Genomic DNA, 64834 nt, shown 5'->3' with positions numbered 1-64834 from the left:
TTGGTCAATAGACTTCAACTGATCCCTATGTGTATTGGTCTTTATGAGACAAACTTAATGTTGATATCTTGTTTGACTTAGGTTTGTAGTCAATATATTGTTTGATTTAGGCTTGTAGTTAATATGTTATTCGACATAGACTTGTAATCACTAATTTGTTCAACTTAGGTTCATAGTCAATATTTTGTTGGACTTAGATTTCTAGTTGATATGTTGTTCATGTATGTGACTATGTTATTTGTCTTTTCTACTTAACATACTTTTTTGGATTCTTGATGTTTTGTTTTGATGATGCTAATGATCTTGCTATATTATGATGTCATATTGAATATTTTATCTTGTTTGTTACATGTATATATGATGGAATGTGATGTACTTTATTTTGATTATGATTTCATGGACATTGACCTACTAATGTGAAATTGTTGGTCAAAAGGGTTTTTTGGAAGTTTCATTTAAATGAGGGTTTTAGGGGGAGCTTGCATAAATGACCTCTTCAGAAAAAACATATGTCACCATTGGATCCGGGTTGGCATTTCTATGAATTTTGATATATAATTTTTCTTAGTTTGGCTACATTGAAAGAAAGTGTAAACACTTTATAGTTGCAATTCATGATGGCTATTAAATTTAATCATGTTCAAATTTTCATCATTAAAGAAAAAATGGTTGAAAGTGGTAAAAATACTCTCTTGTTAGATAGTAATAACTTTCACTCAAGATGCTAGATTTAAGCCTTCTTATAGTTTTTGGAAAGCTAATTTAGAGAACTATAGTTTGGTATAGGCTTGAATATGTGATTTTGACATTTTGTCAAATTTTATGAGCCTAGAATTCAAATGTTATTTACTTTTAGCATAGTTTTGGGCATAACTTGGACATACAAAGTTGTATTTTGGACTTCACATAGTCAACGAAAAGGTCTTAGAAAGATATACACAATGGTTTAGATTTGGTGCAGTCTTGGTATAGTTTATCAAGTGATATATTGATTTGAACTATTTATGAAATACATTTCAACTATGGTAACATTGTGAGTTTATGACATGATATATTTTGACGATTTGATGTCATTATATACTCAACCTAGATATAAGATTGGTATCATTATGATATGGTTTTCAATATTTGATTTAGATATGCATGATGACTTATTGGGTCTACAAGTTGTGTAATGTTGTAAGTGGTCTATAATTGGAAGTTACATTTATGGCTTGAATATGGGTTGTATTTACACATTGATCTTCATTGTTGATGCATATTCATATTGGTAGCTTGTATTTGGGTTGTCTATGCCCTTAGTCACATGATTTTCTAATTTGTCTTCATGTAGAAGGGATGAGATGTTGTTACTAGGTACAATCATGGTGGAGGATTTTGGTTGACTATTTTTTGCTGACAAGTTGGACACTTTGAGAGTTAGATGTTTATTTCATGGTGCTCATGGTATCATGAATTTTGGCATGACATGATTAATTATACATGTACTTCATTGATGTTTATTGGTTTGAATTCCTAATTTGGTTATGGTGATCTATCTTTTTGGTTGAGGATCATGTCTATTTGGTTTCTTTTGAGGAGTTCATGATGTATACTTTTAGTTCTTTGATGGTTTGACACCCTGGTTGATTCTCATGAGGTTATGGATCTTTTGCATACATGGTTCAGTGGGAGCTTGTGATAGTGGTGATGTGGCAATGTAGGATTGATTCCTAGTTTGGGTTGTATCTTTTAGAGATATTAGTTTCACGTGGTATTGACACTTTGGTTGTGTGTGTAGACCTGGAGGATCTTCATGTAGGAAATAGATGTTACAATGCCATGAGTGACTTGGTACCATAGTTGAGTGGAATTCAGTGGTATTGATATATTTAAATTGGGTGTTTGTAGATGTTGGAGAATGTCTTAGATCTTGTTACTATAGAAGTATCTTTACATGGTGCACTTGTTAGTGGTAGTTATCTTCATGATGTTTGGAGATGGTTGCATATGGAGGATTCATGGGGTTCTTGGTAGAGGTGTGGTTTATGCTTTCATTTGATATCCTTAGTATTAAAATGGTTTTATTATTATGTCATGGTATAATATTGATATGCATTATGAGTTTTCACTTATGGTATGTTCATATGAAGCACATTATCTCTTCTGTTGAGATTGTTTAGGTTATGTTGTCATATTTATGTTCCTATGGCCATGATTGGAACATTGACATTGATCTTGGCTTATTTTCTTTGTATTGAGTACATTGATAATTTTTTGGGTACTTCTTGCCATTTCTGTGTTGCATTTGGAGTTGGCATGGATTGATTGATTATAGGCACTTATTAATACTTAGAGATGATGGTGATGTTGATTTATCTTAGATTAGACATGTATTTTTTAGGATAGTAGATAGTTCTTGAGATGAGATTGTTCTTAGATTAGTCTTGGTTGTAGACTTGGATACCTTGATGAGCATTCACATTCCCCATTCTTGGTTTACTCTATAGTTTACTACTTGAGAGGTATAGCCCATTGTTTTTCTTAGGTGCATTATATTTATGATTTTCTTTCATTGATATAGATCTTGAGATATGGTACATGAGTAAGTTCTAAAGGATTCATTTGAGAGATGGACTATCATTAGCTATCTCCTTGTGCATATGTTGGTTGAGTTTGGAAGATGGTTTTATATTAGGAATATTCCTTGGATTAGGAATGATTATTCCTTGGTGTAGGAATGCTAATGTATTTTATCTTCTTGTGAGAGGCTCACATCTATGATTACTTATATGGTATAGTTTTGGTGTTTGTGTGGCTTCCTAGTTGGTGTTTTATGGAGAAGACCATACTTGATACGTTTTATCTAGAGGTGTGTGTAGAAGAACATGATACAAGTTATGATCTGTATGATTTCTCTTTTGTCTTGGTTATCTTCCTAGATGTTCAGTTTCACTTACATTAGATTTGGGATTGTGCTCACTATTTTGTGTTCATGTGTTCCACGTGAGAGATGACACTGTTATTTCTTTATCTCTTTCCTTTGTTGGTTGTTGAGAATATGGGAGAGTTGAAGAATTTTTATGATAGTTGTTCTTGCAGGTTATTGGTTTATGTGTTGTGGATATCTTTTATACTACATGGTTTCACTTCTATGAGATTTTGTGAGTGGATTAGTTACATATTTGGCATTATCTTTTGCAATGGGATCTTCTTGGTGTATATGTGGCAAGTATTTCTCTTGAGGTTTATGATTGTAGGTTACGAATTGGATATGTTGATGATATGAGATTGACTTGGTATACCTTTGGATGTATTGATAGATGGATGGGTTGAGCCATTTTGTTATGTGTGATAATTTTGTGTACGTTTGATTTTTTTTCTTTGACTACATTGCATATGTTATCAGTGATATGCTTTGGAGGTCATTGTTAAGGTTAAGTGGAATATTGGTTAAATTAGTAGGTTTCCTTATTTATATTGAATCACCCCCTCCCCTCTCTCATAACTCCTAAATACCAATATTAACATCTCACATAAATGTGCAATGCGATCTGGTTGTTTTGACAATGTACCTTTTAAACTACCTTATTGAAAAGCTAGACTAGAGTCTTTACATGTCACTATCTATTGTGAAGGATGGTGTTGAGGTGAAGACCTCAGATCATTTATCAATCATTGACTCATACTTGTATACAACACACTTAGCGTAAGGTATATTCTTGATGAACATGAGACTATAACTATATTTGATCAATATACTAATGTTGGGAAAGTGACCTTCAAATATTCTAAAAGGCCATAATATGCCCTAAGATGTCTTAATATGTCCTAATGGGCTACAATAGAACCTAAGGGGTCTTAGGATACCTACATCACATTAGGCCTCTAGTTAGACCAAAGTTTACACATGTCACTATCCCTTCTCTTATGAAGGAGGATGTTGAGGTTGATACCTTAGAATCTAGTAGCTCATTGAATCAAATTGTTATATTGACTATATGGAGAATATGGTTATGAATTTTGTTGAGAATGAAACTATTAAGGAATTTCATGATATATTACTCCATGGTACAAGTCATATTCTTGATGAACATGAGATTTCAACTAAATCTATTCAATATAGTAATGTGTGGTAAAGGGGTCCTAGGGTGTACTAAAGGGTCACAATGGGTCTTAAGGGTCTTAATATGCCCTAATGGGTTGTAATAGGAGCTAAGGTGCCCAAGCACTACCAACATCACGTTAGGCCTCTAGTTAGACTAGAGTCTTCACATTTTATTATCTCTTCTATTGTGATGAGGGTGTTGAAGTGTAAACCTTAGAATCTACTAGCTCATCAACTCAAATCATTATACTGACTATATCTAGTTATATTTTTTTAATAATAAAACTTTAAGGAGTTGCATGATTTAATACTCCATAGTGCAAGGTACATTATTGATGAACATGTGTGTGCAGCTATATTTATTCAATATACTTATGTGTGATAAGCGGTCCTAAGGTGTTCTAAAGAGCCATAATGGGTCCTAATGTTTCCTAGTGAGTTATGATATGACCCAAGGGGTTGTAGGACCACCTACATCACACTAAGCCTCTACTTAGACCAGAATTTTAACATGTCACTATCCCTTCTCATTTGAAGGAGGGTATTGAGGTGGAAACCTCAAAATATATTATATTGTTGACTCAAACTATTATAACTTGACTACATGGAGAATCTACTTATGAATTTTGTTTGGAATACAACTATTAAGGAATTGCATGATACACTACTCCATTGTGCATGCGGGCTAGAATGGGTCCTAATGTTTCCTAGTGAGTTTTGATATGACTTAGGGAGTTGTAGGACCACCTAGATCATATTAAGCCTCTACTTAGACCATACTTTTAACATGTCACTATCCTTTCTCATCTGAAGGAGGGTATTGTAGTGGAAACCTCAAAATCTATTATCTTGTTGACTCAAACTATTATAACTTGACTACATGGAGAAACTACTTATGAATTTTGTTTGGAATACAACTATTAAGGAATTGCATGATACAATACTCCATTGTGCATGATATATTCCTGATGAACATGGGATTGAAATTGCATCTATTCATTATACTAATTTGTGACAAGGGGTCCCGAGGTGTTCGAAAGGGTCACAATGGATTCTAAGGTGTCTTTATGTGTCTGGATGGGTTTTAATAGGACCCAAGGTGCCCTAGGATCACATAAATCACATTAGGCTCTAGTTAGACTAGAGTATGCAAATGTCACTACCCCTTCTATTGTGAAGGATGGTTGAGGTAGAGACCTTAAAATCTATTAGCTTGTTGACTAAAACCCTTATACTGACTGCATGGAGAATCTAATTATGAATTCTATTAAGAATAACTATTAAATAATTTCATGGTATATTACTCCATGGTGCACGCTATATTCTTGATAAACAAGGGATTGCAACTACATCTATTTAATACACTAATGTACATGGTAAGGGGTCCTAAAGTGTTTTAAAGGGTTGGAATGGGTCTAAAGGTGTCCTAATGTGCCACAATGGGTTGTAATAGGACGCAAGTGATTCTAAAGGCCATCTACTTCATCTCAGGCCGCTAGTTAGATCAGAGTCTACAAATATCACTATCCCTTCTATTGTAAAAGAGGATGTTGAGGTGGAGACCTTATAATCTACTACTTTGTTGACTCAAACACTTAAACTAACTAAATGGAGAATCTAGTTATGAGTTATATTAAAAATAAAACTATTACGGAATTGCATGATATAGTACTCCATGGCACTAGGTATATTATTGATGAACATGACATTGTAACTATATCTATTCAATATACGAATGCAGGGTAAGGGTTCCTAAGGTGTTTTAAAGGGTCAAAATGGGTCATAAGGTGTCTTAGTTGGTGTTAAGGTGTCCCTCTCTCATTGCCCCACCTTCTAACTTTTTCTATCTCCCTCCCTTTTAAACCTCTTTGCAATGCATTATGTAGGGCACACAGTTAAAGGGGAATAGACCCTATGTAATACATTGTATTTTGAGGTTGCATTGAATGCAATATCAGAAATAATATTTGCATTTATAGCATGCACACACTATTGTGCGTACAAGCTTTCAAATGCATTGGAATCCACCAAAACTAAGGCTTGGATTTTCCTTGGAGATCCAACCCAAAGGTCTAAAGGATTCAAACAAGTCCAAGACATTTTTCCAGCAAGGATACCAAAAATGTTACAACTTTTTTTTTTCTACCCTCTATTAGGTTTACTTGTGGTTAAATAATGATAAAATTAGATGACATGATATTGTAGATCTCTTTGTTATCTATCTTACCATATAATTTGTTTTTAATTCTAATTATTTCAAATTTTGGCTTATTCGTTGAAATGTGCAATTAATGTTTTAGAAACAGACTCCATTCTACATCCTTTAAAAATAAAAGAACATTTTACTTTCAATTAGTTTTCAATGATTTCTTGCGTAACTAAAAAATTTCACTTTTTCAAGATGTGTGCATTTGCAAAACTAGTAAAAAGTCAAATAAATATTAAAAAATTAGTAGACAAATTCAAAATAAACCATGTGGTGTTAGATAACTTCTCACTAGAGAAATTAATTTTTTTTAAAAGAAATTAACATTTTAGTGGGAGCACACTAAACCACATGTTATGTTTTCTTTTACAAAAAATAGGACCACTTTTTATGCTACCCCTTTTTAGGGCTTTCAACTCAACCATTTTTTTAAAAAAATATTTTAGAAACAAGATTTGCAGGACTGCAAAATTAATTTTTGTTACATCTTAAAATTTTGAGTCTATTTTCAATTTCTTGTCGATATCAGAAAAAAGTGGCATCTTAAACCCACTTTTTGGTCCCTCGTCTATGTGCACTTAACCTATGAAAATCAACCACTACCCATTAGAATATAGGTATCTAGATTTACAAACCAAAGATTGTTACCAAAAACTTGAATAAACCCATACTAAATGCAAATATGACGCCCCTCTTAAAGGCCTAGATTTAATCCCAAGATTACAAAATATGAGTATCACAAATAATTCTAAACTGACAAAAGATAGACTTTGTCGAAAATCCATCCTTTTGGATAGAATACCAACACATACCCATCCTGAAACCTGGAACTATATTATAAGACAAATCAAAAGACCAAGCACTAGAGCCTCTATAATAAACCAATGAGATTGCTATCAGAACAAGTTAGTAGCTATAAGTAAATAATTAAAATGAGAATGGTAAAAGGAGACTTTATCCTACAAATCACTTATATGAAATCACAAATAATAATCAAAAGGTACTAAAATTATTTTAATTTGTATTTTTTCTCAACTGAATTTCAATTCAAAACCTAAATTAAATTTTGACTAAAAGGTAGCAATAAATTTTTGATTACTCATTTACTTAAGGATTTATGCTTAACATAACACATCTCTCTCTCTCTCTCTCCCTCCCTTTACTTTTCCTTCTTTTTTGATTTATGTGCTCCTCTGTAGCCCTTCCACCTCGTCTCCCTCTCTCTACAAATATTAATTCCTACCTTTGCTCCTCTATCTCCCTTTCACCCTATTGCAAGCATGACACAAGGCTATTGGTAAAACAACTTGATTATGTTCTCAATTTAAAGCTTTTATTTTAGATTCATATTTTATTTGAAGCTTGAACTTCTCTCTTAAGACCTTTATTACACAAACACAATAATAAGCTTAATTACATGCCAATTAACCTTTCATACTTTGCAAAATACTCATTGTACACCAAGGTGCAATGGCCTATTCATATTTCAAATGCCGATGTGCTATTCATATATGAAATGTGGATGTATTTAGCACAATACACTTATATTTAATGCTAATATATCCAACATATTTAAAACAATTTAAAAGAAATGGATTTTAGTAACAACAAAGTTTCAATCAAAGATATTTTATTTATTTAATAAACGCGTTTGGATTACTTCTGCGAAGCAGTCTCCAAAGAATCTAAGCATAAAATCGAAGCAAAATGCAGAAAAGTCAGAAGTCAACGACTCCCAATAATGAGCCTATTTTATCAAATGTCATATTCTTCTCGGAAGCTTCAATAGCAGCGCTCTCTGTATGGCGGGTCCGCGTGTACCTGCACCAAAACGTTTGAAGCCCAAATTAAGTGTTAGCCCAAGTATATTTGGGGAGCTGACCGACGCGTTCATGTTTTGCTGGATCCTCTAAAAAAATGCAGGTACCTTTTAACTACTTAAAGTGTTATGGTGCAAAATATGTGTCTAGTACACGTTCCTTTACAGTCGTGTTGTTTGATGGCAGGGTGATTGAAAGAGCTTCTGAATATGAAATTTAAAGATATAATTAAGATGAGCAACGCTGAACCCTCCAACTCTTCTTCAACGATTATTTTGCCAAGCGTTGAGAACGGCTCTGAAGCCAATGTGTCTTCTTCCACGCATGTTGCTGATTCTGGCGCCTCTGCTAAACTCGCCATTGGTTTGGTTATAGGTTATATAGATGACGTTTTGTCTGCTATTTCTAGTAAGGTAATGATTTTATATGTTTGGATTTTTCTCGTTTAGATTTCAATTGTTTATCTTTGGCCCTTCCATAACTGTGGTCCGTATCTGTACAGAAATCCATTAAATTGGTTGACAGCTGAATGAAATTGAACGACATGGTGGAGCCATTAGCGTCAGATTTTTCTAAATTGTGTGAGGGGATTTCACAGGGGGCGAAAATGTTTTCTGACCAGGTAATTTTGCAATCTCAATATTTCTTCTTTTAGTAGAGAAACTATAATAAAGCTCTGAAGATTTGGAAAGCAGGGGACAAAAAAAACAGAGTAAACAATGCAGAGCAGTTTAAAACACGAACACACAATAAGCAATAATCTTTATCCAATGCAGATCAGATTACATTTTGCAGCCTCTGTTATGAGGTCTAATACATTCATTGCGTGCAGTTTCAAACAGCAATAAGGCTCTCTTTTTATAGAGCTCGTAGTGAATGCATAGCTAAAAAAGAAGAAGGATTTGTTACAAGAATGTTTTAATTTGTACAAGAACTTGTATTGTTCTCCTCATTTGATGACTGCCAGATCAACTTGCGTGGAAACTATTAACTGCGTTAATTCTTCTGAACTAATTGTTTATAGTTTTAAACCTTGCATGACACTAACATGTACATGGTTATCTGCATGGCAAAGTCTGTGACTCGATGACTAGTTGACTCAGCTTTGATTCTCGACATACTCTTGCTTGATGCTGATACTCTCAGTTTGATCTCAGCTTAGTCTTATGGACCCACGTCGTATATTTCTAATAGAATTCAACTATCCATTCTATTGCTCTCTTTAACGAAAGGTCACAAGGCTCCGTTTCCCCGTTTGTCTCTAGCATAAAGGAGACTATTGACACTTCCATGTGCCAATTAGAACAAGTAGTCATTGACTACTTCATTCAAATATATGAGCATCGATCCACCACTATCTCTTTTTACATGCAAACTTTTAGGTTTGTACAACTGTTTCAACATCTTTGTCACCCTTTGCTATCAAGATCTACCCACCCATAATCAACCTGCGTACAACTTTTTGTACAGTGTTCACTGCTCTCTCTATTTGAGCATGAGTTCTCAAAGTGATTCTTCAACCCACAAATTCTACAAGGATGAAGATCCCAATATTTGTCTTCTTGATGCCCTTCTCTATGACAATGAGAATACTGTACTCTTTCAGTGGATTTGTCCAAACTTTTCATTTCGGTAACACCAGTTCTAATGTGCCAATTAGAACAAGTAGTCATTGACTACTTCATTCAAATATATGAGCATTGATCCACCACTATCTCTTTTTACATGCAAACTTTGAGGTTTGTACAACTGTTTCAACATCTTTGTCACCCTTTGCTATCAAGATCTACCCACCCATAATCAACCTGCATACAACTTTTTGTACAGTGTTCACTGCTCTCTCTATTTGAGCATGAGTTCTCAAAGTGATTCTTCAACCCACAAATTCTACAAGGATGAAGATCCCAATATTTGTCTTCTTGATGCCCTTCTCTATGACGATGAGAATACTGTACTCTTTCAGTGGATTTGTCCAAACTTTTCATTTCGGTAACACCAGTTCTATCTCTCTCACCAAATCCAAGACCTTCATATTTTAGCCTCCAAATAGGCTGAACAGACTATCTGACGCCTTGCCCGTGTCTTCCAAGTCCTCTTCCATTCCATCCCATTTTTTGTGTGATCCTCAAACTGATATTGTTTTTAAGAGAATCTTTATTATCGCCATGACATTGCATCCATATCTGTATACATGTCCTTACCTTCACCTTCAATCTCTTTCCCTTGAGAAATATTTAGCCACATCATCTATATCAATGAGCACAAATCATTCGTATCACATGTGCCATTACAAACTGATTTCTTTTTATTTTAAAAACTCATTTTCTTTTTTCAACATTTTTACCTTGTCTTCTAAATCTGCATTTGTCTTCTTTACTTTTTCTAATTCCTTATCAAGATTACTTCTTAATAGTTTCTATCAATTTTGAATTTGACTGTTTCAATTTCATCAATTGATCTTTCTCACATATCAAACTCAATTTTTCTTTCTTATTGTCCATCTTTCCTAATGGGAAAATAAGTAGTTTTACCTAAACAACTTGTATAATTGACTATTATTAATTTTTAGTTTGATCTGCCTTCTCTCTGCTACAATTTTTCCTTTGGAGCTGCAATGATAATCTTTCTACGACTTCCTTCTAACAAACTAACCAAGTTCAACAAATCTCCTGAAGAGCCCTTCTCCAAATCGATTCACTTCTCAGCAGACTCTAGTTTGTGGTGCCATTTTTATTCCTCGACCATTAGCAAACATGTGCCCTTCTTTTCCTCTAGATATGGATCACCAATAAACTGGACCTCTTCTTCTGTTTGGCAGCTTCACCCGTCAGCACTCTGTTAGGATGAGTTTTGACTGCAACAGAAAATAGTGATCTCCTTTTAGAGCAGCAACAGTGTTTTCCTGCAGCAATTCTTTAAGCATTCTTTCTTTAGCAGCAATGAGAATTCTTCTTCTATCTATTTTGGATCGTTATCCAATTTAGCTTCTATTAGAAAAAAAGCACAATCAGCTTGAATTTCAGATAGCGCACTCTCCCACAATCTTTCTCTCTAATAATGTCATGCCCAGGAACCTTTTCCTTGCACACTGATACCAATTGATGATTTCAAAACAGGAAAGTAAAACAGAAGAGACACAGTAATCAATAATCTTTATTCAATGTGGATCAGATTACATTTCGCAGCACAAACATAAAGTAATCAATAATCTTTACTCAATCCAGATCAAAAATGGCATTTTGCAGCACAAACACACAATAATCAGTAATTTTTGCTCAATGCAGATCAGATTGCACCTTGCAGGACAAGCGCACAATAATCAATAATCTTTATTCAATGCAGTTCAGATTACATTTTGCAGCCTCTGTTATGAGGTCATACAGTCATTGTGGGTAGTTTCAAACATCAGCAAGGCTAAGTTTTTATAAAACTCATAATTAATGCATAGCTCAAAAGGAAGAAGCATTTGTTACAAGAATATTTTAATTTGTACGACAACTTCAATTATTCTCCTCGTTTGATGACCGCCAGATCAACTTGCATGGAAATTGTTAACTTTGTTAATTCTTTTGAACTAATTGTTTAAACTTTAAACATTGCATGACACTAACATGTATATGGTTAGGCAAGTCTGTGACCCAACGAACAGTTGACTTAGCATCAGTTCTCTGCAAGCTCTCTATCCCATGTTTTTTTCATGAATAACGTTAAACATGAAATGATATATGGATTCAAATTTTTCCTGAAAGAAAAATAGAGTACCGGCATCAAACAGCCTTGTCAAGATCCACTAACTGATCTAACTGTTGGGACAAACCCAAAGGTAATTGCTCCCTATCCACAATGTTACAATTTTGAATTTGATCAGAAGCCCACTTGGCCAAATAGTCAGCAATTCCATTCCATTCCCTAGGGATATGAGTGAAGGAAACAGGGTCGAAAGAAGCACATAAATTAAGAATCTGGTTGAAAACCAAAAGTAACTGCCAACTAACATAATCAGCGTGTTTCTTAGTCAACTAATGAACAACCACCTGCGAGTCAGATCCATAAATAAGCCTTCACCATCCAAGAGCACAAGCCTACTTCACAACATACAAAATAACCATAGCTTCCATCGATTTGTTAGTAACGTAGCCTTTATTAACAAATAACATAAACTGAACAGTTCCCAAGCTGTCTCTATGAACTCCCCCAATATCTCCAGGGCCGGGTTCCAATGAGAAGACCTATCCATATTGATTTTCAAAATGCCCCGCAGAAGACTTCACCTCCCCACCCTATCAATCTTCTGGGCAGGGTGTCTGTATCAATGTCACATGAGTTGTCGTTGTGGAGAAGGAAGATGGAGATGATTAGAGAAAATAAGATCACCAGGCTCTACAACCTTTGTTATATCACATTTTGCTGAGACGGTTTCTCCTAAAGAATGGAGAATTTTCCACCACAACTAGTGATCTCGCTGTCAATGTTTTACCTCAGAAATGGAGAAAAACACCAATAAAAGAGCATAAACAATGCACATAACACTCAAAAGCATTTATCCTAGAAAAAACCTTCCCACAAGAAGGGAAAAACCTAGCCACACCAACAAACATATCTGTTATTGATCATAAATATTCAAGAACATGGCTTTCCACTTGATTGATTTATGATATACCATGCAATCACATAAATAGATTGCATAAGACTCTTCATCTTACACATGGTGGTCTCTTTGAGTCCTAAAAATAAGACCCTTCATATTTCCTCATAATCAACGCTTCACATCTCCATACGCATGCGTCTTTGCATGACATATGACACACATCTTTTTGCATAATATTAACTTAATATAATCACAAATATCTCTTTCAACTGAAGATGACCATAACGGTCATAACAAACATGTTTCTATCTGTGAAGAACCTCCTTATAGCAATATCGTGAGAATGCTCGAAATAACAGAATACCAAGTGATAGCAGAACTCAAAATGAATCTACTGATCGCAGGCCACTTCGAGGGGGTAACCTCCTTTGAGCAAGCTCAATACAATAAATTCGTCCGTACCCATCAAGGGCCTCAACCTATTCTTATATACTGGGTACGATCTAGAAAAGTAATACTACCTATGCATGTGGGATAATAAAATATACTCACGGGACGACTTACAAAGCATATGCGTCCAACAACACTACTCTAACAAAATAAACAGAAGGAACACACAGGTTCCTAACATCCCCTCTCCCTTAGAAAAAAGCTTTGTCCTCAAAGCTTAAGGTGTGGAAATTGTTGTTGAATCTGAAGAAGGGGTTCCCAGGTAGCATCCTCTGGTTGCATGCCATGCCACTGAATCAAGACCTCAGAGATGGAGCGAGAGCGAAGCTGGCGAGTGCGCTGGTCAATGATTGCCACCGGCTCCAGGATAATGGATCCTTCCGTATCCATTTCAGGGAGAGTAGTTTGTGCTCTGACAGTGGTACCCAGAACTTTCTTTAGACAAGAAACATGAAAGACTGGATGAATGCGGGAAGAAGGAGGAAGTTCCAGTTTATAAGCAACTGAACCAATCTTCTGTAGAACCTTATAAGGCCCATAAAATTTTGGGGCCAGCTTATGACGCCCTTTCAGCTTTAGGGAGGATTGTTTGTATGGTTGTAGACGAAGAAAAACCATATCCCCAACTTGAAATGATCGCTCAGAACGGTGTTGATCTGCTTGCTGTTTCATCCGATTACGGGCCATGTGAAGATTATCCTGTAAGGTACGAAGAATCTGATCCCTGCTGCGGAGAACTATGTCAACTGCCTGGACTGGTGAGCTGTTAGGAGTGTAGGGAAGGAGCACTGGAGGTGCCTGACCATAGACTGCTTCATATGGAGTCATTTTAGAGGCAGTGTGGTAAGAGGTATTGTACCACCATTCAGCTAAAGGGAGCCACTTGGCCCACTGATGTTGCTGCTCGGAAGTGAAGCAACGAAGATAAGTTTCCAAGCATTTATTGACAATTTCAGTTTGACCATCAGTTTGTGGGTGATAGCCCGAACTCATCTTCAGTTTGGTGCCAGTTTTCTGAAACAGTTCAGTCCAAAAATGACTGGTAAAAGTTGCATCACGATCAGAGACAATGGAAGAAGGGAGTCCATGAAGACGAAATATCTGGTCCATGAAGATTTGTGCAACAGAGGAGGCAGTATAGGGGTGGCTGAGGGCACAAAAATGACTATATTTCGAGAGACGATCAACCACAACCAAGATCACTGTCTTGCCACCGGATTTAGGAAGCCCTTCAATGAAATCCATAGAAATATCAGTCCAAATCCGTGTAGGGATGGGCAATGGTTCGAGCAAGCCAGGAAGGAGGGTCGTTTCACCCTTGTGGCGTTGGCAAGTATCACATTCAGCCACCATCTGTTGAATCGTCTGTTTCATCCCTTTCCAAAAGAAGTTTCTCCTTGCGCGCTCATAAGTTTTGAGGAAGCCTGAGTGCCCTGCTGAAGGAGAAGCATGGAGTTCATAAAAAATAGCCTGATGTAAAGCTGGGTTCTGAGGAAGCACTAGCCGACCCTTGTATCGAAGAGAAGCACCATCCCAAGAGTAATGTGGTATAGCAGAAGGATTATTGGCTAGCTGGTGAATGATTTGAGATAAAGAAGAGTCATTGTCATAGCCCTGCTGAACAGACGCTAACCAATTGGGAATGGGCATAGAAATAGCGGAAAGGGAAGCTTGATTATCAAATGTGCGAGAAAGAGCATCTGCCACAATATTCTCCTTACCCTTCTTGTAGGTGATCTCATAATCATACCCCATGAGTTTGCTGACCCATTTCTGTTGTGTAGGAGAGGATACCCGTTGTTCCAGGAAGTATTTCAGACTTTGGTGATCGGTTCTGATGCAAAAATGACTCCCTAAGAGGTATGGCCGCCACTTCTGTACAGCATGCAAAATAGCCATCATTTCTTTTTCATAAGTAGAGAGGGATAGATTCTTACCAGAGAGGGCTTTGCTAGTGAACGCAATAGGATGGTCATCTTGCAGGAGAACAGCACCCAATCCATTGCCGCAAGCATCACTCTCAATAGTGAAGGGTTTGGAAAAATCTGGCATCGCGAGAACAGGTGTACTGCACATAGCCTGTTTCAGTTGTTCAAATGCAGTCTCAGCAACAGGGGTCCAGGAGAAGGCATCCTTTTTTAACAGAGCTGTCAATGGTGCTGCAATTTTTCCGTAATCTTTGACAAACTTGCGGTAGTAGCCAGTCAACCCCAAAAAACCCCGAAGGCTCTTGAGAGTTTTAGGATGCGGCCAAGTTTTCATGGCATCTATTTTTGTAGGATCCACCCGCACTCCATGGTGTGCAACAATATGCCCGAGATACTCCACTTCCTCCTGGCCAAACACACATTTAGATAGTTTTGCACAGAGTTGATGATCAGAGAGAAGTTGCAAGACAAGCTCCAGATGATGGAGATGCTCAGCCCAAGTTTTGCTATATATGAGGATATCATCAAAGAAGACTAGAATGAATTTCCGGAGGTATGGTCGAAATATGTTATTCATCACTGCCTGAAATGTTGAAGGAGCATTCGTGAGGCCGAAGGGCATGACTAAAAATTCATAGTGACCATCATGTGTGCGGAAGGCAGTTTTAGGTATATCCTCCTCATGAACCCGAATTTGATGATACCCAGAACGAAGATCTAACTTGGAGAAAAAATGAGCCCCATGAAGTTCATCAAGAAGTTCATCAACAACTGGAATGGGAAACTTGTCCGTTATAGTGAGATGATTAAGTGCTCGGAAATCAATGCAGAGTCGCCATGACCCATCTTTTTTGCGAACAAGCAGAACTGGAGAAGAAAAGGAACTGGTACTAGGGCGAATAATACCTTGCTTCAGTAAGTCACGGACAAGTATCTCGATTTCGATCTTCTGATGAAATGGGTAGCGGTAGGGCCTGATGTTGGGCGGAACACTGCCAGGAAGGAGCTGAATACGGTGGTCCTCTGGACGAGAAGGAGGTAATCCCACAGGTTCAGCAAATATACTAGAATACTTGTCCAAAATGTGTTGGAGATCGGCAGGAGTGCTAGAGACTGCTGATGGCTGCATCTGAATGGAATGGAGCTGAGCGATGACACCATGTGAATTCTTCTTAAGAAGTTTTTCCATACGGTGTGAACTGATGATGCTGAGAGACCCTGGTTGTAAGCCTTTCAAAGTGTGTTGGTGCCCCTCGGCTGAAAACTGCATCCAAAGTTCAGCAAAATCCCAGAGAATGGGGCCAAGAGTGCGTAACCATTGGGCACCCAAAACCACATCACAACCACCTAAGGGTAAGGCAAACATGTCAGAGCGCATGTTATAATCTCCAATAGAGAGACGCACATTGCGACATTTCCCTTTACAAGGTAAAGTGCCCCCATTGGCAATCATGACTTCAAACCTAGAGCAGGGATGGATAAAGCAATCAGCCTGTTTGGCTATTCGTGGATCAATGAAGTTATGAGTGCTACCAGAATCAATGAGTATAGTAAGAGGGATCTTCTTGAAGAAACCCTGGACCCGCATGGTTTGTGGAGTAGTGACTCCTGCCAAAGCATGGACAGATATCTCTGGTGGAGCTTCTGGTGAAGGAGGTTCAGGCTGGTGAGGCTCAACCTCATCATCCACTGTTTCCTGAGCATCTACATATTCTTCCAGTTGCGGTGGAGAATCCACATCCAAGAGATAGAGCTTTTGCTGAACACATCTATGGCCCCGAGACCATTTCTCATCACAATTATAACAAAGCCCTTTGTCTCGCCTGACTCGCATCTCTGTTTCAGACAAGTGCTTGATCGGAGTAGTTCTGGGAGCTGGTATGACTGGAGGGTTGTGAGAACCTGTATTTCTGAATGGAACAAAATTAGATCTAGAGCGTTGTAGAGCACTAATCTTGTCTTCCGCTAACTTAGCCAACCCAAGGGCTTCCATCATTGTAGTAGGTCGAAACATTTTGACTTCTGAGCGAAGTGCATCCTTCAGACCACTGACAAAACAACTACGGAAGAATTCATCAGACAAGCCCTCTGTGTGATTAGCTAATTTTTCAAACTCTGTCTGGTATTCTCTTACAGTGCCTGTTTGATGCAGTTTAGTGAGTGCTCCTGTGAAATCATCAAAGGAACTAGGGCCAAAGCGCTCCAAAATGAGGGTGCACAATTCGCTCCACGTTGGGCCTACATTAGCCTTGATGTACCAACGGAACCATTGAAGAGCTTCATGTTCCAAATGAAAAGATGCAAGGGAGACTTTGTGGTTATCCAAAGTATTATGCAAGCTGAAATACTGCTCTGCCCTATAGATCCATCCAATCGGATCAGAACCATCGAAGCGTGGAAAATCAAGCTTTGGTCCACGGAAATTGCCAGAAGAGGACCCAGTATCTCCTGAATGGTTTCGGCTCATGGCTGACTGCTGAAAGTTAAGACCCAGAATTTTGTCATCCAGATCTTGAAGTTTGGTTTTGAGGGATGCAATTTCCTCTTCCATGATTTTTGCTCCTGTACGCGTAACAACCATAAAACAAGTTTTTTTTTTTTTTTTTTTTTTTTTTTTTGGAATGGCTAGAAGATGAGAAACAAAAACTTTTTTAGTTACGGCAAACTTGGATTTGGGTAAAACTCATATAGGAAATGGGTGTTCGACGGGTGGTGGGAGACTACCTGGGGACAAGGGAAAAAGAAAAATGAGGGTTTCAAGGGTAGGGAGGCGAAATGAGGTGAACAGTCCAAGAGGGATAAGGGAGCAAAATGAGGAATCGAATCTTGTGGCTCAGTTTGGTGGCGATTGGATGAGAGGTGAAAAAGATAGGGCAAACCCTAAAATTAGATAAATGAGGGATTTAGGGCTTTGATATGTAAAATTTGGGGTTGGGTCGCCAAGGAAGGAAGTATGCGAAATGATATTGCAGACGTTCTGCGGAAGTATGAGCAGAAACAGAAAGCAAACAAGGAAGCTACGACTAAAAAACAGAAAAAATTTTACTCTTTTTTTTTTTTTTTTTTTTTTAAACAGTCGACTTAGAAAAATTCACTCACAGACAGAACAACTGAAAAGAGTTATGGCAATAACAAGAGATATTAGAAGTGAGAGGAACCTGAAGGCCACGACAGAAAAAAATTTTGATGTAATTTCCACCCAGCGAGCCCAAGAGAGTGCTCTGATACCAGATGTGAAGAACCTCCTTATAGCAATATCGTGAGAATGCTCGAAATAACAGAATACCAAGTGATAGCAGAACTCAAAATGAATCTACTGATTGCAGGCCACTTCGAGGGGGTAACCTCCTTTGAGCAAGCTCAATACAATAAATTCGTCCGTACCCATCAAGGGCCTCAACCTATTCTTATATACTGGGTACGATCTAGAAAAGTAATACTACCTATGCATGTGGGATAATAAAATATACTCACGGGACGACTTACAAAGCATATGCGTCCAACAACACTACTCTAACAAAATAAACAGAAGGAACACACAGGTTCCTAACACTATCTTATAAAACTAGAGATAAAGATCTCCATCACAGCTACAAACTTCAACACTCCCTCTTAGAAAGAGGAAGATTTTTAGTCAGTCATAGCTGTAAAAAAGGATGATAAATTCACATATGTTATCTCAGCATAACATTTGCCACCATAGTTACTTCCTAAGCACATAGAATGAAGTCACACACATGACTTTCACCACGCCTGTTTACAAAGAGTAGAATGAAGACTTTTATCTCAAAGCTTCTCCTAGAGAAGGATTCATTTCCACTATGCCTACTCGCAAAGGGTGGAACGAGGGCTTTCACCTCAAACTTCTCCAAGAGAAGAATGCATTTCCACTACGCCTACTCGCAAAAGGTGGAACAAGGGCTTTCACCTCAAACTTCTCCCAGAAAAGAATGCATTTCCACTATGCATACTCACAGAGGATGGTCCACCGTATCTACTTGCAAAGGGTGGAAGGAGGGCTTTCACCTCAAACTTCTCCCAGAGAAGAATGCATTAATAACTAAGATTTCCTCTTAACAAAGACTCCCTCTTAGCAGGGACAACTTTAATAATAGGGACTTCCTCTCAAGAGGGGTATCTTTAATCACCACAATAATATGGTTGACTATTGCATAAACTTGCAAAAGGGTTGGACATCTTACTCTGTCACGTAACCTCCCTCTAAAGTTGAATAGTCTTTCTCTAAACATTATCTTCCTCTTTTAATGAAGATAATGTGCCACCAACACTGCAAATAACATTGCAAAATCTCTCACTATCCCATTGCACCCATGGAGAAAATGAGATCTCTCAGAATAACCTGTTAGTTTAATTACAGGCTTTTGCACAAAGTCAAGTTAGCATAAACATGATACAGTCATAATAGATGACATCGAACATAAGAACTTCCTATGTATGTTTGTTCATTCAACTAATCATCAACATCTTGTAGTGAATATTATTTAATAATATGCGAATAAATGATTGCTTGAAGAAAACCTCAGAACATACCAAAGCCCCTTAGTATTGATACTAATGTTGTTTATGTTGATGCTTGTCCATTATTCAATAAAACTCTACACTCACATAGTGTAGCTCTGCATGCACACGACAATGAAATTTATAATAAAGAAAACCATAATTGAAACTTGATTCCAACAAGATTAGCAGAGACTCCATAAATACTCCCTCTTAACAATGAAGCCTCCCTCTAAGGATCATTGTTGTTGCATCTTGCAATCATTAGAGATTATATTAACATCACTTTATGAATATTAATACTAAACAATATACTACTACCAATCAACATTCAAAACTTATCCCTATGTTGGTGACATTCAATGGTTGTAATCATCTCTACTACAATTGTTGGTGTCTAAAGATATGTCCATAGACACTTATTTCACCAATGAAATGCTCAAAAAATAAGTGCTAATCTAGATTTCCTGAAAAAGCATAGACGATAAGACATGATATCATCATGAGAAGATGAATAAGAAAATACTCCATGGTCACGATCAATTCCTCGATGCTTCCTGAAATGGAAGGCATGGGCTACGGCATCCTCGACCTCGCTAGATCCACCACCGTGAATTCACCGCATACTATAATCGTAGAGAGACTTTGCATAGTTGACAAATTGAATGCTTTGTCATTATTCCTCTATGGCGATGTCAATCTTTAAGTGGAATTGGCCTTTTGACCAAGCCCGAGACAAGGACAAAGAAAATGCACTTCCCTCCTTGCGAGTCAATCCTTCAATCTCTATCCTGAATGTAGACAAAATTGGTAGAAGGGACAATACATAGTGCCTGCAGCAAATACCTCGTAGTACGCATATGAACAGCTCCCTGAGGCATAATCCGATTTAATAACTCGTCACTTACAACCCTCCCATCTCTTGTTACGATAACAAAAAGTACTTCAATTTGAAAGGCTCCCTCTGAATACTTAGGAAGCACGATCTCTTCCCTCTCCCCAACACAACCTACACATCTTCCCCTCCCCTCTCGACATATCAATTCTCTCAAGAAACATAGCCTTTTTTTTCTTCACATATCGATGTGTCTAAGGTTTCGCTATAGAAACAATTAAAATGAATCCCCACTGGACAAATTTATGTGATTGTTGGGATTGCTATCAAACAGACCACAGATACGATTGAAGCCATTTCCAAAATAGGCTTCGCAAGAAGTTGCTTTAGCTTTGGCAAAATTGTGCCAGTGCATATATGACTACTATATAAAGTTTAGTGCAATTGTTCCTGAGCACTCACATCAATACAAATGATCCCAATGAATACAAAATGATGCCTCAAATTGATGAGACGCCTATCCATTTCAAAGGATGGAGAAAGATAATGGTTATCGAATGCCAAAGACTCTTAATTCATCCTCCATCTCCTGCTTATATGAGCAATCATGAAAGTACGATACTTGCATATCTCTTCCTATATCTCTCTCTTAAAACAAAACTATGCAGGTCCCGATACAAAAAATGGAACATGATAATAATATCTGTATCACTTCTGATGCCTTCCAATAATAATATTGATAAAATTGCTTACACATGCAGAAAAGCCTTCTGAAAGAAAATCATCTCACACATGAAACATCAAAGAAAAGTAACATCAAAGCAAGAAGAAGTTACTACTCATAAAGTTTGTAGTCTGAATGAAGGAACAACAAACTCTCTTACTATAGAAATGCAAAAACACCAAATAACATAGATGTTAAAAACTCCTTTATTGCAACCACTTTAGATAGAACTCCTTTATTGCTTTTATTCAATTAGGCTCTGATACCATGTTAATATTTTAGCCTAGAAATAGAGAGCAATGGCAATAAAAGAGCATAAACAATACACAAAACACTCAAAGGCATTTATCCTGGGAAAACCCTTCTCATAGAGAAGGAAAAACCCAACCACACTAACAAATATATCTTTTATTGATCATCAAATATTCAAGCACATGGCTTTCCACTTGATTGATTTACAATATACCATGCAACCACATAAATAGATTGCATAAGACTCTTCATCTTTCACATGAAGGTCTCTTTGGTTCCCAAAAATAAAATCCTTCATATTTCCTCATAATCAACACTTCACATTTCCATATGCATGCCTCTTTGTATGACATATGACTCATGTCGTTTTGCATAATATAAACTCAATATAATCACAAATATCTCTTTCAGCTGAAGGTGACCATAACAGTCATAACAAATATGTTTTTATCTCATAAAATCAGAGATAAAGATCTCTATTGTAGCTATAAACTTCAACACTTGCAACTTCACATCTTGAAAGATCAAATGATTACTCTCCAACTAGATATACCAAATAATAAAAGAAGGGCCAAGAGTCCAAGCCACCTGAAGAAAAAAAGTTTTGATAGATTCCTTTCCCCATCAAACAAAAAATTCAGCCTAGGAAGAAACATGGAATTAGGATTGATTCCACACATTCCACCAAAGATGCCAAATATGTCTATTGAAGGAGCGTTTTAAAAAGACATGGGAAATACTTTCCTTACTATTATGACACAATACACACATCGAGGGGCTTTGAAATCCATGTTTATATAAATACATCAGTTTTGGACTACCAGCCACATGAAAAAATCACACTTGGGCCATTAGAAATTGTACCAAACATGTTTGCACCAAGGAACCTGACTGCCCCCAAACGTCTTCTGCACAACTCCACATAACTTGCTGAACCAAAAACTTCCTAGACAAGTCACTGCTTTGCCAAGCCAAGATATCGTTTTCAACCTAGGTAGAGCACTCCCAAGACTCAAGAATCTGAGCTAGCTCCTAACTATCTTCCTCAAAAACTTCTAGAGGCCATTCAAAAGGATGTTTCCAACAAAAACAAACTGCCAACCCAAAATTATGGACAATCTTACCATGATCAAAAGTGTCCCAGCTAGAAGCCATGAAGCAGGAACAAAGGGGGTGAAGGTGGGGGTGAGTGGAAAGGAGAGAAGGATAACCATTCCAAGAGTCCAACAAGAAAAGAGCTTGAGATCCCAAATGGAAAATCAAGAAGAGGCCATTCTTCACAAGTTGAGCCCCCAACTTCAAAGTATTCCATATCATAGAACCTCTTCCTACTATAGGAAAGTGCAGGACATTGAACACATAAGCATCAAGAAGATATATATGGGGGAGAATACGAGCCTATAACTGATTTTCAATAGTACACCAATGCCAAAATAACTTACCAGCAAGATCTTGCTCATTTAAAATAGAAGAACGTAAGCCAAGATAGCCCTCATCCTTGGGTTTACACATGGTTTTTCATTTAACTAGGCTGCATTTGACAATCAAGAAATTAGCGTTCCAAAGAAATTGATAAGAAAGCGTATCTAATTCCCTAAGAAAATACATGGAAGGAACCTTAAAAAAACACATTGATATAGGAAGAGCTTGAACAACTGACTTTTAAAAAGTCAAGCAAGCAAATAGTAGATAACCAATAGTGAGTCCAATGATTAATCTTCTTTCATAATTTATCAAGCAAAATCTGCCAAGAGGCCCTGAGTTGTCTACCATTAGTAAGTGGAATGCCCAAATAAACAAGGGGAAGAGTTCCAATCTGGAACCACAAGATGTCAACAATATGCCTCTGAATGGCCTAAGGAGTATTAAAGAGGAAAATGGAGGATTTGAGCTCGTTGATTTTTTGACTTGAAGCTTCAAGGTGCAAGGTAGATATACAAAGCATGTCTAAAAGATTTAGCTTCCCAAATGTGAGATAGACCCATAAGAGAAGTGTCATCCACAAACTGAAGATGTGAAAGTTTTGGCCTGCCATTGTCCCATTACCACCCATAAACCAAACCTTAAGAAGCCCTAGATTTTAGAAACCAGCCCAGACCGTAAGCCAAAATAGTAAACAAGGGGAAAGAGGAACCCCTTGGCTAAGACCTCTAGTAGCACCAAAAGCCTCTAAAGGAACTCCATTAACAATAACCAAGAAAGAAGAGGAAGTAACAACTCATACACAATTTCACCTATTTTGGACTAAACAAAAGGTTGAGAGAATTTTTTGAGAGAAGCTCCACTTGACCCTATTGTAAGCCTTGACCATAGCCAATTCTATGAACATAGATCACTCATTTGAAGCGGCCATACACAATCACATCAGAAACTAGTACAACCCCATCCAAAATTTTCTTACCAACCACAAAAACCCTCTTGCTCTTGAGAGATAACAATGAAAAGACACATTTTGAGCCTATCTACAATCACTTTAGTGGTAATCTTGTACACCACATTACACAGAGCAATGGGGTAGAAAAATTCTAGCTTATTAGCACCTTCCAAGGGTAGAATTCAGAGCATGAAGCATCTGCTTTCTATGAATATATTTCCTAACAACCTCCAATAGATCTAAATTAATAATATCCAATAACTCCTAAAAAAATCATTAGAGAAGTTGTCTAGTCCTGGAGATTTACTTTTGTTCATCCCAAAAACAACTTTAAATCAAACAAATGAGAGAATCATTAATTGCATTGGTAACATGAGAGGGAATGCAAAAGAGAATCAATGCCTCTTCCACATCAGCAGGAGAGGAATCTTCAGCAAAAAGAGCAAAGTAAAACTGACAAGCCTAATGAGAGATTGACAATAGAGAAGAAATTAGAAGCCCCTCAAAGGTAACAAGAAAATTAATATGCCCCATATTTTGATGAGCTTGAACTGAATGATGAAAAAAAGTCGTATTCCTATCTCCTTCCTGAAGCCAATCAATCCGAGCTTTTGGTTTCCAATAAATCTCCTCCTGAAGCTCATATTCCTCCACATTTCTCACAGACTAAGATTCAAGCATCCAAGAAACCGATATCACAAATTTACTGAGTAACCACTACAAGATGATCAAGAGCATCACACTTCCCAGACTAAAGATTACCAAAACAAAATGTATTCCATCTCTTGAGGTGGTATTTGACATCTTGAGGTTTCTTAAAATAGAAATACATGGCTATTTGTAACATCCCGATTTCCAGGGTCTTAATCAACAATTAACATATAGTTATAATTTTATTTTCATAGGAAGATAGTTATATCAGTCATGTTCACGTGAATGAGATTTATGGTTAAAATGAGTTAAACAAATTTTTTTAACTAAAAACTTGAAACACCATCAAATGAAATTACTATAGAAATTGAAATCCACATACCATGGAAACTGAGGTCGATATCAAAACTAGGGATGCTTCTGCAACCACCTGAGTTAGTCCACAAATACCTCTATAACAATATCATGAAACGACTTCTATCCAATAATGTTAAATCAAAATCAAATGATGATTATCATTAAATACCACTATAAAAATTAGGGCATCACTTACCACTGTAATCATTAGGGCATCGATTACCATTGGAATCTTTTAGGGCTTTCGATACCACTAATTCAATAGGGTTTTTGATACCACGGATTTAAATAAGGCTTCCAATACCACAGATTCAATTAGGGCTCTCGATACCATTGTATCATTTAGGGTTCCAATCATCACTCAATCAATTAGGGCCTCAGATTCCTTTCCTTCCGATTACTTAGCTGTGACAGTAACTCAAGATTAGAAAATATACTCATATTCGATATTCATATAAATGAAAAACAATCCATAAATCTATCTCTTGCATCTAGGTGTAACGATGAAATAACTCAATTAATCTTACCTTCTTGCTTATTAATCATAAAAGTGACAATACTTATTTCCGACAACCAATTGAATGTATGACTTACCTTTGTCCGATGCACGTCCGGTAACTTATGGAGAGGTGAAACATTGTCAAGGGCTTAACCACCCAACCTCAGACCACAACTTTATCCTCACACGATCTCTAATGAGAAAGGCCCTCCCTACCTGGAATAGATAGGGGTCATCTTGCCATCCACTGGGCATCCTAGTAATTAACACACCATACGACTTGGCAGCAGGAGAATACATTAATAGGATTATGCATGAGCTATTAATTAATTCATATTAAAATGATAAACATTGAAATGTCATAACTGATACTGATTCATGTTATTATAGATTCCTTTCTTTCACCTCATCACCCATTTTCTTGGCTACACAGTTGAGTGAGTCCTAGGTGTTAGGAATTTTCAGAACAACTAGTTCTGCCAATTATACAAGAAGATTACATGCATCCAGCATTTCACAATCTATGATTATATGATCATGTTTTTTAAAGTTTCCAGAATTTGATTGTTTAAGTCTAATATCCAACGGTGTAATGGTTATGGATCCGTACTATGTTTTTCTTGGCTTCAACATAAGATTCATAATACTTATTTTTCATAAGAGTACAGATACATTTTATATTCACAGCCATAGTGTGCCTGACCTGGGTCTATGGCTTAGCAAAGTTTAAATTTGCGTTGTAAATTATTTACTAGTTCTTCTTGAGTGTACTACCCCTTATCTCAAAGGCGTATGGAAAATACTTTCGTATAAGCTTACTTTGATATGACCACCTTTTTAAACAAAGTTCTGAGATAAAATCTAAATTATTTTATGTAATCAATATTCTGATTTCAAGCTAGGAATTATATTGCAATCACATGTATTTGTTCAACAATCATAATTATCTCTGTTTCAATGGGCTGCATATTTGATGTAAGCTCAAGATCATTAGAGATTGGTATCATGAATACCTCAAACAACAACAGATAGCATGGTGGATTATTTCTACTAATCAGTCTTAACCGGCTGAGGAGAACATGTTGAATCAAAGTGAGAGAGAGTAGGATAAAAGAATAAGGGATGGAAATTTGTATGCGTTTAGTTACATTCGGCTAAATTCAGATACAATCAGTTCCATATCTATAACTGTTTCTAAGTATAAAACTTGCCATTACAAACACTGCTATATCGGTTTATCAAAGGTTACCAAACAAGAGTATGACCAGCGAGTCCAATTGCAACTTGATCTCCCGCAAATCTAAAGCTTAGTTTTGGCTTCACTCCGGCAGCAGAGGATGTATTGGTATCAACAGCAGATGATTTTTGACGTAAATGCAATGATTTGGAAGTATAAATAGCATGATGTTTGGCGGTAAAGAAAGAGTATTCAATGCAATGAAAATGGTGGAGAGAATCGAGAATGTGAGACAGAGACCTCCCTTCCATCCCGATCACAACTCCTTAATAGTTAAGCAGAGGCTTATGTTCCACAGGGACGCGACCCTTATGGTTTTGGGGTTGTACTTGTATCGGGGACGAAACGGGGACACGGGGATAGATTTTGGCCGTCCCTTGAGTCGTCAATTTTTGGCAAATTCGGAAACATCCCCAAAATGGCCATTTTTTTTTGTAGGAAACTTGTGGACAGCCAGCAGTATCGAGGACGGTTTTGCCGTCTCCTATTCATCCTTGAAATTGCTGACCGTCCCCTTTTTTTTAGATTATCTGGTAAAGGAAAAATGCCCCCCAAAAATTATTTTTTTCTAAGTTTTACTGTTTACATGACCCCTAGTCATCTTAAAGACATAATAAAAATATGCAACCCATATTTGGTCCATTAAAACACTAACTCTTCTAATCATTTTTACATTTGACATACTTGTCAAGAGGAAGAAAAACATAAGAGCAGTAGCAACAATGAGGAAAGATTCCGTTTAATATTTACGAACTATTTTAGTTGGACTTTTCTTTATTTCATTCTGATTTTAGCATGATAATTGGAGCCTTTAGGCATTTTGATTTTTGCTCTATATGTATGTGATATTGTTATAATGGAAGTACTTAGTATTTTCCATTTGATAATATTCCATGTATTGATCTTCTAAAATGTCTATGGTGAATGGTTTATCAATGCTACGATATTCATGTTTGAATTCTATCTCTCTCTCTATATATATATAAAATCCCTTATGTTGTTAATCGCTGTCCCCCCGTCCCCTAAATTTTGGCTTCGACCCGTACCCATACCGAAAACACATTTTTGTCCCCTAAAATGTCCCCGTCCCGGAAACTCCGTGGAGCATAGGCCGACACTCCTTGGCTCACATACGTTTTTCAAGAAGTTTGTTTGGGTGCTTCAAAAAGATCTCCCCTTCCACTCACGACTTCAAATAAATAAGAGAAGACGTGACTTCTTGGCTTCCGCTGGTTTACAAGATTATAAACCATTCAAATTCCTAGATGACCATTTGAATACATCATAAATCTAAAGATAAGAGAAATAAAAAGGTTGGAAGAGAAGTTGGAAAGATTATAAAACAATTCAAATTGCCAAAAATCAAATTAGTTATGCCAAGTGTTAATTGATTAAAAGAAAAAAAGAAAGAATAGAGTTGGAAGATTATAATTCGAAAACTATAATAATTCAAATGTTATTATAATTCGATCATTATTATAATCTTATATGTACATGTAACATCACTTTATTAATTATTAAATTATATTATCAATGATGGTGATGCTCCTGCCTAATTCTTTTTTGACAATGCTTCCACCCCTTCAACATGTTTCCTGCAAAGAAATTCTTCATAATTAAATTATAAATTATTTAATCATAAATGATCATAACAGTTAACCTTCATGAATTCATGATTAATGATCAACTAGCATGTTATCTTCACTTGAAATCATAATGACTATCTTACCATTTCGCCAGATTATAACAAATTAAATTGCCAACTGACTTCATGTGAACCTCAACGGCTATATTTCAAATTAGGTCGAAAATTGGGATGTAACACTATTCCATAATCAAGGTCTCCCTTTCCACCACTTAGCCACTAAATCATGCAACAAAGAGTTTGAAAGCCACATAAGCTAAAATTTAAGAGGAAATTTCTTTGCAACAAAAAAAAGGGAAGTAGAGAATTTGATTGGCCAATGATCAAAACCTCTCCAATCAAGAATTTTTAGAGTTAGTCACCAAGCCACCTCCTACCTAGAAAAAAGTGACCAGAAACCTATCCAACCATTTAGAGACTTCCTCTCCTATTATTCCAAGTCAAAAACCCATTAGAAGGCTTAACATCAACTAAAGAAAGAGCATCAACTTGAGCACAAAATAGGTCATAAGTGGGACCAAGCCTAGGCATCCCCCTTCTTTTTTCCTCTAAACTCAACACATAATTAAAATCATCTCACAAGATCCAAGGAAGTTAAGGAGCATATGAACAAACATATCTTAAATGTGCCCAAAGCTGGTATTTTCCATAAATGTCAATAGGGGCATAAACATTTATAATACGAATAGTCGCGCCAGAGTCCCAAGCAGAAACCACCATGGAGAGAGAGGAGTGAGTAGAGACCCACTAAAGGGGAGCAATCTTGTGTGGATCCTAGAACAAAGTCAAACCTCCAAAAATACTCTGTGAACCAATGCATCAGCACCAACCAAAATGCTAGATATGAGAAGCATATTGATGTATAATATCAATGGGAATACCTTAGTCTCCTAAATATAGAAGGTGTCTGGTGAGTGAAATGCAGCTAAATCATGAATAGCCTTTCATAGGGAGGTGCTATTCAACCCCCTTACATTCAAAGAGAGAATAACATGGAGAGGGTTGAGAAAAGTGAACACCAATGGGCTTAACAAACCCTAGTTCCACCAATGAATCTCTAGCAGCCTTATCTTTCTAGGTTCGTCTTATGCTCTTTTGAGAAGTTGTTAAAAGAACTTTTCTTAAGGAGATGTTGCACCACAAGCCTTGAGAAGACCTCTTACCCCAATGAGTGGCTAAAACCTCTCTAGCCAAATCCGCCAAAATAATATCATCTTGCATAGAATTAGTAAGTCATCTACTGATCTTGCATTCCATGAAGATCATGGTCTCACTCTAGGACCAATACAACCTCCATACCCACACCAGCAGCTACAGAGGAGATATTTGGAGGGGTCCCTTCGTCCAAGGCTAAAGTATCTAATATTTCAAAATGGTTAAAGTCCTCATCTATTTGGCGCTCTTTAAAGGTCCTTTTCTTCCCTCTTCCCTTAGCTCTTGTTTTGATTGGCACAAACCCATCCTTATCCTTACTTGAATCACCCTCCCTCATGGGAGCTTTCCCCTTGTCCTCTTTACCCGAAGGTGGAGAAGAGGATGAAGCAATATTAGTAGAACGAGGTTCTTTATGAACTCTAGCGCATTGCTGCTGAAGATGGTCATAATCGTGATAGAGCTGACACCGGAAAGACAAAGATTCATAATCTAGCTGCTGAATCCAGGATGAAGATCCAATACAAATTTCTGTCGAATCTGGCAGGGGATTATTCAGATATATCTCTACGCATATGCGAGAAAAGGATTTAAAGAAATAACCTTCTTATCAAGGGTTTGTGTAGTGATGGCAGCAGGCTCCCCTAGCAGAGCAACAATGCTTCATAGAATATCGTCTTTCCAAAACTCTAAAGGGAGCTGAGGCAAACGAATCCAAATAGGAACACAAGAAGCCAACTCTTCAGCCAAATTAAAACCCATATGCCAGGGTTTAATAAACAGTCCAACATGATTGTAGAAATATGGCCCTCCAAAACCCCGATTCTAGTCTGCCACAATGGAGAAAACCACCATAAAATAACTGTTAGTGGTAAGAATAATCTCCATGTCTCCTTCAATCTGTCATGAATGCTGAATTGAGGCTTCCAAAGCAGGCAAAGGAATACTAATGCCGAGAAGCTTGTAAATGAGAGTATTGCAGCTCCAATATGAAACATTTTCAGAAAAAGCCTCAAGAGAAATGACCAATACCGGCTGATCTTGGCTTCTAGGCAAACACCCATTTACTTTCTTCATTTTTTAACCCTAGCTTGAATATACTGTCTCTATCTTTTGTGCATGCATGCCCAAGGAAGACCCATTGTGAGTCTAATCTCCTCCAGACACCACTAGGCTCGAAGGCTTGAACTCTATGCCATGCTACAACCAACCCACAAAAAGATCAAAACCAATGCACACCCCAACCACTGAACCACAGCTTCACACCCCACAGGCAGCAAGCGCAACAACCACCAAACCCAGAAAAAAATGCCACCTGAATGCTGGAAACACCCTCCCCCTGCAAAGAGAACAGATGTGTGAGCTAGGGAGATTGGCAACCATGATAATTTATATATTTCACACAAGATACATAAATTATTATTATATAATTGTTATCATTCTGATGATTCTGGGATCTGAAACATTGATTTAAGAAAAACACAAATAACTGAATATACTAACTACTACAAATTGTGATTTTCATTTTTTTAATAAATTTCTCAACTGTTATAAATGTTTGATTTTTACATATAGCCATGTGACGGCCATTTTATAATGCTCTGTTTCCTGTCTCTCGTTACATTTCTGTTTGGAGCAGAAATTCATTACAAGCAGCCTCTCTGGTGAAGCGCACACAATGGCTATGGATGTATTAAAAGGTGTGGGCAACGCTCACTGGGCTGCAGTGGGGCTTCTGGCAATAGCAAATGTTTTGGAAAGATTGGACAAGATCTCTTCAAATGACAGGGAATGCATAGATCTTCTGAAAGAGATGTTAGACTTGGCTAAGTTCATTAAGATGATGAAAGAAATTGATGCTCATTTCCATAAAGAAATTTTGGAAAAAATGTCCGAAGCTCTTCATTTGATAGTCAGTGGGGCAATCTTGTGTCATTCCTTTATCAGATGCAACAAAATATCCAAGTATGTGAAAAGCTTCAAATTCTTTTTTTCATATAATGCATTTTATAAAGTGGGAAAAATATAGCTATATTTGTGCAGTTCAGACATTACATTTTTTCAGTCTATTTAAAAATAGTATGCATTTGTTTCTGAATTTTATTAATAATATTTATTTGCATCAATTGTTTCCACCATCTCTCAATCCTCTTCAAACCTATCTTGATCTACATTTTACTAGCTATACTTGTTCAGTTGAGACATTAGACTTTTCTAGTCTTTATCAAAATAGTATGTATTTGTTTCTGGATTTTGCTCTATAAGATTTACTAGCATCAATCTTTTCCACCTCCATCCGTCCAACTCTCTTTTAAACATATCTTGATCTACATTTTATCAATTTTCCTTTTACGGCAACTCACTCTTCTTAATAATAGGTTCTATATAAATAAATCTCACACAGCAAAATCTAAAAACAAACGTGCCCTATATTTGTTCAGTCAAAAGTATGTCATTCTGCAATTGTATGACAATTGTTTTGTTCCAATTACTCACTTCTGAATAAAAAGGTTCCTATCGAAGATATGTGAAGAAATCGTTTATTTACGAGGAAAGATCGATAGAATGAAAGTAGATATGGTTCTTCAAATGAATTATATGTTTGTGTCATCCTGTACCTTACATTTATCAAGAAATGAGCACATTACTGCAGATGGAGGGATAGATCAAGGGCATGCTAATGATACAGGTGATGAGATTATAAATTTTGTATTCTATTTTCAGTTACCCCGTCAATGAAAGTTCAGATTCAATTAAATCCCCATAAGCAATTATTTTACCGTGCGTATTGTAGAATCGGTGGATCATACCACTAATTTGATGCACTTCCACGTAAGATTCTGATATTATTATGTATGTCTTTCAATTCATTTTCAATTGCACAGGTGAAATATATGAAACAAAAATCTACACAAGAGCAGAGACTATATGCTTCGAGACGCAGTCACCAGATTCTGGTATTCCAGATATATCTGATAACAAAAACGGTTTTCACTTAGGAGCAAGGCTTTCGCGTACCTTCATTGCATTTAGGAAATATTTGAAAGATGCTTCCAATGGACTTAGAAGGATTGCCGGACAGAGATTTGATCAATGCCGAAAGCCTGTGCATACACTTTCCATGAATCAAAACCCCCTCACATTTGATTGACGACTTGCCTCCATTGACTTTGACTCGCCTCCATCGACAATTGAGCATGGCTTCACCTTTAATGAATTGATGACGGCGACAAATAGGTTTCACCCCAGTAATTTCCTGGGTGAAGGAGGTTTTGGGATTATATTCGCTGTAATTCTTCCTCTCCCAAGAAATATTTTATATTACAGAACTTATATGGAATAGTTATATGACATAAAACTGACAAGGAATTTATATTTGTTATTTGTGAAGGGAAAATTGACTGATGGAAGGCGTGTGGTAATAAAAAGATCGCGGGATGTAAAAGATGTCTTACAGAGAGTTGGAGTGCATTGTAAATCTCAAGCATCCAAACATTTTGACTCTGGTGGGATCTTGCGTTCATGAAGAAGAGTTGCTGCTTCTGTATGACTCTATGCCCGAAGGAAATCTCGGAAACTTACTCTTTGGTAAGTTTCATGAACTACACTTTAGCTATTTTTATGTGGATGATTATTTTCATGTCAGACCACAAATATGAAAAATGATGTGCAGGAAATCGTCTAGTACTTGACTGGCCTACGAGAGAGAATTATTAATGGAGTATTAGATGCCCTTGTTTATCTTCATACGGAAGCGTGCATAGTGCACAGGGATATTAAGCCATCAAATATTCTGCTTGACGAAAATTTTGAAGAAAATTTCAATGCCAAGGCTTGTGATTTCGGAATTGCAAGAGAACTGCCAAAAGAGAAATCTGATAAAGCTGAGGAAGAAGGAGTTTTTATAGATTTAGAAGAAGAAGCTGCTGAAACACATCATTCAACTGGGGTCGCTGGAACCCTGTAAGTTATCCGTGCCCTACATCGCAGAGTTGAAGAAATCTCTATCTAATAAATCATACAAAACCTAAATCCCTAAAAGCCACAATCATATCTACTATTTTGCTCACTGTTATAATGTTTCTCTTCTTTGAAAGAATTCCATACAGCAGGGAATTTCTGTATTACAATGCCGTTTTTTCTGTGGGGATTCTGGTATGATATTTGGAAATGGCCTTTTATTCAGGTTTTTTGAAGGGGATTTTGGGATTTACTTTTACAGAGCAAGCACTGATAAATCGGGCTACGATAAGATCGAGAGTAAATCAGTTAAAATAGGGGTAAATGTTTCAGTAGAGCATTCTAACAGTAAACAAATAGGCTCTAGTTTAGATTTTTGACTGGTACTTTATAGAACTGCAGTTTAAAAGGGATATTAGAACTAAGTTACGAGTTCAGCACTTATCGAGTCTTTTAAGAGCGATGTTGGAACGAATAATGAACTAGTCAAAGAGGGGTCAATACTTTAATTGGTAGAGCATTAAATATTAAATAACCTAGTTGTTATGAAATAATTTAAAATCTTATTTTAGCTTAAAATATGTTAAGCATTGATTTAGTTAAGCGGGATATATAAATCCAGTGAAAATATTCAAGTTATTCTTTGCAATTTAAAAAATTGGAAGCTTTGTTTGAAATCTCAAAAATTAGTCTCTCTCTTTCATTTCTATCAAAGATTATGCATCAAGTTCTTGCTCAAAATCTTTTATTTCATCTTGAAGTCATTATTGTCTATACTAAATTACTAATTCAATGTTTCCTCTTTACCATCTTAAATTCACATTTGCCAATTCCTCAATATTCTGCAGGATAAAATCTATTGTTAAATTAGTTACAAGTTATGTAGACCAATTTAGTGTAGGCCAAGTAGTTATTGCCATCGCTATGCTATTTCTTAGGAATTTAATTTGGCTCTAAATGGTTGAGTTTCTAACCCCTTTTTTGGCAGTGGCTACGTAGCTCCTGAGTGTGTGATGACTGGTCATGTCACAAGTAAATCAGACATTTACAGTCTTGGATTGTTGTTGCTGAACATTGTGTCTGGAGAGAGATGTTTCAAACTTACAAGTATTAGATTTGGCATGAAGAGCCTTACAAGTCTGGTAATTCTATCAATTATACTTTATTGAATTGTCACACCAAAGGTACTTCAAGATTAATGAAATCAAAACAATAATAAATTTATGTCTTATGTGTTTACGGGCATGGAAGCTACATGAATAGAATCATCTTAAGGAACTAATCGATCCTCGATTACTCAACATGGAAGGTTTGAACTCAAAGAAGATAATAAGAACAACTAAGGTAGCTCTTTTGTGCATTCAGATGTATTCCACCAAACAACCAACAACATCACGAGTAGTGGAGATGCTTTCATCAAACGAGACTATCCCAAGACCACAAAAATAATGATTATAATGCATCAAGCTAGTCAATCACTTCCAACTTGGTGTCTATATCTTCCATGGACTCAAAAGTTGAAAGGTTGGGGACAAAAATTGAAAGGTTAAAAGAGAGGATTTTTGTGCAGAATTTCACATATAAATTTTATGGAATTTTATATATAATTTTTTATATTTAAGATGAAATTTTAAATGGTATTGTTTGATCAAAGATAACATATTTTCACAATCTCTAATACTAACATATAAAAGTTTCACAATAGTGTTTTGTGGGGTGGGGGGGGGACAATTTGACAAAATGAAGGGATGAAAAAAATGACACAACTATGCACAAGATACACTTGTTGGCAGTAAATAGGCATTTCTGTTGAAAGTTCACCAAATGATATGTAGTCCATAAGTGGAACCATCTAGACATTGGCACCAAATATGTAATGCCTCGTCAAGGAACCCAAAAGAAATTAACCAAAATCATGTTACTAAGTTTGCTAAAAAAAAGTTTTTGAAGATTAAATCAATCAAGAGATAACAAAGAGGAAGCAATGACACACATACATATATAAGCAATACAATAGAAGTTACATCTCTCAAGGGTTCCATAATGTTGGATTACCCACATAAGTTTAATTAAGATTAAATTTGATAATAAACAAAGTTCATGTCATAGAATAACTACATGTACACAATAACATGAAATAATATACAAGTACATAAGATGCCACATGACATAAACATAATGCATACTCATCCTCTACACATGTCGCACAATATGAAATACTAAAGATATACATCATGATAAGATACAACATCTTGTAGGATCTCACATAACTAAAGTACAAAATATCAGAATATGACCATAGAATATAATCAAATATAAGAAGAAATAGAACAATTGCGTAAGGTACATCCAACATCAACATCCAACTGTCGGGTCTCAATGGTATAAAAAACACTACCACCTGACCTCAAGGAACCTAAATGGCCCACTCCCACCATATTGAGGAGATAATCTCAAGTCCCAAATGGATAACAATCCAAAAGTCAAACAAGAATCTAGGTTAGGGAATCCTGATGGCAATCTATCTCAAAGGTACCAAGTACACAAGTAACATCTAATCCCAGAGGCACGCAAAGACACTTAGGAAACCTAAAACACATGTGGGAAAGTGTCATCACATGAATCAACTTTAAGGTTACCTTGACAATCGCTCTGGACTCTAACCCTCTAGTAACCCTATGAGACATCAGTATCCTTTATTACAGATAAGGTATACTAAAGGGCAAGGTCGCAACCAATCATCATGTTTACTCCCATCCTAGCCTATACTAGCACTCAAGGCATGGACAAGGTAACAAATTGACTCTTGTTAATTTATTTTAACCCCATTGGTGAAATGGCATCACTTATTAATACAACTTACAATGACTTACCCAAGAAACCTCTTTAGGGCTCTAGCCTCCATTGCAAGCAACTTCCCAGCATACACATATATAACCTACCCTAAGCTCATAAAGTATATCTCACGAAATCCCAATAATCCCATCAGTTCTGTACAAGCAATTAAAAAGCACCAATAGATAAATTATTGAAACCTCAAAGGTCACACTAAGAAAATCACAACACATAATCTTACAAAGAAGGGTTGGACCTCATCACAAAACACATACAACATTGGTTGGGAATGAAATAATCGTGACTAAACAACATCACATAAAATCCATCATAAAAACCACTACTTCCCAAGCCTCTAGTAAACATTCCTATTTGGCTAACTACTAGGTTTCACCAAAACTCATCACAAGATAAAACATAACATCATAGTGGATATTAAACAAGTGTAGTTTTCAGCCATCTTAGTTTTGACAAATTTCATCAATTTTTAAATTGGAGTTCAAGCTTTTTTGTTTTTCGAGTTCTCCCAGTTGGTAGCTATCCAAAGTCTAGTTGGTCCAAATATTAGTTCACCAGTATGTCTAAGAATCCTTTTTCTTTTCTTTAAATAACTAGGTATACATGTAGGAGTATAACAATAATTTATTAATTCACTCCCAAAAGATAAAATTACCTTATATGGAAAATTTACCTAATTCAAGAATTACATAGAATTTGTCTCTAATAATTTTTCAGAGAAGATCTATTTTTAAATAACATTAAATAACCATATTTATAAAAAAAATATCAAATTAAATTTAATAAAAAAACTAAATTTAATGCCTTTACATTATAATTTAAAATTCTATTAAACCAACTATCATTAAATAATATCAAATAATGTAAATTAAAAAAATTTTACTAACATATATTCATATTTTTAACTTTAAAAATACTAAAAAACCTATAATAAAGTTTTTTTAACCCCTAAGGGTATTGCGTTATATGAGTAGGGAGAAAGACGAGTGGCCGTATTGGTCCCCACCACCTCAATAATATATTTTTTAAATTTTTTTAAATAAAAATCCCCACCCATTGAAACCACTACGCACAATTTTCCAAATAGGTAAGAAAAATAAAAATATTTACCATGGTAAATTATTTATTGTGGTAATTATATATGTATATGTATATGTATATGTATATATCTATATATCTATATATATGTATGTATGTATCTATGTATCTATGTATACACACACACATATGTGTATACATATGTACATGCACACGTATACATATATATGTATATGAGCAATGTTAGTATGCTAATAGAAACCAAATTTAAATAAAGCTTCTACAAACTAAAAAAAATTCATAAACTTCAAGATAGACTAAGATGAACTCTCAATTGAGAATATGAGCCATTAATGGACTCTCTCAATGAGAAGCTCTCTTGTTGAGTGGCTTTGTCTAAATAGATAGGATGTATGCTCAAGCTTATGCTTCAAAAAGGGCTTCAAATGGAGTTGGAATTTGGATGTGAGTGTATGGTTTGGATGTAAAATGGCTTCTCAAAATGGCATTATGACTTTACTTCATGGATTGTGTTATTTTGCAAAGGGGAAGGATCCAATTTATAGGCAAGAGGCTTGAGGGATTGAGGGCTAAGATGCAAGGATGGGAAAAAGCTCATGGAGGGCTCAGATTGCATGAGAAGAGAGCACATGGATTGTGCTTCCTTATAGCCAATCAAGGAGTGACACATGTCACATGGTGAGAGGATGGAGGAAAGGGGAAGGATGAGTCAACAAAGGAGGCTCAAGGGATAAAATCTTCATAAAGACCCTCATAATGACTTGTAAGAGCAATTAAAGGGCTTGTAAGAGTCATTTATGACCTAGTGGACTTCATAAAGTTTTATGGTTGAGATATTTTGAGGGTGATGAGAGCAATTTCGACTTGGATTTGATTAGGAAGGTTTTAAGCTTTCTTAGGCTTGTGCAAATGATTAGAGGATGGATTAGGATGGTTTAGGATTAGCTTAGGGATAGGCAAGTGGATGGCATTTAATGAGGGTGGGTGAAGGACGAGATATTTGTTAACTTTGGCTTGGGTTAGGAAGTTTTAACTCATGTTTAGGGAATGTGACAAGGTTAGGAGGGGATTAGGATTAGTTTTAAAGACATCTTCTAGAAGAGTCTAGACTTTGGATGAGGATAAAGGCTTTCTAGAATAGTCTAGAATTTCCTAGGATGAGGATGAAGACTTTCTAGAAGAGTCTAGAACTTCTTAGGGTGAGGATAAATTAGATTTTTAGGAAATAAATAAAGTTTTATTTATTTCAAGGGTTTGGGTTGAGGAGATATTTATTAAAACTTTTTTAATAAACATGAGGATTAATATTTAATCTTAATTAAATATTTTGAGTTGGGATTAGGGGTAGGAAATGATGGGATTAGCCTTTAATCGAAATTAAAGAAGGATTAGAAGATTTTGGAAGAGGTTATTGGTCATAAGGAAATTGGCCAAGTTTTGGGCAAAAAATAAATTTTTTATTTATTTTAGGATTTTTGGTCAATTTATTAATTAAATAATTAATAAATAAGGAAATAATGTTTAAATAAGATTTAAATATTTTTGGGAGGGATTCCTTAATTAAATATTTTTAATTAAGATAAAGGGATTTAATGGCATAAAAATTAATTAATTAATTAAATAATTAATTAATTAATAAATGATGATGTCATCAGGACTTTTTCAGAAAATAAAAATACTTTATTTTCTAAAGGTTTTTAGGTGTCTACATTTTTCCCCTCTTTGATGTGATGCCACAAGTGGCATGGCATCAAAGATAAGAAAATAAGATGCCCAAGGCTAGAGCAGAAGAGGAGAGAATGGACTGCGAGTTGCCCCCTCAAGAAGGCGGCGGGGAGAGAAAGCAAGGCTCGATGGCTTCTTGAAAAGTACAAGAATCCGAGATGAGCAAGGAGACTCAGATTGGAAAAGAGAAGGGGCTGAATTAGCTCAAACTCTCACTATGGGAGAATGATAAAGGAGAATCAGATGCACAAGAGGAAGCAAGCTTAAGACCTTAGGGAAGGTGGAGGATGAAGGAGCAGAGCGCTATAAAAAGGAATCCAGGATAGGGAGATGGATGAGGGGATTATAAAGCTGATGCAACAGGATTTCAAAGAGTCAGATTAGTGGAAGATGGGTTTCGGAGATCCCTAGGACTAGGATTGTGGATCTCAAAAGATGAGGCTTGGTGGATTGATTTGGATTGGTGGATCCCTAAGACTAGGATTGTGGATCCCTAAAGCTAAGAGTGATGAGTGATTCAAAGAGATACTGATGCATAAGCTGGGGTAGGAGAGATGGATGCTGGATACGGATGGGGGATAATGGAGATGAAGGAAAACCATTGAAGCTTTTTGAGCGGGGGGATACTTCAAAGAGAAGTACCACCATGTAGTTGAGCACTAGATTTTCTATAGGACTGTTGGTTAATTGCCAAGGTTACCAAGAACATCAAGGCCTTTTCACCAACCGTCCAAAGGATTGACAAACTAACTCAAAACAAACACGCAAGGATTTCCCCAACATCACACATGAATCCTAGAGGAAGCAGCGTGGAAACGACATTGGAGAACCCACAAGCAGAAAAGAAAAACAAACGAAAGACCTGATCAAGACCTTACGCTCTAATTGCTCCATTCGCAGCATACCATGATATGGAAGATCGTGGCAACCTCGAGGAGGGAACAAGGAGATTGCTTGGAAAAGATACTTCAAGACCCAAAAGGGAAGATCCCAAATCAAAAGAAAGTGAAAATCCAAAAGAGAACCATTTGCCAACGAGATGGGTAGGACGAGGTACTAACGGACCAAGATCAGACATGAGGAAAGCTATATCCTACAAGGACCTATCGGAGAGCACCTAAGCTGGTGGATTTGGATGAGTGATGCGTCTGGCAAGCTGAACTAAGAAAGATAACACTTTGGTGATAGGAAATCTAGCTAAAGGATGCATTGGAATATCTAACCAAAGTGTGCGACGTGTGCAAGATGTTGACCAAGGACGAACTAACATGAACGCTAGATAGATACAATGGTACTAAGCTAAAGAGGATGTACAAGCTGATGGACCAAGATATGTTACAAATGTACAAATTTTTTCATGTTTTGGTTTTTGTGAGATGGAAATGTTTGTGAAGGATGGGATGTCTATAATAGGTGATAGGTGGATAGGTAGATGGTTTGCGAAAAGATTAAGTGAAAATGGGGTTTTGTGTGTGCACGTGATAGTATACAAGCTAGGATACAAGATTATTTATAGACTGGAATATGGTACAAACCTTGGACAAGATTCGGATAGACAAGGTATGGTACAAGATTTACAAGGTATAATACAAGCTTTGGTACAAGATTTACAAGCTGTACAGGAGGTATTTACAAGCTTCATTAGATTTTGGATATTTGGTTGGAACACCAAGGGAACAAGCAAGTGTATCTTATGGGATGGTGGGTAAATGGATGAGGGATAGGATAGTGATAGATAATGGATTAGTCTTTAGTACACAAGGCGCCTGAATTACCAGGTTTTCACCAAGGTACCTATCCAAGGTGCTTGAATTGCCAAGTTTTCACCATTGGATGCTTATTTCTCTTTACTATTTTTTTCTTTTGTATTTTTCAAAAGCCTGGTATACCAAGGATCTTCAAGCATAGAACTTCTTGAGATGAATGATGTTAGTAGGATCATTCAAGAGTTCTCCTTCTGGTTCTTCCATGCACATGAATGATTAAAGAACATATTTTACAATATTCTTGACCCATTCCACAAGCCCTAGTAACTACATAAAGTAGAATGGGTTAGATTCACAAAATGACTCTCAAACCCCTCTTAAATTGTCACCTACAATAGATTTTAGGATAGTCAATATGAAAAATACAAAACAATTGACTAAACCTTCATACCAATGCTAAATGAAATTTAAAACATTTCCTTATCACATCCAAAAAGAATCAGATCAAAAGGTACTGTGAAAATGAAATCACAGCAGTTACAAGTTTAGATTTTTGATCAAAATTTTGGGGAAAACTATGCATTCATTGCTCAAACTTCAAAACTCTTATATTACCAATCAATTTCAACCATCCAAACTTGTCTCCCACATGTGGGAATGAGGTTTTGAACTCATTTAGACTCTCAAAACCAAATGAAACCTCCCTAACTACCCGTCTAACCACCTTTGTGCATTAATCACCTTATTTTGTTGTCAAATTGACACTTTTAGTTGTCAATTGACAAGTTTTTGATATTCCTTGCTACATGACTATCCCATTACATTAATATGGTCATTTGAGACCTTATTAAAGAAAAATCATATCTACCCTTTGGACCCCTTACATGACTCGAGTAAGCCCATTTTGGCTTTACAAAATATTGCACTTTTAGTGCCTTTTACATTTTTTGGAGGCTTTGATAGCCTTATTACATTATTCAAGACCTTTATAGGTATTTTTTATCCACCCCTAACCTAGGATCAATCCAAATCCATTCCTAGTGATCCTTAGGTACCTTGTAGGCTCAATAATGCCATTAAGGCTTACATTAAAGCTTTGATTACAATATGATCAATCTATGATAAAAAAAAGATCACATGTCCATGATTAAACTCATTACAAGTTTTAATGATCTTAGAAGGCCATTTGTCTTCCAATCCACCTAAGGATTGCTCATCTTGCCTCCTGCTTGTGACCTTGGTGCTCCTGCACAAGTGTTGGCCAACAATTGGAAAATTTGTGTTATCTATGGAGCTACTAGATCTTGTCATTTTTCATTTTTTGCCTTGAGAAAATTCTTACACGTAGCATAGCTACTATCTTTCAAAAGTTCTTCCTTATCCTTACAAATATTGGATTTGAGTGAGTTTCAATATTTGGTAGCTTATTACCAAGAGTAGTCATCTCATAGAAAAAAAGTCTTCTAGCCTAAGCTTCTCTTGAAACTTGTTTTATAGTTCTTAATTTCAAAATAGATACGACTTTTTCATTGTAACATGTAGGCACAAATCTCATAATTTTACTCATGTTCATCATCATCGCTTAATGGTGTAGGGGCACCAAGGTCATTCTATGAAGATAAATTCATTGAAGACACCAAGGACTAAGGATCTAATGGACTTCTAATACAGGGAGACTCTACCCTGCAATTGGACTCCACTTCACAAGCCCAACCCTCAAACTCAGGGTACTCAAACAACTTGGATCAACACTTAGGAACTCCCTGCCACCAATAGGCCTACAAAGGAAAATACTTCTTAAATGGTTTCAACACTCAAATTTTTAGATGGAAATGGTAATTATAAACTCAAACCAACAAGAAAAATCCCAAACTTGAGGTTTCTCAACAGTCAACAATCAAATTTCAAAGTTGTTACCAACACTTCCTACTAGGACAATTTCTAGTTTTAATGGTCACACTCCCAAACCATACAAAGGACCCCCCACTATTTTTTCATTTTTAAACACTCTTCAACATCCCCTAAGAGATTCCAAAAGATTAACCTCCAACTTGGCTCCAGCATCAAGTTATACACACTTTGTGTCACAATCCTAAATGACCAGTTTAGGTTGGGTTACAAGGAAAACATAAAAAAATGGGTTCACAGACTTGGTTCAACCCCTTGGATCTTTGATATACATCAAACTTGTCCTTCTATGCCCTTCACCTGGGTCAGATTAATTAGTTTGGGAGCTTGATCCTTCTTTTTCCTTCAAATCTAGACTAGACATAAGATTATGTTCAGTCTAGGGCTTGCTGGTAAAAATAGATGCCATGCTCCTATAGCCCTAAATCTCTACCATCTCAAAGAACCCTCTCCTAACTTGTATTCCACAAAGTGACATTGAAATCTCACTGTGGGTTTGCAAGTTAGGATTCCATCTTGCTGAAACTCTCAAATTTGGAGTAAATTTGACCTATTTGCACTAAAACTAATATAACTTTTTTTGTATACAAGATAAAGATCTCAAACTAATTGCAATAGAATCCTAACTCAACCCTCTATCTAAGCATATAAGATTTGTACCACCACCAATTCGTACATGCTATATAGAATTGAAAAAATAGTAAAAAAGGCATAAAATCTTAGTTTTTTATTCACCAATGTTGTCCACCGTACTTACAATGACCTTTCCCATGTGTGGGGATCTTAAGTACAAGCCCCAAAATAATTATAACTTCCATTTGGATGGTTGGAACACTATACAATCTCATTTTCAGTTTGACAACTATTATTTGCAAAAATTGGTCTTTAGCAACTTTTGCATTTTGCAATTTTTTTGCACTTTTTTAGGCTAAGTTAGTGGTTTTGAGTCCTAGAATAATCATTTAGAATGATTAGGATTCATTTTGGTTGGTGGTTAGTTGAAATTCTAAAAAGTGCAAAAATTGCAAAGTTGCATTAGCAACTTTTGCAACAATTTAGCAACTTTTAGGAAATAACCATAAAACTTTCTTTGGATGGTTGAATTTTTTTGTAAATGACTTTATAGGCCCTTTGCACTTGAATGAGAGGCATAGAAGGAGTTTGATATGTTTTTCTTCCAAGAATCTAATAAAAAACCCATTGTTCCAGCATTTTATGACTTTTTTGGCCATATAGTATGGATTTTTCAAATTGAAAGGGTAATGTTTTGCATTGATCAGTTAGTGTATCTAATTTGAAGAATTTTGGAGGTGGTTTGAAGGAGAGATCAGTTTCCATTTGCAAGTTATACATTTTTCCTTAATCACTACCTGTGAAACCATTGAACCTAGGGTTTGGCCAAAGAAATGGCCCTAGTTTGAGTTCCCACAGTTGGAATTTCTTCGAAACTTGTATGGGGTAGGCTAGGGCTATGTATTTTCATATTTTGATGGTTTTGGAACAAGGGGTTGAATTGGGAATAAATAGGAGCAAGCCCTAGGTCTAATAAGACCCATGTATTAGACCTAGATTTTATGTTTTGGTTAAGTAATGAAAAGAATAGGAGTTGAGGACTTGTCAAATAAGGAAAACACCCTCATCTAACCTAGAAGAATGTTTTGGAGTTGAAGAATATATTCCATGCACCCATTTCTTGGTCTTTGCTTTGTAAATCACGCCTAAACTTGTTAATTACGACTATGTGCAAGGTAGGGTTAGTGTATTCTGGAGTGGAGTGGAGTTTTGAAACTGTGGTGTCAGTTTTCATTAGATGTTGCATACTGAGGTTCCAACCATTGATACACCTTGTTTTGGTCATTTTAAAGTTTTTTAAAACTATCTTTAAGTGTGTGGGGTATCTTGAAGTTCCAAAGTCTCATTCTTGTCACTTTGTGTGAAGAACAATGCCAATTGTTGCATTACTGGTCTATGAATAATAATAGTAAATTTGACCATTTTTTTATAGTTTAGATTGTGTTGGATGGTTTTAGGTCTCTATTGATGTAGGGGAGGTTGCAGTTGTTGATGTCACATTGTGTTAAGGTTGAGTGAATGAGATTTTGGCTGGTACAAGGGGGAAGTAGTTGGTTTTCAATCTTAAATGAAAATATCTATACCAAACAAAGTACCCCATATCTATAGTCAGATCTTACTTAGTACATGTGTATCACTTGGAATATGAAAATATATCAAACTTCCAAATATATTGAAGCGACTAACATCTTCTTCCCTATGAAAGCTTCCTCTGGAGTCATCTTCCCTAGCATCTTGTGTGGAGATTTGTTGTATGTGTATACTATTGTACTACATGTCTCTTCCCATAGGTAACAAGGCATGTCCTAGTTATGTAGCATATAACACTTTTACATTATATACATATATATATATATATATATATATATATATATATATATTATAAGGAATATTTCGATCTCAACAACTCCATTCTACTATATATTATAAGGAATATTTCAATCTCTTTTGATTCCTTCCCTGGTATTCCCTTTTTATTAGATCAAGAACAACCTCAAATCTAGTGTCACTCATTAGAAAAGATGCTTTTTCACTTCTTAGAGATTCCAAAAGATCAAACTCCAACTCTGTTCCAGCACAAAGTTACCAACTACTAAATCTCTCTCACCTTTCATCATGGGATCAAACTGTCCACTTCATTAGCTCTGGGTGGTCGGGTAAACCTTATTCCCAACCTCATCTTGTCCCCTTCAGTGCTTGAACATTCTCAGGCATGCCGAATCAGAACGTCCCTAAGGGTTACTAAATGCCATAGGGCTGCAACATTTGACAGGGAATATCTCAGAGTTCATGCGAGGTATGGATGTGATTCCAATTCCTATAGGACCATTTTGCAGAGGCCTACAATAACCTCTCTCTCTTTTTGGAGATCACACTCTTTTTTTATTTTACGATGCCATCTCGAGTGATGCTGAAACTTGTAGTGTTGACTAGTACAAAGTTGCCAACTGCCAAATCTCTCTCACCTTTCGTCATGGGATTGAATTGTCCACTTCGTTAGATTTGGGTGGCCAGGTAAACCTTATCCCCAACCTCATCCTATCCCCTTCAGTGCTTGAACATTCTCAGGCACGCCGAATCAGAACGTCCCTAAGGGTCACTAAATGCCATAGGGCTACAATCTTTGACCGGGAATATCTCAGAGTTTGTGTGAGGTATGGATGCGATTCCAATTCCTACAGGACCATTTTGCAGAGGCCTACAATAACCTCTCTCTCTTTTGAGAGATCACACTCTTTTTTCATTTTACGATGCCATCTCGAGTGATGCTGAAACTTGTAGTGTTGACCAGTACAAAGTTGCCAACTGCCAAATCTCTCTCACCTTTCATCGTGGGATTGAACTGTCCTCTTTGTTAGACCTGGGTGACTAGGTAAACCCTATCCCCAACCTTTTCCTATCCCCTTCAACACTTGAATGTTCTCAGGAACGCTGAATCAGAACGTCCCTAAAGGTCACTAAATGCCATAGGGTTGCAATCTTTGACAGGGCATATCTCAGAGCTCGTGTGAGGTATGGATGTGATTCTAGTTCCTACAAGACCGTGTTGTAGAAGCCTACAATAACCTCTCTCTCTTTTTAGAGATCACACTTTGTTTTCATTTTACGATGCCATCTCGGTGATGCTAAAACTTGCAGTGTTGGCCAGTACAAAGTTGCCAATTGCCAAATCTCTCTCACCTTTCATCATGGGATCAAACTATCTACTCTGTTAGCTTTGGTGGCTGGGTAAACCCTATCCCCAACCTTGTCCTATCCCCTTTAGCACTCAAACATTCTCGGGCACGTCGAACCAAAACGTCCCTAAGGGTCATTAAATGCCATAGGGCTATGATCTTTTATGGGGCATATCTCGAAGCTTGTGTGAGGTATGGATGTGATTCTAGTTCCTACAGGACCATGTTGTAGAGGCCTACAATAACCTCTCTCACTTTTTTGAGATCACACTCCATTTTCATTTTATGATGCCATCTCGGGTGATGCTCAAACTTGCAGTGTTGGCTAGTACAAAGTTGCCAACTGCCAAATCTCTCTCACCTTTCGTCATGGGATCAAACTCTCTACTTTGTTAGCTCCAAGTGATCGGGTAAACCCTATCCCCTTTAGCACTCGAACGTTCTCAGGCACGCCGAACCGGAATGTCCCTAAGGGTCACTAAATGCCATAGGGCTGCAATCTTTAACGGGGCATATCTCAAAGCTCATGTGAGGTATGGATGCAATTCTAGTTCATATAGGATCGTGTTGCAGAGGCCTACAATAACCTCTCTCACTTTTTTGAGATCACACTTCATTTTCATTTTACGATGCCATCTCAAGTGATGTTGAAACTTGTAGTGTTGGCCAATACAAAGTTGCCAACTGCCAAATCTCTCTCACCTTTTGTTATGGGATTGAATTTTCTTCTTTGTTAGCTTCGAGTGGCCGAGTAAACCCTATCCCCAACTTCATCCTATCCCTTTTAGCACTCGAACGTTCTCAGGCACACCAAATCGAAACGTCCCTAAGGGTCACTAAATGATATAGGGTTGTGATCTTTGACAAGGCATATCTAGGAGCTTGTGTGAGGTATGGATGTGATTCTAGTTCCTATAAGACCATGTTGCAGAGGCCTACAATAACCTCTCTCACTTTTTTGAGATCACACTTTGTTTTCATTTTATGATGCCATCTCGGGTGATGCTAAAACTTGCAGTGTTGGCCAGTACAAAGTTACCAACTGCCAAATCTCTCTCACCTTTCATCGTGGGATCGAATTGTCTGCTCCGTTAGCTTTCGGTGGCTAGGTAAACCCTATCCGCAACCTCATCCTATCCCTTTCAGTGCTCGAACGTTCTCAGGCATGCTGAACTGAAACATCCCTAAGAGTTACTAAATGCTATAGGGCTACGATCTTTGATAGGGAATATCTTAGAGTTCGTGCGAGGTATGGATGCAATTCCAATTCCTACAAGACCGTTTTGTAGAGGCCTACAATAATCTCTCTCTCTTTTGGGAGATCAAACTCTTTTTTCATTTTATGATGCCATCTCGGGCGATGCTAAAACTTGTAGTGTTGACCAGTACAAAGTTGCCAACTGCCAAATCTCTCTCACCTTTCATCGTGGGATTGAACTGTCCTCTTTGTTAGACTTGGGTGGCTAGGTAAACCCTATCCCCAACCTTGTCCTATCCCCTTCAACACTCAAATATTCTCGAGCACATCAAATCAGAACATCCCTAAGGGTCACTAAATGCCATAGGGCTGCAATCTTTGACAGGGCATATCTTAGAGCTCATGTGAGGTATGGATGTGATTCTAGTTCCTACAAGACTATGTTGTAGAGGCCTACAAATAACCTCTCTCTCTTTTTGGAGATCACGCTCTGTTTTTATTTTACAATGCCATCTTGATGATGCTGAAACTTGCAGTGTTGGCCAGTACAAAGTTGCCAATTACCAAATCTCTCTCACCTTTCGTCGTGGGATCGAACTGTCTGCTCTGTTAGCTCTGAGTGGCAGGGTAAATTCCAAAAGGGTTTCTAAATCTACCCATAGAATAGTTAGATTTCAACCTAAGAGGAATTTAAGTCCAAAAAATCAGAGTAGGAGACCTACAAGGAATTCTATGATAGTCAACATTTTGTACTGTATGACAATTGGAGGGTTAAACCAAGAGTTGATTCTCAATCAGTTCAACATAAGGAAAGTGTCCCAATAGAAATTTGGGGTTGGTGAAGCCATTGGTGAAGAGTTACAACTATTGGCTTGGAATAGGGCTAGTGTCCCTAAAACAAAAAGCTGCAAGATCTTGATTGGAGAAGTACTCGCCTTGGAGGAGTTCACAAATGACCCTATCACTTTGGACAGGCCACAAAAATGATATCCTAAAGGAGTAATATATTAGGAAGGCCAAAAGTTTAGTTTGGTAGATTAGGAAGAAGAAAGTGCTTAAACCTCACTTCTTGCTCAACATCTCTGCATTAGTGAGGGGGAGATAAAGAGGATAGATGGCTACATAGATATGGAAAAAAAATAGATATGGAAGAAATAGAAATATAAAGAGGGGGGGAATAAGAGAGAATGAGATACAAGGATAGAGTTAGATACAAGGATAACATGAGCCAAAACTACCAAATTGCAGTGCTTGAATCCTTTATTAGAAAATCAACACCCAAATTTGAATACGAGTCTACAAAACAACATGTTCCTTCCACTTGTCATACTCTTTTATTTCCTTTTAAAGATGCTCTATGATTTTCCATAACATGCATTGTAAACTCATTAACAAGTATAGCTCCCTCTTACAAGTATCTTATGTGTCAGCTTAGATTCATTCCCCTCTCATGTGAGATATCTCTCTTTCCTATACATCACAACTATTTATTAAACTTTTATTTTTACATTAATCTAGTTACTATAGAATAATAACAACACATTCCAATCAACTGGTGATTATGTTACAATCATTAATGTATGAAAACACATAAAACTATCAGTGATTATGTTACATTTATGATTTTTAAAATGACTTTTTTTGCAAATAATCCATCTTTTCTCTACTATCTCTAACATTTTTAAATTGATGATAAAGAATGGTGGTTATGTATTGAAGCTCAACAAGCTAATTGTGTTTTTTCTTCTTGTCTATATTCTTTTTGTAACAATGTTTTTTTCTTCTACACAAACTTTGTGACCACTTGTGATCAAATTTTTATCTTATTTTTAACATAAATGTTTAGAGAACTTTTGATCTAATTTTGTTGGATAGAGTAATTTCAAACAAAGATAATTGTCAATAGGCCATTGATCTGTTGATGAAGTTGAAATCTCTTTAAGCATCCAACAAATATCAATTTTATTGAATGTAAGACAAAATTTTAAATGAAAAATGTTCCATCAAAAAATTATTTTCATAAAAGACTAAAACTCTATTATAACTAAATTATTTATTATTTATAAAGATTGTAAAAATAAGTACTAGAGAAGAGCCACAAGTGACCATGAAGATTCATATTGTGAAAATGGTATAACTAAGCCTATAATGAAGAAATATTTAGAGCAAAGTTGTATCCATTAAAATCTTTAATAATAAATTAAATCAAAATCAATACAATTTATTACCTAAAGATATTCATAGTTCCATCTAACCACCTCCCAAATCAAAACATCATGGAGCCAAGATTGCAATCAAGGGACAAAAATAGACTTATTCAAAATAGCATCTGCATATGGATTATCATATAGCATAAGACTGCAATGAGCTCTACCTTGAACAACCTCCATGTAAATGTGTTGATCATTAGGATCATCATAATAAAATGCCCACTTATCAACCATTAAATCATCCTCAGCTTCCAACTTACAGTACACCCTTATTTTCACCTTCTCACCTCTCTTTGCAACATAAGCATGTTTCTTAACACTATCCCTATAACTCCAATGTTTACTGAACATGGAGAAGATGCATAGAGATAGAGGGAAACAAAAGAAGGTGTTGGTAGGCATGAAGATTAAAGGAAATAAAAACATAGTGACAAATTAATAGAGATATAAGAAGAGGATGAATGTGAGATAAAATAGAGAGAGTTAGGGAGATGTATAGAGATATCTAGATGGTGATATAGATTCATAGAGATCATCATATTACTACTTAGTTTTCTCTAATTCAAAAAATATTGAAGATATCATGCTAGAACTCTTTTATTGATTTTGTATCGACTTCATTCTTAATTTGTCTTCTTTAGGTCATTTTTTTTAGGTTTAAGTGTATGTGCATACATTAATGATTATTAGCAATTGTAAAACTTGATCTTCTTCTTATGTAACAATATTTCTATGCTTAGATGAGTACACTCTTTAGTTGATTATATATCTATAAAATTGGTTTGTACAATGAAGGCTAGCCATCTACAATCCAAAGTTTTAATTCAGCTAACAAATGGAGAGCTTCTCAAGCTACTGATTTCTTTCATGGAGTTCCTAATAAATCTCAAGGTTCTCATTTAGGTGACCAATTGCTAGGAGGTCCAAGAATATTTCCTGATAAAGTTTATTGCCAGAAAGTCCTGATCAATCTTTACTGATAAAGTTTATTTCCAATCAATATTGTATCAAAAATTTAAACTAATTAGGTATTGAATTAAACTTGATAAAAAAAATGATAAAGAAGGAAAACTTTAAACATGAAAAAGAACATAAATCATATGACGATGACATATTGCAAATGATCAACTTATGCCTAAATAGTGATAAAGTTTATTGTTAATCAATATTCTATCAAAGTTTCAAACAGATTAGGTATTGAATTTAATGTCATACATAAACATATCTAATTTAATGTCATACATGCACATATCTAATTTAATCTCATACATGAACATATCTAATTTAATGTCATACATGAACAAACATATAATATAAAATGATAACCAATAATGTCATGTACATTAACAAACACATAATATATTATGATAACCAATAATATCGTATATGAACAAACATATCATATATTAACCAATAATGTCATAAGTCAAATAATGTCATACATCAAATAAATGTCATACATTAAATATAAAATGTCATATACATCAAATGTGTATCGAATATGTCCACTGATGCCTATATAAATACATGTCTAGATCAACTATATCTTTTCCTTCCATGAGGGGAAGTAAAAAAATCTCTCGACGTCTTCTGTCATCATGTGGAGGGAGACGGTGGAGATGACAGAGTCCTCCTAACATGCTTGCTCGTCCTCTTGTTGAGGCTCTTCTCTAACTCAAGCTGATAAAAAAAAAGTAGATATGAATCAATATTTATTATACGTTGAAATCAAATATATGTATACAAAAATCAATTATTTTATTACTGCCATCAAATAGTCACTTTGTAAGTCCACCTCGAAGGCTCGTGGATGATTAGGCATGACAAGACCCTACAACAATTCAATAAATATAATCACTTATAAATAAAATTAGAAATTTTGAGTCTAACTATTATAAACAACAACTAAAATGAAGAAAATTCTTTCATACCTTAGTCAATGGCTGTGAGCTAGCCATAGCTGTGGTCACTCCACGATCAACAAATTGTTAGAGATGAGGAGGGGTGTCCGACATCATGAGCTACATGTCATACAATACACATCACATGTAACATGAAACATGAAATAAATATAATCAAATGAATTAAATTAACATGAAACAACTGTACCTGTACGAAGCTCATATGATGTTTATGCTCTAAGTCCGTAGTAAAGGTTGAGGGTCCTGTAGAGAACTGATGCACATGCATAATTTTTTTTGTCAATCCTTAATATGATTACTTAATAAATATATGTATTAATTAAAATGATTAAATCAATACATACCTCTGGACTTGTGGAGGGGACAAAAAATGGGCCTAGAGGATGGCTACTAGGCTCGACAACACTTTGACCCTGAATTTTGAACAATGTCAATAGATGTTAATTAATTAATCATTCACTATACATATGAAATGTGATCAAATTAATTAATTATAATTGTAATTTACCTGTGTGTCAATGCCAAATGTGTCGTTCAGGAACTGATTTGTGACGAGCCCATCATCCGCACCATCTCTAGCATGAGTGGCAAATGTCCATAGAGATCCACATGAAGTGCACATGTGACCAGGATGCACAAAAGGCTCTCCCTCAACTAATAGGCTCGTGGAATGGATAAGAGTCTGTGTCAAAGTATTAATCATTGCTAGAGCGCTGACCTCTACATGTTTCTTCACAAGTGAAGGAATAGTCACATGGTCATATTATGGCTTGACCACAGGTGCCCTAACTACATTAAGGTCATGACATGCTCTCGGCCTCTCAAATGATGACCCCCCACCTCTACTTTGGGAGTCTAATATATCAAAATCATTGGGGATCTCCCCAAGGACAAACTCACAATATAATTTCTTCAAAAAATACATGAGGACCTCATGATTGTTGCAAGGAGGGGCATAAAAAACCATCCACCATCTATCTCAAAAATTATTTCTAATAGCATTGTATATGTACCAATGGATGGAGAACCATCTAGTACCCTCTCTAACAATATTTTGATCATCGAGTTTTTTAAATAATGCACATATTCTACCTTGTGGTATTTTCTTTTTTTTAACATCTTCATATGACAATTTATTTGCATAAAATCTTTTTTGTTCATCCCTCTTAACCCGCCAAATATCTAACTGACCACTAACTATGGCTATCTGGGTCTTAATGGATTCAAGGGATGATGCCAATTGAGCCCTCATTGGATTGGTTTGTCTAGATTCTTTCAACCAAGCAATGAGTCCTTCTAATTGATTTTTGCCTCTCTCTATTTCATTTATTATATTTTCTTGTGTGCTTGGCGGAGGTCTTGCAATTGGCTTGGGTTGTGGAATTTTTTGTTCTTCTTGGAGAGGGTTTTGAGGTTCTTGTAGATTTTCCAATTGATTATGGATATTTCCTTATAAAAAATCATTTGAAATCCAAATAAATAAATAAATTTAAATAAAAATTGTAAAAACCCTACAAAACAAGATTAAAAACCTACAAAACAACATGAAAAACATATCAAACAATGCAAAATGAAGTTAAGATCACATACGGCGTTAGCGTGGGCATGCTTGTGATCTCGGATTTTGCCGACAAGGAGGCATATTGGCAACTGGGATGGCAAAAACTTTTGTTTCTTGAACCTGCGTATGCACTGCTAGTGTAGGAATGCAAAAAAACAAAGATGAAAATGATGGGCTATGGGTATGCAGCCCATCTATAAAAATTCACTTTTTCAAAAGTGCGTACACGCTATTGAAAATAGAAAAAAAGAAAGAGTTTGTCACCTTTTTGGCACCACAACTCAGTGCATATATCCATTTATATGTAGATGTATACATACATACATACATACATATATATGTATGTATGTATATATGTATATGTATGCATATACATATATATACACATACATATATATATAACTAGATTTGTTTTTAAAAATAAAATAAAATGATTGGTTGAAATTAGTGTCCCTATTAGATCTGTGAGTAAAAATACTCTCTCTCTCTCTCTCTCTCTCTCTCTCTCTCTATATATATATATATATATATATATATATTCAAAATGCTAGCTATGGAATGATTTCCTAAATTCAATCTTTTCCCATTGGGTTTTCAATCCCTAATTTTCATAGATGTTTTCAAATCAAGAACCATCAATCTCTCCAATGAGGGTTTCCAATTCATCTACCAGGTTTAGGGAAATAAAGGAATGTAAATTTTAACAAATCAACCACAGTAAATTTTTCAAGGCACAAAGAAGGTAGAATTTTTTCACAAATTTTCTAAAATGGATTTCTTTAGACCCTGCCTCAATGTGATGCTAACAATCTGATGAATCTTTGTGCTCATAAAAATGTTGTTTCAGAAATCTCATAGAGAAAATTTCTACCTGTCAATTTTCTAGGTGCTCCTTGCAATCTAAGTGTGTGAACAATGTGTTGTGATATTGAGCCTAATCAAACTCGAAGATTTATTTGGCACGATTTCTCCCTAGATTATTACTACATGGGTTTGGGGGAAACACCCCCAAGACAAGGTCAAAGGGCAATGCACCATGTCATAGTACACAGTGGGGTCAAGGGGCAATGCCCTCAAAGAAAAAAATTTCTCTATTATTGTAAAAGGCTTCAACTATTATTTTTCTATTGGATGACATATTCTAACCCTAATTTTTTAAGTGACAAAAGCTTGTATAAAATGGCTTAGGGCTAGGGATTTCATAATGAATGATGAGATTGTAGCTTCTTGTAGTAGTATTGAGCTATAAGGGATTGTAGATTATAATTAGTGGATAATAATAATATTGGACTTGTTGTTGGTGGGTATAGCCTAGGGATTGGGTGAAGCACATTAAATCCATGTATCTTGTGTTCTCTTTTGTGTGATTTATTATTTTTTGATAGTGGTTATATTTACATGTAACTATTATTTATGTTTGTGATTGATTCTAACAAGTGGTATATGAGCTAGAGTGTCATCATTTTTTTAGCCTCGACTATCATCATTTTTGAGCTATTTTCTACAAGAAGGTCTCATAGTTGAGTGAGAGTCTCACAGTTGAGTGAGAGTGATGACAAATAAGGGTAAGTTGAAGGTTGAGAAGTTTAATGGGTAGAACTTTCAGTTATGAAAAATGCAAATGGAGGACTATCTTCATTAGAAGGATTTATGGTGGTCATTGGAAGGAAAAGCCAAGTAACAAGAAACTTTGATAGACGAGGAGTTAGAAATTTTAGATAGAAAGACACTTGGAAGTATTTGAATATACTTGGCACCATTAGTGACATTTAATATTACAAAAGAAAAGACAACATAAGAGTTGATGCAAACCCTAGAGAAGCTATATGAAAGACCCTCTACTTCAAATAATGTATTTCACATGAAGTGTTTATTAAATATGAAGATGATAGAAGGTGGATTTGTTGTAGATTATTTAAATAATTTTAATATAGTTACTAGTCTGTTATTTTTTGTGAATGTTAATTTTGATGAAGAAATTAGGGCTCTCTTGATTTTGTGTTCTTTTCCTGAAAGATGGAAATAGCTTGGTAATGGTTGTGAGTAATTTTATTTCTGCATCTAATACCCTAAAATTTGATGATGTGATTGGTGTTATTCTAAGTGAGGAAACTCGTAGAATAGTCTCAAGTGCATCTACATTAGGAAGTGTTTTGAATGCATAAAGTAGAGGCAAAATGACTAAGAAATGAAGTAATTCTAAAAATCATGGGAAATCAAGAGTAAAATCAAAGGGGAAGAGGTCTCAATCAAGAGGACCAAGAGATTGTTGGTATTGTAGAAAACTAAGGCATAAAAAGAAAGATTACTAGACTCAAAAGAACAATGAAGGAGATAAACTAGATGGAAACAAGGAGGAAAATGTTTTAAGTAAAAAATCTGAAGAGGTTGCTTTGCTTCTTTCTTTAGAAAGTGTTGATGGTTCTTGGGTTTTAGATTATGGGGCTTCATTTCATGCTACACCCCATAGAGGTCAATTTATTGATTATGTCCAAAGGGATTTTGGGCTTGTTTATTTAGGGGATAATGAACCCTGTTAGATTGTTGGAAAGGGAAAAGTTATGATTATATTGTAGGATGGGAATCATTGACTACTACATGAGGTAAGACATGTTCCAAGGTTGAGTAAGAATTTAATTTTAGCACGAAAAATTGGTGACAAGGGTTGCATAACTACTTTTAATGATAAAAGTTGGAAGGTTTCAAAAGGTTCCCTTGTAGTAGAAAAAGGTGTGAAAGTAGGCACCTTATATCTTTGTGCAGGTCATATTGTTCCGTCTACTTTAATTGTTTCAGAGAAAAATGAAAGTTCAAGAATAGTTGTTGCAATTGAGTAGGGAGAATGAACAATTGATACATAGATTCCAATACAATGTTATGGCACAACAAATTTGGGCACATGTGTGAGAAAGGTATGAAATTACTTCATTCAAATAAAATTTTACTAGGTCTAAAATGTGTCAATATGGATTTCTATGAAAGTTGTGTGTACGAAAAACAAAAGAGAGTAAGTTTTATGAAGAGTGGGAAGGAAAAGAAAAATGAGAAAATAGAGCTTGTGCATACAGAAGTATGATGACTATGTAATGTTCTCAATTTTAATTAATTTGGGGCCCAAGATATTAATATTTTTATTGGTGGGTTCTGATTGATTTAATATATCTTAGACCCATTTTCAATTAATTGTTCCATAGGTGTTGACTGTCGGCTATTTTTGTAAACCTTCAGGGTATTTATTTGAAGGGTATTTAAGCATGACATGTAGATTGTAGTTAGAATGCTTTTGTATTGTTGTTCCTCATTTCAAAAGTGAAAGACCTTCCTTATTTGGCTTGTCTCGATTTTGGTGGGAATCAACCCTCACCCTATTCTATCTGTGTATTTCTTAATTTAATTCTAGCAAATATCTATATATATTTTGTGGAGTGACTTTATTGGTATCTCTTGTTTGCATGTATGGATTTCTTATCAAATATTGTTCATCTTCAAAATTGTCTGCAACCCATCGACAATAACTTCCCAACAAGCCATGACTTGCAAACTGTACCCTATCACAACAAGGCTACTATATGGACTGATCTTTTATGGCCTCAGATGAAGCTGTCATATGGCCTTGGTTGAAGTTGTTGTACAACCTTGACATCATATGGCCTTCCTGACCTTGTCTATTATATGACCTCCCACTGTCTATATGGTCAGACCCCAACATATCGTACGACCTTTCTATCCTACACATTAACACTATATGACACACATCCTAAGGCACTAGAAAGGCTACCTGAGGCACAGAGGAGAACTACCTGAGGCAAGGAGGAAAACTACCTAAGGCATTGGAGAGACTACCCGAGGCACGAAGGAGAACTACCTAAGGCACTGGAAAGATTACCTGAAGCACGAAGGGATAACTACCTGAAGCATTTGATACTTGGAGCATATGACAAGGCTACCTAAGTAATTGCCTATAGATCGAGATCACCTACAAGACAAGTTCACCTTAGGAACATTACAGTGGTATTAGAGCAAGCGATCTTGCCAGCCTATTGGGATGATTGAGAAATTTTGGGATTGGGATAGCGCTATGGCACCAAGCAATGATAGAGAGTGGTGGTTGAAGACACTATAAGGGATTAGCAAAGAGCTTAGTGAAGGTGTTGATCTTCCATTAGATTTGTTGGAAGTATGTTTGTGTAAGGTTAACCAATTACCTTCAAGATTTATATAGAGAATTCCCCCCTCTAATTAAAGATGCCTTAAGTCAACCCAAGCTTTTAAGACACCAAGACAAGGGGAAAAGGTTGGCAGTTGTAGCATGTCTCAGTGAGGTCTTGAGAATTTTGGCTCCTAGAACATCATATGATGATAACGCCATGATAGAGATCTTGCATTTGATTGTTGATAGTTTTTAGAGTCTAGATGACATTAGTGTTGATCCCTTTTTAGAAAATCTACAATCTTGGAGAATTGTGCAAATATTTAAATGGGTAACCTCCTCTTAGATCTCAAATTGCAAAATTTGGTTGATGACATGTTTCATCACTTTTTGGCCACCATCAAGGAAGATCATGATACTAAGGTTTTAGTTGCTATGGAGAGCCTTATGATTTCATGCATTAAGGAGATGGATGAAATATCTCAACCCATCACATATATGTTATGGGCTATTCATAATCTTGAATGTGTCCTCTCTATAGCTGCATGTAGATTGGTCAGTCATATTGTCAAGCATTGTGAAGGAAAACCAATATCTCATTTGCACAAGTGGGAGAAAATAGATGGCAGTAATAAGGACGATGCATTACACTAGAAGGAAGTCATTATTATAGGACTTCTCCAAGAGGAATTGTTAAATCTTTCTTCTACACCAACTTGGGGAGAACACCAAAAAACTAAAGAGGTTGCTTGCATAGATCTTGTAAAGACATGTACAAATCAAGTTATGCCCATGATCCATAGGATATTTTTACTGAAATTTGAAGTATCTCCAAAACTCAAATAATCAGTACCATGTTAAAGTCCTCACAATTTTGACTCCAATGCAACTTGAATAGGAAAAAATGGAGTATAGATGACAAAGTTACAACCAGTCAAAGTTTGGTCAAACTAGGACCAAAGGCCTTAAAAAGGTGAAAAGAATCATCTCAAAAGTGGTCAACAATGGATTTCAAATGAAAGAGCTCGTCAAAAGCTTTCCAATGGCATTTGTTTGTTCAAAAACAAAGATTGAATGTGAAAGTTATGACGCTTTGAAGTTCAGGTAAAAGTGTGGATTCTGATGATGTCAACATGACATCACAAAGTCTACAGAGGAGAAAAATCTTAGGAGAAAATTCCTATAAGAGAGAGAGAGGGGGTATTCTTATTTCTTAAATTTTTGGAGAGTTATTTTACTCTTGATAAAGAGTTTTGGGGAAGTGAGAGTTTTTCTTGTAAGCAAGCTAAGTGGTCTCTTGAGAGATAAAAACTTGGTGAGTTCCTTGAGAGCGTTTTCATGACTTTTAAAGTCATTTTTGTAAAGGCTTAAAGCCCACTAAGAGAGATTCGTAGTTTTCTTGCTTAGCATTGTAAAAAGTGGGAAAGGAGCTATGCACGAACATGTTGCTAGAAAGTTCCTATCATCACAGTGTGGAAACAAGAAGTAGATTGTAATTCCATGGAAGACCATGGTGATGTATGAGTTTTGCATCATAATAATGGCATTGATCTTGCAAGTTTGTAGATCCAGAGATGTTGCTGTTGTAATATCTTATTGGAAAGAATGCTTCTAAGAGAGGGGGGCGGGGGAAGGGGGGGGGGGGGGGGGGAGGGGTGGGGCGGGGGTGGCTGGGTGAATTAGAAGTGCTAGCTTTCGACCTATTTTAAATCCTTAATAACATGTCTTTGAAATGAACATGCATGCATAGAAACATTAAGCAATTATGAGAAACAAATATGCATCACCACATAACACTTGAGATTTTGGTAACCCATAAACCCTCTAGGAATAAGAAGGTAAAATTGGGGAGGGGATGATACCACAAAATCAATGCAATAAATAATGTTTGATCACTTCTGATGATCTGCCTTGTTAAAGGCCTGCCCTATCAAAGGCTTTACACTGTATCAATAGTGACCTAGTTAAAGGATTTACAAACACTTTACATGAAGTGTTACCCTGTCAAAGGATTTAATCACCTATTTAAAGGATCTACAAAGTAGCTATTAAGCGAACCTATTATCATAAGATTTCCTTTCTAATACAATGGCTAAAGAGTATTAGGTATAATAAACCTAATAACTTACAATTCTTGATTGCTGAATACAGGCTCTTGATCTTCTTCTTTTTGGTCTTGATCCTCTGAGATCTGATACTTGTTTTGTATCCCTTGCTTTGTTCTGATTGACTGGATATTTAACTGTTGATCTCTACCACTAAGTCTTTTTATTCTTTATTATGAACTCCTCTAGAGTTTTCGTTTGCTCCTTCATCCATCTACATGATTCAATGAGATTTCATCTTCCTTATAAAGACATTTGAAGACTTAGAGTTAGATGTGGATCTATGATCCATATTGATCTCTATTTTTTGCTCATTCCTTATACTTCTATCATTGGTTGCATGCCTTCTCCATTTTTCTTATTGGTTGCATGTAGATTGCATAGGAAATTTAAATGATTTGATCTTATCACTTAAATCCTTCAATATTCGTCATATGTCGGCCATGGAAATGGTTTACATTTGAATTTGTGAAGTTACAAACTCATATGCTAATTCTGAGTTACTCGGCACTTACAGATTCATGATGCTTGGCACCTTCTATAACTCGGCTCCTGTATTGTTTCTATCTTGCTCGGCATTGTTCATGACTCGACACCTAAATATTGCTCGACGCTTGTATCATACTCGGCACCTGATGGCTTTCCTGACTCGGCACAACCTATGGCTCAACATACATAGTGTACTCAGCTTTAATGTAGAAAGTGGTTAAGTGTGTTGGCACTCAAGTGTCAAAACCATTCTTAGACTAACAATCTCCCCCTTTGACATGAGTGTCAAAAACACTTAACTAAGCATTATTTATCTGATCTTATGAGTATGTTCAGTGATCTCAAAATTATTATAACTCCCCCTGAGTTGATCATGCCTTGTCATGTCATGAATTTAGATGTCTTGTGCCATTATGCCTAATGTTTTCTTTAATATATCTTCACAATATTCACAATATTATCTCCCCCTTAGAATATTATCTCTTTGAATATTATCTCCCCCTTTTCGATACGGATGTCAAAGGGTCCTAAATAGTAATGCCATGCTTGGCCAAAAATGTCTTATTTACCTCAAGGAGTATTTGGAGAGCTACATCCCAGTTATTTAAGGCAATATCCAATGACTTTTGTTGGATTACAAGCTCTACTGCTAGATCAACAAGTCCTTCATGTGTAAAAATGTTTGGATCCTTCTTTAGAATTGTTTCTACACACATTTGCTCCTTGTGTAATACTTCCAAGTGAGGAGTGATGGAGGCTTGGATTTGCATCAACTTTTCTTTGATAGTGGCCTCTTTTGCTGATAATGCAACTAATTCCCTCTGAGTGTGAAGTGTTTGAGCAAATTGCTTTTCACTCTGTGTAGGATCTGAGGGTAGTTTCTTGCTGGAGAGCTTTAATTTACTTTCAAGGTTCAAAATTTTTGGATTTATTTCTTGTGTGAACCTGGAAAAATCACACAATTTTCTATAAAGGGAAAATATGTTCCCTAATAAAATCTTTACATTTTCCAATTTCTTAGCTAGGTCAACTTGGCCCAAAATTATGTTATTAGCTATTTTCTGGTTGAATTTGCCTACAAACTTATTTTCTGACCATTCCATTAGTTTAACATTAGTATCATGGTCTTCATTATTCACTTGGTCAACTATATTAGATAGTTGCTCAAGTATTGGCCTGTTTGCATATGGAGGTTGAAGACTAAAAGAATACATGAATATATCTTTTATCTCATTCATTGCCTGCTTGTATTTGTAGTCTTTCCTCATTGCCTCTTGTCTCCTTCTCTTATCTAATGCACTCTATATTTCATTCATCTTTTCCTCATTTAGAGTGCTTGAGTCATAATAGGGTATTTTAATTTCTTCATCAAGCTTAGGAATACCATAATGAGTGGTCCTGGCTACCCTAGTAGAACTTGAACTTGGTGTACTAACATGTAAGGTCATCATTTCAGTACTCAACTTATGACTGGGTTTGTTGGGAGTTCCTATTTTTGGTAATTCAACCAAAGTTTGTATTGCAGACTCCTCTTTATCTTGTGTTTCTTCTTTGTCCTCTTTTTCTTGCTTGGCTTCTTCTTGTGTCACTCCTGTTGGAGGTATACTTGTTGTCTGAACTTCTATCCCTGTGAATACCTCTGTTGTTGCACTCGGCTCTTGATGAGCTTGAATGGATATTGTTGGTGGTGATGGAGGTGGTAGAAATGTAAGCCCAGTAGTTTGAATGATTTGAGGTGGTTCTTGTGGTGACACCTTAGCTTCTTTGAGTTTGTTTACTGACTTTTGAAGATTATCCACACTGACCAATATAGGACTTGTACATAATTGTGCTTCTAGAGTTGTTTGGTCAAGGGTCTTAGTAAGATCCTCTGCAGTTAATGGATTGTTGTTTTGACATGTGGTGTCAACAACATCCTTAATCTTTATGATCTATGCAGGTGTGGTAGTAGAGTAAGGCAGGCTAGGAGGTGAAAGTTGTGTGTCTTGCACACTTTGTTGTTCATTAGTACCTTTGTCTTCATCTCTTCCTCCTCTCTTTCTTTCTTGTTTTCTTCTTCTTCAATCTTTTTCTCTTCTTCTATCTTCTCTTCTCTCCTCTTCCTTCTTTCTTTAGGTTTAGTAGAAACTTCCTCTTTGTATACCTCTTCGAGGACATCTTCAATTGTCTTGTACAAGTTTTTCCAAACTCTTGTAGTTCTTTGTACAACTTCTTCAATTTTGTTTTGTAGGATGGAGAATGCCCTATATTTAGGTGTAAACCTTTTACTATGCCTTTTGACTGCTTGAGTTACCTGTTCCTTTGTTAAATCGGGCAGTAGGTTTGTTAGGGTTGATTCCCTCATCTCTTTCTCCATCATTAGATAGAAATGCGATCTGTCTTCTATAGTTTTAGACAATTCCTTTGGCAATTGTCCATCTAGTTCAAGAGGTGTATACTTGAACTGTGCATTAATGCATAGACTAATTCTTCTATGCTATTTTGTTCCTCTCTACTGAACTTAATGAAATCAATCTTTTCATTTCACTTAAATCTCCATTCCTAATCTTCTCACAGAATATATCAACTGAAGATTTAGGAGGATGACTTACTCTTTTAGTCTGATCTTCTTCATCAATATCAGGTTGGGCCACATATCTTTTCCTTTTCTTTGGCTCTTCATGTGCCTTTGTGTTCTTCTTCTTTGTGGTTTCCTCTTTGGCTTTTTGGGTAGAGGCCCTTGTTGTGGCTCTGGTTGTTGGCTTCTTGGGCGTTTGCATGATAGCTTTCTTTGGTGAAGGCTGAGAAGCAAGAGGTGTCTTTGTCTTTCTTTTGATGACTCTGCCTTTGATGGGCGCCTTCTTGGTTTCTGCTTCCTTGGCACTCTTATCTTTCTCTTCAAGTGGCTCTTTTTCTGGCTCACCTTCTTCTTCTCCTTCACTAATTTATTCTGCTTCGCCTACTACACTTGATTCTTCAACACCAAATTTCTTCTTTATCTGCTTTACCAGCTTGTCCTTCTTTACTGTTGTGGTTGTCTTGAGTTCTGTAACAATTCTTGATTTGACAGTGTCAAATGTTCCAAATGCCTTGGCAGATTTGTCCATTTCCTCTGCGAGTAATGCTATGATGGCTGCAGAAGCTTGGTCAACATCAAGCTCATATCCCAATGGTCTAAGCCATCTTTTTGTTAGAAGGACTGCTTGAATGTAAGTATAGTCAATATCAACAAGAAAACATATGTCATTTACATGCTTTTCTACCAGTGAAATTGGTATTCTCATTCTTTTCTTCATTGTATTTTTGAAATCCTCAAAATAGATAGACATTTGATCATCAAAGTTATCTCCCATTTGTGCAATGAAATCATTAATTTGATCAACAATGGTTCTATTCTAACTCCAGTTAATTTTTCCAAATGAAGGAAATTCCTTTATTACATAGAAGAACATACAAACCAACACTGAACCAAATTTACACTAGGCTCCCTTGGACTTTCTAATAGATCCAAGATTTTCATTGATTTGTTGTAACAAGAGCTTTGCAAGGTCATAGGTGTGGTCTTTCTTTACAAGCTTATATGCCACATCCATTGCTATGCAGGGTACACTATTTAACCTGGTGGATTGATAAAACTTATGTGATATAATCCTTATAGAAAAGTCTAGAAGGGGATCAGTTATGGTATCTATGGTCATACCTCTATTGTTCCATTTTGCTCTAGTGTTCTTCTCAATTATTTCCTTCTTTTCACTTCTTAATGTGTTTGGCCCCTATGAACCATTTTCTTGGTAATTTTGACTAGTCCTTGTTCTAACCAGAATGATCCATCATGGATTCTGTAGAGTATTATGCATATCCACTCATTTTTTAATATGATTGGAAAAAGTAGGGCTTTGATTAAACCCTTCTTTTCTATTACAGAAAACTCATCTTTTAGGATACCATTTTTACAGAGTTTGTCATAGGCATTAAAGATTTCCAAATCTCCTATGGCTCCTATTTTACAATTATAACACTTTCACACATCCTGAACCATAACGACTTTTTCAGGGATGGCAGATAGGGCACCAGCGGGATTGCTTTTGTATGCAACTTTTGGTATAGGTCTAAACTCAGGTTGCTTAACCTCATTGCTCACAAGTTGAATCTCATGACTCACTATCCCTTGGGTCAATTTTGAACTAGACACCATTTATATCTGAACTAAGGTTTAATGATTAGAGCAAACTTCTCAAACTGTAAAATTCGGCACCTGAGGAAAATACCTGGATAAATGCTTAGGTTACTTGAGTAGATGCTGAATCGCTAGTTGAAAGCTTGAAAATTGCTCAGTTTGCTCAAGGTAATCGCTCTTTGTTTGAATATCTGAAGAATGAATCAATTTTTACTTTTAAATGACAAACAAAACTTTGCATTTAATGCATTTTAGTACCTGCACCTATCACTCGGCTTCCAAATGTTTTTCAACTCGACATCCACTTGGTAGCTATACTTACTCGACATCTACTTATTTTGTTAATAGCTCGGCATCCAAAGACAACTCGCCATCATCTTTTAAGTTTAGTTTTAGCATCTTGTCTTATGCAAATTTATACTTTGCAATGCTTCTTCATGGTTTAGGGCTGATGTGTGATACTTCCTTATGTATCAGCCCTATAGGCTTATCTTGTGATTAGTTGGATGAGAAATGATCACTTGACCTCATGGGTGAAGTGACCCTTTCATAGCATGTACTTGATCCATCCTTTTTCTACCATGTCTTCTTCATGTTTGTTCTTATGTTTTCCATATCAATCTTTTTTTTTGCCTTATTTACTTCAGTCTTGGATGCCTTGGCCTTTGTTGGACAATTTTTGTTGACATGTCCAGTTTTCAAGCAACTGAAGCAAGTAGTCTGGCTCAACCATCTTTTATAGTTACCCTTGAAATGTGTT

General features: G+C 36.2%; 3 protein-coding genes across 3 annotated transcripts; all 3 read left to right on the top strand.

Annotated features, from left to right (window-relative positions):
* Positions 1-8619: 8619 nt before the first annotated feature.
* Positions 8620-31352, top strand: LOC149546517 (uncharacterized). Its single transcript, XM_089793991.1, has 2 exons — positions 8620-8735; positions 30963-31352. Exons 1-2 carry the CDS (start codon positions 8643-8645, stop codon positions 31350-31352), a joined length of 483 nt encoding a protein of 160 aa, XP_089650117.1. The 5' UTR covers positions 8620-8642.
* Positions 31353-31592: 240 nt separating this feature from the next.
* Positions 31593-32590, top strand: LOC149546516 (uncharacterized). Its single transcript, XM_089794606.1, has 2 exons — positions 31593-32012; positions 32209-32590. Exons 1-2 carry the CDS (start codon positions 31889-31891, stop codon positions 32472-32474), a joined length of 390 nt encoding a protein of 129 aa, XP_089650732.1. The 5' UTR covers positions 31593-31888; the 3' UTR covers positions 32475-32590.
* A 130-nt stretch (positions 32591-32720) lies between these two features.
* Positions 32721-34420, top strand: LOC149546515 (serine/threonine-protein kinase PBL35-like). The gene is made up of 3 exons (XM_089794605.1): positions 32721-32911; positions 32997-33286; positions 34272-34420. Exons 1-2 carry the CDS (start codon positions 32770-32772, stop codon positions 33038-33040), a joined length of 186 nt encoding a protein of 61 aa, XP_089650731.1. The 5' UTR covers positions 32721-32769; the 3' UTR covers positions 33041-33286; positions 34272-34420.
* The last annotated feature ends 30414 nt before the right edge of the window (positions 34421-64834 follow it).

Source organism: Cupressus sempervirens, chromosome 7 (assembly GCF_028749045.1).
Source record: "Cupressus sempervirens isolate cs-2001-9-10 chromosome 7, ASM2874904v1, whole genome shotgun sequence".
NCBI lineage: Eukaryota > Viridiplantae > Streptophyta > Pinopsida > Cupressales > Cupressaceae > Cupressus > Cupressus sempervirens.
This window is presented reverse-complemented; position numbering and strand designations above follow the sequence as displayed.

Coding starts and splice junctions, on each gene's coding strand:
- LOC149546516 (XM_089794606.1), top strand. CDS start 31,889: ATGAAAGTAGATATGGTTCTTCAAATGAATTATATGTTTGTGTCATCC. Junction 32,013..32,208: donor AGGGCATGCTAATGATACAG/GTGATGAGATTA, acceptor TCAATTGCACAG/GTGAAATATATGAAACAAAA.
- LOC149546515 (XM_089794605.1), top strand. CDS start 32,770: ATGTCTTACAGAGAGTTGGAGTGCATTGTAAATCTCAAGCATCCAAAC. Junction 32,912..32,996: donor TCTCGGAAACTTACTCTTTG/GTAAGTTTCATG, acceptor AATGATGTGCAG/GAAATCGTCTAGTACTTGAC.
- LOC149546517 (XM_089793991.1), top strand. CDS start 8,643: ATGAAATTGAACGACATGGTGGAGCCATTAGCGTCAGATTTTTCTAAA. Junction 8,736..30,962: donor CGAAAATGTTTTCTGACCAG/GTAATTTTGCAA, acceptor TGTTTGGAGCAG/AAATTCATTACAAGCAGCCT.